The 68353-nt window shown below is 43.5% G+C and overlaps 2 protein-coding genes across 3 annotated transcripts in view; both read right to left on the bottom strand.

Annotated features, from left to right (window-relative positions):
* The window catches only part of LOC143820356 (prostatic acid phosphatase-like), a 26563-nt gene extending 2152 nt beyond the window's left edge, over positions 1-24411 (bottom strand). The window contains exons 1-10 of the mRNA XM_077303040.1: positions 24242-24411; positions 21981-22076; positions 20449-20535; positions 18688-18840; positions 14326-14424; positions 10038-10142; positions 8894-9026; positions 5412-5494; positions 2836-2942; positions 834-1003 (exon numbers count right to left, since the gene is read on the bottom strand). Coding sequence (XP_077159155.1) covers positions 847-1003; positions 2836-2942; positions 5412-5494; positions 8894-9026; positions 10038-10142; positions 14326-14424; positions 18688-18840; positions 20449-20535; positions 21981-22076; positions 24242-24355 — 1134 coding nt within the window. The 5' untranslated portion in view covers positions 24356-24411 and the 3' untranslated portion in view covers positions 834-846. The remainder of the gene's footprint in view (positions 1-833; positions 1004-2835; positions 2943-5411; positions 5495-8893; positions 9027-10037; positions 10143-14325; positions 14425-18687; positions 18841-20448; positions 20536-21980; positions 22077-24241) is intronic.
* Positions 24412-38339: 13928 nt separating this feature from the next.
* LOC143820279 (prostatic acid phosphatase-like) lies at positions 38340-55751 on the bottom strand. 2 transcript variants are annotated; one of them, XM_077302876.1, is made up of 12 exons: positions 55607-55751; positions 54459-54554; positions 52972-53058; positions 51585-51737; positions 48474-48569; positions 47501-47605; positions 45531-45663; positions 45296-45378; positions 44257-44363; positions 42406-42578; positions 41574-41601; positions 38340-38545 (listed from the first exon to the last, which is right to left on the bottom strand). In XM_077302876.1, exons 1-10 carry the CDS (start codon positions 55715-55717, stop codon positions 42422-42424), a joined length of 1128 nt encoding a protein of 375 aa, XP_077158991.1. In that variant the 5' UTR covers positions 55718-55751; the 3' UTR covers positions 38340-38545; positions 41574-41601; positions 42406-42421. The 2 variants fall into 2 exon arrangements, with proteins under 2 accessions (XP_077158991.1, XP_077158992.1); XM_077302877.1 differs by lacking the exon at positions 41574-41601.
* Positions 55752-68353: the final 12602 nt, after the last annotated feature.

The raw sequence follows: 68353 nt of genomic DNA, 5'->3' as shown, positions 1-68353 counted from the left end.
ACACTACACGTATAGTTTATCCCGTTGTCCAGTGACTGCCTCTACATAGCCCTATTGAGAAGAATAACCAGTTGTTTGGGAAGAGAAACGGGAGATAGCACTTAGTCCTTCCCTGAGTATTTTAGCTCCAGCTTAGTGAAGACAGTTAATCAGATGACTGAATGGTGCTCCATTTCCCATCGTATTTTGCTCCACAGTTATGCCGGCGATAGTGAAGAAAATTAGCCTTAACAGTCTCCTTTCCAGCTCAGCTCTACTTAAGTGGCAGCTTTGATTAGAAGGCAGAATGTCTAGGTTGTGGTCTGGTTATACAGCTTATGTTCTACAAATCAACAATTATTTAACAGCAACAACACCCTGAGCTGTGTGTGACATTTTGTTAACCACTGGCAGAGCATGTGTTTTCATACAGGAGGGAAAGAATTATCTTTCTTAATGCCCAGTGAGTAGCTGTGTTAGCCTGAAGCTCTGAAACAGGAGTCCAGAGGCACTGTCAAGACTCACAAGACTTAATCGGAATAATCTCATAGTGCCATGGGATTCCCGTTTTACTTTTCCTGCCTGAGACCCTGAAGAGCTAGTGCTAACAGAGTAAGCAACCCTGAACAGGATGGATCAATGGCTAATTTTGTAGATTCTATGAGCTGGTCAAAACTCTTGATTCTTTGAGATATGGTGCTGCCTCTCTTAGGTCTTCAGCTTTATGGCAATAGGGTGAAAGTCTGTTTTCTCACATAGCTTTTTTTTTTTTTAAACTGCTTATATTAATATCTTCTGTATTTTGCAATGGCTCCCGCATTTATCGCACCGCCTGGCAAAAGATATTCTATTACCTTTCCTCGTGTCTTAGCGCCTGCATTCACTTTCCCAGTTGTTTACCAAGATCGGAGAAACCAGCTCAGCAAACCTCTGTAACGGACAAGCAAACGAGCAGCCTGGCAGGGTGATGGGGTACGGGTCTCTCGAAGTGTCATTCCGAAAATACATCTCAATGGTATTCTCTCTGATTTGCAGAAACCAGAAAAGAAAAGAAGGTGTAGGGAGAAAACAATTAGAACAGTGGTCCCAAGATGGTGCCTGAGAGGGCCATAGTGTCTGCAAGTGTGGTTCCTGGTACTCGATGCCTTCTTCCTCAAAGCACCGTTTTGTGAAGTCAGTAGTGAATCCTGGCTTTTCTTCACCTCAGGAGAGAGCAGGCAGTGCTACAGAAGAGCCCAGGAGGCCTAACATTTTGGTCTGTAGGGAGCACCCATTCAGAAACAGTTGGCTCCACTGTTGAAGGACGCTTGGCTTGGAATCTCCCAATGTTTGTGGGTCCTCCCACCAGCGTGTTATTGGCCCCATCATCCTGTAGCAGCCATTTTGTGATGTCACTCCCTGTTCTCAGAATTCTAAAAGTGCTCAGTAAGATTGGAGGCTGCTTAGCTAGATGATCATATCAGAGTATTCTTTTTCAGAAAGCAGTATTAAAATCTTAAGGCATTGACACAATGGTGCTTTGAGAACAACTGATATTAGAGGATAAGTTACAGAGCTGTTCATGGGCATGAAAATATCCCTGTCCCTGATTATGACGGAAGCTTCAGAAGGGCCGATTCACACAATGATCATAGGTTGTTTCTGGGTCCCCCCATCTTGTTTTTCAGTCAAATGTGACTTTTATGTTTGCGCCAATCTCACCATGCATCATGGTCAGTTTGGACTTGGGACTGCAGCAAACAGGGAGAAGAAACTTCAGATTTCCGTCTTTGGCTGCTTTGCTTACCTGAAATAGCTTCAGAGGGTACTACTTGCTATATTAGGGAATCTTGCATGGCTTTCCCTGACAGGACAAAAATCAGCCTTTGGGAACATTTCAGGTTGTGTGTATGGAGGGGATCAATCCCTTTCTCCATTTAATACCTCTTCCAAACTGGGAGCTAAGGTGACCATGCAAATGAAGTTTGACAGAATGCTGCATCTATTACATATCTCCTTTCCCTGCAGTTTGTGGTGTGGTTAGGGTTTCCAGCGAGTGGCTGGCAGTTGGTGGGACAGTCGGGCACTGTCAGCACAATGGTGTTAAATTGCTTCTGGGGCAAACTCCGAGCTGATAGCACTCTGCTCTAAGAATCACCAGAAACTCTATGGTAATATCATAGAGTTTCAGACAGTTTCTAGAGTGATGTGACATCACTTCTGGGTTTCCCTTGGAAATTATATAATGCTGCCACTCTGGTGCTGATATTTAATTTTTCTCCCATTGGCTAATGGAGTGGTGGGAGACATTAGGGATTACCTGAAGGAAGCCATAGAAGAAGACCTGCTAACTCTAGATGTAGTGTTAGATTGTCATACTAGGATGTGGGAGATCAAGGTTTGGGTCCCCACTCTGCCAGGCAAGGTTGCCTTGGGCCAATCATGCTCTCTCAACCTAACCCACCTCACAGGATTATTTTGAGGATAAGATGGAAAACAGAGTCCTGTGAGCTGCTTTGGGTTACAATTGGGAAGACAGGCAAGGTATAAATGAATATTAAATACTACAGTTTTCTTAAGCCTGCTGATGAACCCTTGAACCACATCCTCTTGCGCAAAGCACCAGTTATTTCACTCACAAGCAACTTAAATCTATCTTGTGTATAATGGTTTAATTCCTGAGACTAACAGATGGTGTTAGTATAATAAAATGCCCTGCAGCTGGAAATTCCAGAACCATGACTCCCTGGCTTTCCCATATTGCTGTGTTAGGCATGCATATTTAATTAAAACACTTCTATGTTGCCCAGAGAAACTTTTCTGCCTAATTTCCTGCAAGCATAAATGTGCTGTTGATTGTCACAATAAAATACTTACCCTGTGTCTTCTTGATACAGTTCAAAAATCTGGCAAGCAGCGTATGGTGGCAGTCTCTCATTGTAAGTATTGAGCGCCATCTGGAGAGCACCGAGGGTAGTGTCATGCTGTAAAATTCCCCCCCCCCCAAAAAAAACAATTTTGAGGAGGAAAAAAGCCATGTTACAGTTGATGTTCCTATCTTAATTTTTAAATTAATTATAAGATGCTGAACATTATTAAGCAAACCTGAATTTATAGATTTCTCCCTTCTTGCCTCTTTAGGAAATGACAAAGATTTTTAATTCCCATCTAGGGTTGCTTGCTGGGAGGTGGGAAATTCCTGGAGATTGGGGAATGAAGCCTGGGAAGGAAGGTTTTTGAAAGGGGAGGGATCTCAGCCATGCATCCTACATAGAGTCCCTGCTTCACAGTAGACATTTTCCAAGGAAAACTGATCTCTGTGGTCTGGAGATGAGCTGTCACCCTGGGAGAGTTCCAGTCCCCTCCTGGAAGTTGGTAACACAATTGCCTGCAAATCAATTGCCAACTAGGAGGGACATGTCTTTCTTCTGGCCGGACTGTGGTGTCTTCCACAGCTACGTAATGGGCAGAATTTCAGTAGCTTTATCTATTACAGTGTCTCTGTACTTGTTCAAACCTCCCTTCCTGAATTTCTTCCCATTGTACAGGTCTTAAAGACAAGAATCCTGTTGAAATATGTAAAATTGGCAGTATGCGTGGCTCAAAAACATAGGAAGAATATTCCACATGGGGCATTGTAGAAGATATGTATTTAGCTTCATTAGAATAGGAACTGCCTGGTGTTTTTGAGAAATCTTCTTGTGTCTTGATTGGCTCATTTGGAGACTTCCTGCTCCTTTGAGAACACTTCCTCCCTGCTTGCCTCCACAACTGACTGAATGGATTAAGAGTAACACCTAGATAGTTAGGACTATCTCACTCCTTTCTTTCGATACAAAGTTTGCTTCTCTTCTTAATAAAACTATTCTATTATTTTAAGCAGCTTGGTGCCTTACCCCTCTATTGCATATCTAAATGTTGCCAAGGAGAAAAAAAGAGGATAACTCTAACAGGGCTCTGCTCTGGTTCGGCCTCACTTGGAGTCATGTGTTCAGTTTTGGGCACCAAGTTGAAGAGGAGCGTGACCAGAAGAGGGCAACAAAGATGGAGAGGTGTTTGGAGACCAAGACGTATGAGGAAAGGTTGGGGGAGCTTGGTCTATTTAGCCTGGAGAGGAGACAACTGAGAGGGGATCTGATAACCATCTTCAAGTATTTAAAAGGCTGCCATGTAGAGGATGGAGCAGAGTTGTTCTCTCTTGCTCCGGAGGGATGGACCAGATCCAATGGATGAAATTAATTCAAAAGAAATTCCGTCTAAACATCCAGAAGAAGTTCCTGACAGTTAGAGTGATTTCTCAGTGGAACAGGCTTCCTCGGGAGGTGGTGGGTTCTCTATCTTTGGAGATTTTTAAACAGAGGCTGGATAGCCAACTGACAGAGAAGCTGATTCTGTGAAGATTCAAGGGGGTGGCATGTTACAGTGGATGAGCGATAGGGTTGTGAGTGTCCTGCATAATGCAGGGGGTTGGACTAGATGACCCAGGAGATCCCTTCCAACTCTATGCTTCTATGATTCTAGGGGGTCTAATTCAATATCAGTTTCTTTTTCTCTCTCTCTCTGCCCTCCCAGGCACCAGGGGGGAGAGGCTGGTCAGAGTATTAGATCCTAAACATAAAGTAGATGGTTTGAAAGCTCACCACAAAGGGCATTCTAGGACAAAAGATGGGCTGTGTTTGGACATTTCCAAGTGTTGCTTCTCCTTAGTAAAAAGACTTGAAGGGACTGTGCAGGCTGGAGCCCTGACAAAGTACTCAGAGCTACCTGCAGTTAGAAGGGGGGGGGGGCTGCTACATTTAACTAAATCTGTTTGGAACTAACCAAAAAGAATTAAAATTGAGGCTCAATCAAAAAGATCCCAGCAACAATTGACACCTGGACTGTGTTAGAACAGTATATTTAAATTATGGTAATTATATGCACATTTGCACCATTCAAATGTAAATTAGCATATGCAATTTTTGTTCCTCCTTCCCTTTTTTCTCTCATAGATGATTGCTATGATTTTTAGAGAGTTTCTGGGTTCTACTACAGTCTGCTATATACATCTCCTTCCTGTTTTGGAAAAGAACTTTGTGAGGGGGGGGAATACAGAAATGACAGAGCAAAAAGTGCTCTGGCTGTATTGTGGTAATCCCAAGTGCTGTGATAGGGATTTAAAGTGGACAAATTTACCCTGTTATGTAAAAGAAGTATTAAGTATTTCCAATGTATGTGTTTTGTATGTGATTTACCTCAGAGAGCTGTCACAAAGATGCTCCTTCCTGCGTCAATACATTAATTTCATTTTAGACATTCTTATGGGGCATTTTACCATCTTAGTGGGATGTCAGCGTTGCAAGTTTCCAAAGTGCATTAATAAAAACCTTTAGTCTTGTGCCAGTTTGAAGTGGTTAAACCCCACTGAGTTGTCCAGATATTAACAGAACTTTGGCCAAAGGCCTTATACTCACGGCAGAATAGATGAGCATTTTTCTTTTGTCAGGAGATTTAGTAGCATTTGTGAGACTTTCTAGAATATTTTTCACAAGGAGACCTTAAAGGAGGCAGAGAAGAGTGTTAATACTGGTGAAAAAAAGGCTATAGGACAGTGGTTCTCAATCTGGAGGTCGTGACCACTTTTAGGGGTCGATCAGCACTTTTCCCAGGGGTCGCCGAGGCTGCCGCTGTGCCGTCACGGCCTAATGCCTCGACCCCCTTTAGGTCGCTGAGGCTGCCACCACAGCCGCTGCCACGACTGCCTAATGCCGTGACCCCCTTTGGGTCGCTGAGGCAACACTGCCACTGCATTGGCGGTGGGAGCAGTGGCCTCGGCAACCCAAAGGGGGTCGTGGCATTAGGAAGGTTGAGAACCACTGCTACAGAAGGATGTTCCTAAACATTCAAAACTATTCCAAAAGGGGCTCATAGGAATTGTAGTCCTTGAACATCTGGAGGACCACAGGTTGACTACCCCTGAGCTAGACCTTTTAACTGGGGATGCCAGGGATGTACCTGGGACTTTCTGCATACCAAGCAGATGCTCTACCATTAAGCCAGGACCTGAAGTTTAATTCTGTTAATGGAATTCTAATGCTGCAATCCTACGTGCATACACATGAAATACCTGATGAACACATGAAAGACCAACAGCCTTGGGCTTTCAAGATCAGTATTGTCTACTCTGACTGGTAGCAATTCTCCAGTGTCTCAGGTACAGGTATTTCACATCACCTATTATCTGATTCCTTTCCCCCTCTAAACTCCAGGTGCTGTGAATTGAACCTGGGTCCTTCTGTATGCAACTACTTTATCAGTGAGCACAAGCACACCCTTAGGAATAATCTGAAATGTGTGGGACTTACTTTTGAGTTCAGTTGCATGGGCTTTGACTGGTAAGTGTTTAACATTGACTAGATTATGCCTGTCAGGCTTTCTAGTACTGAATTTGATTAGATAATATCAACAGTTGCAATTTGGCTTATCTGTCTTCTGTGTATTTCCTTCTACATCCAAAATATGCAAGAGTGGAATCTGTATCCTTTCTCACATATTAAAAGAGCAGAGGGATTAATCAGAGTACATATGATGTCCTTGTTCTACTTGTCTTTTTGGTATCCTTCCATCTGGCCAGCTTCCCAATTATTGTTTATATTTGACTGTTCCTCAGCATAGGTGTGCCTTTATGTTGGTGCACCTTAATGCCTTACCATCTAGAATTGGCAAGCAAGGTATCTTAAGTTATTATATGACTGCCATGCAGGTAGGGTAGACATTCTGACCTCTACCGCATGGAAGGCGTTATGTCACATTGCTGCCTGATTTTGGGGCCAGGGCTAGCTGCCCTGAGTTTTCCCACTACCACATGGGAACCTTTGGCCTGTCCACCTCAAATTTTTGCTCACGCATGTGGAGGCTGGTGGACAGGAAGTGGTATCTTCCTGGCTGGTATTTCTCTCTCTTTTTGGCTTGTCAGTCATTGTCACATGGTGCAAACTTCCCTTCCCAAGCCCCGCACTCCTCAGACTCTAACCCAAAAATCCCCAAGTATTTTCCAATCTGGAGCTGGCAATTCTAGGGTTATCTTCCTTTCCGCTCCATTGCAGTCTCCTGACCTGCATGGCCATTACACAACAACACACTCTTAAAAATACCAAAAATGCCTCATGCCAACCCACCGTGCTGCTCTGGGTCAGGGAGATTCTGCCATGCTGCAAGGTGGCCTGGAGCAGTAAAAATGCAACAAACTGCCCCAAAGTGTGGAAGAGCCTCCCCAGCAACTACAGAGGGATACCAACAAAGGGTCTGAATTGTGCCAGGCCTGGGACCGCTCCTGAACAGGCCCGATTTCATCTGGAAGTGCAACCAGACAAGCGCTGATTCAAGCCAAATTTCTTATGCAGAAGCCGTCTCTGTATCATGTGTCCTTCGAATGTAATTATTTTTCTGAGCCTAGAAATCTTTTAATTCTACCTTTGCTCCAAAATATAGATTATATGGAGACATTTCCTGGTTTATTAGAAGGTAATAGTAGATCCATTACTCTTTCAGTTGGTATATCTTATTTTGAGGGAGATTTTCACAGCTGTTCAAATGTAATTGAGTTCTTTATATTTTATCAGTCTGCTTAAAACTAATAACTTAAGAGACAATAGGAGGCAGGGAGAATAAAGATAATATAATGCCACGTCCAATCAGCAATCAGCGACCGCCTTCAGTGTGCCTAAACTCTGATAAAAGCTTTGTGGTAAGTGCCCCACTTGTAAATCCAGAAGTGGTTCTGATTACACTCCTCTTCTCGACCAGAAGCAATCAATCTGTACTCCCTGCCTATAACTGATAATATAGTCACCAGGGTTAAAAATGTCATACTGTCGCTTTATTGCATTTCCCTTATTTGAGGAAATCACAGACCGAGTGTAAGCAACCACAGGTGTCTGGCTTTTATTGCTGCAAACTGTATCTATATCTTGAGCCAATGACACATTTAGATGGAGCCGAGTTTTACATTTCTGTCTTAATTTCCAGGCATGTGTGCGAGGACAGGGTTCAAAGCCCTCCTTCCCATGCCATTTTTCCTGACCTGACAGGGCCTTGGGGGGCTGCAATTTGCCCCACCAGGGAAACGAATGTGAAATCCTTATTACATGCCGGTTTCCTCAGTGGAGCCAGTCACTGGTCCTTGGGGCTATTTCAGGTTGTGAAAACAGCATGGATTTGCGGAAACCGTAAGCTCCATCTCCCTGTACGCTGCAGTTCTTCTATGAAGTGGTTCCCTCCGCAACTGGGAACTAAGTTCCAAGAATGGAATTTCCAGTGTATATCTAGTTGACAGTCCCTGTGTCAACTATATCTAATATATGAATTGATCCTTTGAATGTCCTAGAAACAGTATCTTTTAACTGTGAGAACTTTTCCGCATTGGGTTTTTATGTCAGCTCAGCTTAACTGTCTTGCTTTTCCTCCTCCCTGACTCACAGTATCATGGCTCTTCCCCCTTCCCCTCCCTTCACCCAGAAAAAAACACAAGAAAAACGAGAAGGAAAAAAACCCCCACAGCTTCCAGATGATACTGTGTGTAAAGGAGGGGAAAAGCGGATGCAGTTAAGAAGCTGAGTTGCTGCCAAAAAAACCAAAAACAGAACTGGTGCTGAAAAGTCCCGAGTGATGAAAACGAGGCACAACTTTGATACCCAATACAATAACAAGAGCACAACCAAAATAGCCTCCCAAAGAAAACACACCCTTTCTTCACTCATAGCTCCATCAATGCAAGATCTTTCACTGATTGAAATTGGCCTCCTGTGATTAATCAGCTAAGGCTTTTGTTGATTGATGTGCCAATTAAACCAATTAGTTTGCAGGCCTCATGATTAGCAAGCTTCTTTGAGCCAATGTATTCTGCACCGATAGACGCATAATGTGTCATAGTGCTACAGTGAAATCTTCTTGCTACCTCCTTGCAGCCGCGCCTTCTCTTCTCTTTTGTAAACGCCAAAGAGGGAGGACAGGGACAAGACAGTCAGCTCTCCAAGTTTGGCTCTTAGGTCCTCAGTAGCCCAGGTCGGTAGCGTAAAATTGTGTATGGACTGCAACAAGAATAGAACACATTTCTGTGGTTGAAACCTTTTCTCTTCTGCTTTTCACTTCCCTTTTTTACTTCCCTTTAAATTCTCTTTTATCTTTTGCAAGACTTGAAAAACAAAAGTTTGCAAAACAAGAATGGAGGCATGCATGAAAGAAGAAAACGTGAGCATGAGACACGGAAAGAAAGAATAAGCGCAAATGAACCAAACCAATGTTAACAAGTTAAAAAGCAATTTACTTCTGTTAGTTATAAATTGAACAGAGAAACTAATTCTTGCCCCAGACTTACAGTTTATTTATGATCAGGGATGACTCTATGAGGTGCCAGTGGCAAGGAGCCATGGACACCTGCTGAACATGACTACATCAGGTTTTTGCTAAAGTGTGAATGTGAAAAGATGCTGGTGATTCAAACTGATTGTCAGTCATTAGTATTGCCAGGTTCTGTTAGTTACACACCAAAGGATAGGATTTTATTAAAACTCAGTGGCTCATGGGAATTGTAGTCCATGAACATCTGGAAGACCACAGGTTGACTACCCCTGCTGCGGGGCTCTGATTTCATTTGGTCGAGCATTCCACCAGGCCAGGGCCAGGGTTGAGAAAGCCTGGCCCTGGTTGAGGCTAATTTGATCTCCCTGGGACTGGGGATCCTGAGCAGATTTTGATCTGTAGATCTTAAAGCGCTTTGGGGGACATGTGGCTTGTTGTTCATTTCAGGCTGAGCTGTTGGTGATTGCCTCTTAGTTGTCAGCTTTGATGGGGACCATTATTTGCATTTCAAATAAAAAAATCAACATCCCATCTGTTCTCTTAGCCTAATACTATTCATTATCCCACAATATTTTGATATTAATATTTTCATGAACTATTCATGCTTAAATTGAAGGGGAACATCATTTTCTGTTTGCAAATTTTTGCAGTTAACATTTTAGCTGACAATTGCTCAGAGCCAATTCTTTTGAGACAACTCAGGTACAATATTACAGGATGAAAGAACTAAAATCAAATACCTCGCAATATAAAGTATCTTGCACATGCCAGAGTTTGAAAGTGTCCAGATTTCTGAGACTCTTCATATCGTATCCTGAATAGGCAGCTATGGTTCTTAACATTCTCTGAAAGGAAATAAGGAAGAAAAGAATCTTGACATGCAAATCTGTATATGAAGAAACATATTTATATAGGCTATGACCCTCCACACTATTGCATAAGGTAGACAACAGAGGTGAAGTATCTTGCCGCTTGCGGGTTTCCTTCACATAGATACAAAAATAAACTAGAATACCAGGAAAGCCAACCAACAAAACTGAAATTGCTTAATAATGTGTAGGCTTGCAGCAATACTCATTACTCACCAAAATGTTTTAGGTGTGCCAAATAGATATTCTTTTGTGGTTTTTAAGCATTTTTGAGCTCTGATAATAAATTGTTTACATTTTTCAGCATTTGGTTTTATCCCTAACTTTTTCAGGCCTTGCAGAAAAGATTCATAAACTAATCTGTGGAGTATTTCGGCATGCACATAGGTCTACTTTGATGTTTAACATGGCAGCAATGAGTAAATATGCCCTATAGTTTAATCAAATCAGAGTCCAGTAGCACTCTTGCACTTGAAAGCTCACACCTTAAATAAATCCTTGTTGGTCTTAAAGTAAGGTGACCAGATTGTGAGGAAGCTAAAGCGGGGTGGCAGCAGTGACGGTGAGGGGGGCAGTGGGGAGCGGCGGCAGCTGAGCTGCAGATGAGACTAGATTACTGAAATTTAGGGACCATCCAGTACAGTTGAGCTGCATTCTGAGTCACCTCCTGCATTCTCCCCCTCCCCCTCCCCCAGGGTGCAAAACCCAGCTCCTGGATGGTGCTGTCGCCTGGCCTTCCTCAAGCAGCTTGTGAGGCTGCCCGTGGCAGCCAAGCCAGGCGGGACTTCTTTTAAAAGCCCCAGGACGCGGGACATTTCTTCAAAAAGCGAGACACAAGATGTGGGATGAATGGGCACCTTATCTTAAAGGTTCTACTGGACTCTGATTTTATTGTTTATTTCAGACCAACATGGCTACTCATTTGAATCTATCCCTATAGTTTAAAACAGGAGGGTGCAGGCTACACAAAAAGCTGTACTCTAGGTAGCAACAATAAAAAGAACGACACGCTTAAACAAGCACTGACAATTTGTTTGTGATTTGCCAAGCCGAACAAATCTCAACAGCTGGGGTGAAAGTAACTTGCCAAGACCTTTTGCTTTTACATTTCTTGGCAGTAACTTCTGCCAGGCAGAAGACATATGGTTATAATTTGGCCACTTCCTTAGCAATGTTCTGTATTATAATCATAGAGTCATAGAGTTGGAAGGGACTTCCTGGGTCATCTAGTCCAATCCCCTGCACTATGCAGGACACTCACAACCCTATTGCTCATCCATTGTAACCTGCCACCCCCTCGGACCTTCACAGAATCAGACTCCGTCAGATGGCTATTCAGCCTCTGTTTAAAAATATCCAAAGATGGAGAACCCACCACCTCCGGAGGAAGCCTGTTCCTCTGAGAAACCGCTCTAACTGTCAGGAACTTCTTCCAGATGTTTAGATGGATTTTCTTTTGAATTAATTTCATCCCATTGGTTCTGGTCCATCCCTCCGGGGCAAGAAAAAATAACTCTTCTCCACCTCTATATGGCAGCCTTTTAAATACTTGAAGCCCACCTTGTACTCAGATTTGGAGGCTTTGGTTAAAATCACTGGTGGCATTAATCTGATAGCCTTCTCTTCCTTCTGGTTGTCCAAATGTTTGGATGCACTGAGTCATGGGTAGTGGACAGCAGTGCCCTTGTGCAAACATATTTTTATTTTATTTATTTCATTTTTTGATCAGTGTTAAAGTGCAATGTACAAAATTTAAAATTGGAATATACAACCAATGACGGCTGACTCCACCCCCATACTGTGCACCCCCTTCTACTTGTGCTTGCAGGCAGAGATTGGTAGGTTTTTTGAAACCAAACTGAAAACCAGAGGGGATGTGTTCTGATAGTATTTCTCTCCCTGCACTCATAATCTGCAACCAAATCCTGCCTCGACCTTCAATGTTAAATTGGTAGGTGTGGGCACGGGTCTCTCCTCTTAAGAAAGTACCCATCCCATTTTATATGTTTTTGAGCCCACAATGTAGTAGCAAACTTTTTGGAGCACCATGGATTTAAGCAGTCACCCTATATTCATGTCTGGAGGTGGAAAAATGGGACTGCGTTTCAGGCCATTTGGAGGTAACAGAGATCAAGGTCACTGGATGACCTTTTTAAAAAAGGTGTTTAAATTGTCTTTAAAAAGCCAAGTCTACGTTTTCTTACATGCACTTATTTATGTGTGTGCCATCAAATCGCAGATGATTTGGGCTTTTCAAAGCAAGTGATTAAGCAGAGGTGGCTTGTTATTGCCTTTGTCTACATAGTCTTTGTTCTATACTGTACCATTCTACATTCTATATGATGTTATAACACTATATAGCCATGCATTTGGGCATATAAAAGTAGAAGATTTCAACTTATCAATTTTATTTATTTACATTTATTGCCTGCCCCTCTTGAACCAAAAAAGCACCCCATTTCTGCCGTGCCAGTTTGTTGTTCAATGGTGGGGAATCCCTAATTTGGATCCTGCTGCAAATTTACTTTATTATATTTAACACAAAAGTGTCCTGAGTGACCTGAAATTTGTGTGAACCCTTTGTGTGGTTATTGCTTAAACAATAGTGTTTAAACAATTAGTGTTTAAACAATAGTGTTAGTGTTTAAACAATTCTGTGTTGCAATGTTGTGTAAGTGCCTGCAGTATAGAAATTATGTGTCTGTAAGTTATCGTGTTCTCAGGATGTTGCGTTGACACAGCAGTTGCAGTCTTGCTTCTGAAGCAGGCAATAAATGCGACAAATGGAGACCAATCGTGTTGAACAGATTTAGATAGCACCAACAGTGGTACCAGCTTTTGCTGGTAGGGGCTCATGGGAATTGTAGTCCATGAACATCTGGAGGACCACAGGTTGACTACCCCTGCTTTAATGGACTTAGCCACAAGCTAAGGAACTGACTGACTCCACCCAGAGGGCTTGGTCGGTATAAAAATCATAGGGGAGGAGTTGGTTGTGGTGTGATATGGGGGTCTGGATGGGCTTCTTAGCCCTTGCTTTTCTTTCCAGCCAAAATGAGTCAGAGCCATTGTAAAGGGGAGGGGATGGAGAGAAAACAGGGTGCAGGTGGTGATGTCATTTCCAGTGACATGTCATTTCTGAGGGGCATGACAGGGAGGTATGGCCAGCCGACATCACTTCCGGGGGCCCTCAAAATCTGAAAATGTATTGCAGGAGCTCCTCCACAGTCAAAAGGCTGACCTAGAGCATTCCCCATTTCCCACCGAGGTTGGGAAACCTTTAGCAGGAGACCTGGCCACCATACTGTTCCTAAATACCCGACATGAGATGGACTTGGCCTCAGGACAGCTGCCCGATGCACAACTACCAGTAAAATTGAATTCAAATTTGTACCACTTTGTGTTTTTTTTATTTAAAATATTTGTTTGCTGCCTTTCCACCCAACTTGGGGTCCCTAAGACAGCAAACAATCAAAACAATATTAAAACACAGATAAATATATAATTTTTTTAAAATTAATTTAATAATATTAACCCAAAAAGGCAGAGGGACACACTAATGAGAAAGAGGGCCCAAGAGAGGGAAAGAGGGAATGCTAAACAAAACAAAAAAGTCGTCACCCACCGGCAGTCGAGGGAAACATACGAATCTTCCTTAGGAGAGAATTCGGGAGTTCAAGCACAATGACTGAAGCAGTCATTTATGAGGGGACAGAAACAAAACAACAAAACAGAAACAGTGTACTTGATCCTAGGCCTAGTATGCACACAATAGATAATGCACTTTCAATGCACTTTGGAAGTAGATTTTCCTGTTCTGCACAGGAAAATCCAGCTGCCAAAGCACGTTGAAAGTGTATTATCCTATGTGTGCAGTCTACGGCAGGGGTGGGCAAACTGTGGCTCTCTGGGTGTCCATGGACTACAATTCCCATGAGCCCCTGCCATGTGGCCAGGCAGGGGCTTATGGCAATTGTAGTCCATGGATATCTGGCGAGCCACAGTTTAGCCACTCCTGGTCTATGGAATAGCCCAGATTTAACTGGTGAACCAAATAACACAGAATAAGTGATAAGAACTCTTGTACGTTTTGTTTCAATTGAAGCTTTCAACATGATAGGTCTTAAGAAAAAAGGATTTGTTTCAGAAAAAATGTTACCTTGTATGGTTTAAATTTGTCCTGTAATTCCTTTGAGGCCATTGTTTCTCTCAGAAGCTTCCGATAGTGTGGACAGTTAAAAATGGGAAAACGTAATGCCTGGAACAAAATTAGTAACAATTAGGGATGTCAGCCATCAGGTGAGACACAAGGATCCCCTGGAACTACAGCTCTTCTTCAGACTACAGAGATCAGTTCCCCTGGAGGGATGGCTCCTTGGATAGCGGACTCTATAACATTGTACCCCACTAAGGTTCCTGTTCTCCCCATGCTCCATCTCCGAATCTCCAGGTGTTTCTCATCCTGGATGTGGTAATCCTACCCCCCATCCCCCCCCCCCCAGTGGCCCGGAAGGACCTGGCAATCCTGGTCATTGTTGTCTCAATTCATGTTGTTTTAATATGGTTTTATGTAGCACCTAATCGGTTTGTGGCCTTGACATGGTTCACAATGAAGTTTATGTAACGCTATGTAGGGATAAATGCATTGCAGTGGGAAGCGAAGTGTTTCTCAAACTATTTTCTTTTGCGAGAACTTCTGAGTTACTCTGAGAACTGGCTTGACCTCTTTCGGTGCCAAAAGGTTATGTTTACTTCTCCTGCCATCCAACTTTTGACTTAATTAAAGCAAATATTGCATGATGCTATTTCAGAATTGAAAACCGAGAGGTCAGATGAGTAAAGCTCATGCTTCAAATGAAAAGCGCTGAAGGTATTTGATTACATTTTTCTGTGGGACGATTCTAAATGGAAAAAAAGGAGTTATTTTGAGTTGAGAGTGTTGGCTCCAGTGCTGACATTTGTTGTCAGGTGCTGCAACACTAGTGCTCCCCTGTGGCTAGCCACTATGCGCCAAGGGAACACACAAAAACTTCTGTGGCTGGCCTGCACCATTGCTAAGAGCAGGGGTAGTCAAACTGCGGCCCTCCAGATGTCCATGGACCACAATTCCCAGAAGCCCCTGCCAGCATTCGCTGGCAGGGGCTTCTGGGAATTGTGGTCCATGGACATCTGGAGGGCCGCAGTTTGACTACCCCTGGCTAAGAGCTAGAGGTAGATTGGGAAGTTACCTGAATGCCCCCCCCCCCCACAGTGATACCAGGCAGCACGGCAGGGGACACACAGCTCCCCCGGCCAGCTGCATCCATCACAAGTGTCCGCTCCAGCTCCTTTTGCTTCCCTAATAAAATCAGAGTCCAGTAGCAACTTTAAGACCAACAAAGATTTATTCATGGCGTCAGCTTTCAAGTGTTTTCGAGTGCGGGGTTTTTTTAAATCTCAGTATGCATGCTAACCTTTGTTTAACTTGAGTATCCACATTCCTCACAATTTATTTTGGGATTATGTGATTGTTAGTAATATATAATGTCATTTTGAATTCAACTCTCTGGTCCCAGGACAAGATAGCTGGCAGCTCAGCTTCTACTTCTAAATGTTTCACACTAGTATAAGGTGACCAGATTGTCCCACTTTTGAAGGGACATCTGGGGGCACCTGGCAAATTGTACTTACGTTGAAATTTAAAAATATATATTACAATACTATTTTTGCATTCTATGCGTTCTATGAAACTTTTTGTTGCTCCATATAGACCAAATTTTAAATCAAGACCCCCCCCCCCCGGTCAATGGTGTCCCGCTTTACCAGTGTTAAAATCTGGTCACCTTACACTAGTATGAAGACAGATGGGGCAAGCAGTAAGTGGTGGGGTGGAAGCTGTTGATCACTGGCATTGACAGTTTTATTTCTCATATGTATTTGTGAACTACAACTGAATTCAAGGGGTCTGATTGGCTGGTTTAGCAAAGAATTATCATATGGCTGTATTTGGATGCTGTGACACAGTTTACTCATGTAACAGAATTAACTTTTGCTTATATATTCCCACTGTCATGATGGTCAGTTCATAGTCTGAGGAAGAGTGCTTGCACTCAAAAGCTCAGGCCATGATTAAATCTTTGTTGCTCTTAAAGGTGCCACTGGACTCTGATTCTATTGTGCTACTTCAGACCAACACGGATACTCATTTGAATGTTGCCTCCTGAGGTACTGACTCAACTAGTGGCGGGACACAAGTTGGCACCAGGGGAGCAGATAGTGATCATTGTTGTCAGTGAGCAATCCAAGGCAAACTGCTGGCATCTCTGGCTGCAGTGTTCATAGTTGGCAGCGATCTTCCAGGGCAATGGCCTACCAGGATCTTTCCTTGTAACTCAAAGGGTCAGACTACTCCTTGTTAGTGATCCTTAATGAGGGACACGATGGGTTTGGTACAGCCATGTGAGATACAGCTGGCATGAGTTACCTTGGCCACATGAGAGAAGCTCTTTAGGTAACGATTAGTTATTTATTTATCATATATGGTGTGTAGCCAGGAGATCATAGGATTGTTTGGCAGTCGGGCAAGAGATGTTCAGAGGTGGTTTGCCATCGCCTGCCTCTGTCTCATGACCACTGGTGTCCCTTGGAGGGACTCCCGCCCAAATACTAGCCAGGGTTGGCCCTGCTTAGCTTCCAAGAACTTACAGGATCTGGCTAATCTGGGCTATCAAGGTCAGGCCTCTTCTGACAACTGTTCTGCCAAGACAATGGCTGAATTGGGCTTTAGCACGACATATAAAATGGGAATAATAATACCAGCCCTACCTTACACTGTCTTTGTAATTCAAATAAACCGCCCTGTATTATGTAGAGTGCTTTGAAGCAATGCAAAGTGCTTTGAAACAATGCATTGAAGCAATGCTTTGAAGCAATGAAGCACTCCACTAAGAATTTAATGTTTTGCTTGTGCCACATGTAGACTGAAGCCACATGTAGACTCGTCCTCATTAGCAGAATGTCCCATGACATTGGGTTTCCCCAAAGTGTCCCGGTAGAGAACTAAATTAATTTTCTTCCTCCCTGGCTGTCACTCAAATGATCCTCTCTTGTTTTTTCTCCAAGCTCTGCTATGCAAAAGACTTTTCTGAGCAGGAAGCAAAGTGAGGAGAATGGCAGTGCTCCTTGTGTTGCAACCCAAGAGCTGCCAACACTCCCATCCCTCCTACAGGTAGCACAAGATTGCCCTGTGAAATCGTTGTGGTGGCTCATGTTTCTGCCTATCGGGAGCCAGGAGGCAAGCTGGCAATTATCGTTCTCCTGGCATTCCCAAAGTAATCATCATGAGGTCTCACCCTGGGACAGAACCAGTCTGGCAGGAAAGAACTGGTAATGAATCTTAAGAGGATCGCCTCAGTAGATAATTGGAAGCCGGCGATGAAGAAACATTAAGAAAAATCCTTCCAAAAGATACAATTTCTCAAACCTGCTGATTCAGTTCAGAGATCTTCATTTCAATTTCACGTGTGAAAAGTGAATCTGTGGGGCTCTGGCAGCTTCTATGCAGCAAGGACTCTGTGCTGCATCACCTCTGGGAAAGTACATGGCAATTTTCTGCACACTTTCTCTTTTGAATGACCTTTTCCTCCCATACAAGTTTTACAGTAACTCCACATTGGCTTTTTGTGAGGGAGGCATGGTTGTCACAGCCCTGGCAACTAGCCACCTTTTATATTTTGTTCTTCAAGGCATATGCTAGACCGCTATAATGGCAATATTAACATTTGACACAGATTACTGGCCATAGGCTATTATTATGCTATACTTCAGTCTATGGTATTGAAGATAGAGGAAACCTGGAAACAGGATAACTATAGCACGGTGTCATGTAGAGAGGTGCTCTGGTTTGGAAGCCAAGGTAAAGAAGACTACCATGTAGAAGCAACTTGTAGGTTCCCTGCATTTCTCTTCCTTTGCACTAAGTTAAAATGATGCTTTCCTCTCAATCTTATGCTAGAATTGATTGTGGCATGAGAGTGTCATGTACCTATAAACGGCACCTGAATAGCATAAAATAGCGGCTTGCGATAGTTGAACTTATTGGTTCAGTTTTCTGCAGAATGTCCTGCAGTCTCTGAACCTTGATGAAGACAGCTCTTCTCTTTAGAGAAAAAAGTGATTTATGCAACAGTGCACATACGCTGGATAATGCACTTTCAGCATGCTTTTGCAGCTGGACTACTTCTGTTCCAGCCTATGCAAATAACTCTGGGCTGATACAGCTAGCGGTGCCCTTCAGTAGGAATTGCAGCTAAGGGTGAGTGCACATGAAAGCTTATTCATTGACTAAAATTTTGTTGGTCTTAAAGGTGCCACTGGAGTCAGACTTTAAATTTTAGGCCGGTTAATTTTCATAAGTCCATTTTAAGGGAAGATTTTCTTTTCCTTCTTACTTGGAGATATGTACACACTTTCATAGCTAAATGTCAGATCCTAAAGAAGAGCCCTAAAGGGCAGATATCTGATTTATGCTAGCAATACTCACTGGATTGAATAATGTTGGTGCCACGTGGATTGGGATAGGTTGCCAAAGGATTTGTGGATTCCAGGCCTCACTAGCCGAGGGTGGGAATAAACCAGCAAGGTTAACTTGGGCGCTCATAATGGTTCGATCAACGTCCGTACTCTGGATGTAAATCTAAAAGAGAGGGGATCACATCAAGAACAGAAAATACGATGCGTACTCTGAGGACCCTGAGGGTGTAAAGAAATTGTGCCTGCCAGGGAGTACTTTTCTCCTTTCTCCAGAGAGGCGGCTGCAATGGATTCTTTTGCCTAGGTTCCCCATGCATTGGCAGGCAGGAGGTCAACTTGGAGAAAGAAGAGGCAACACAAGTTGTTGGCATTTAAATGGCCATGGCATTTATTAACAACCACACACTGAGGGTTGGTGCAACAAGCGTATGAGCCTAAGCTAGGCAGTCTGCTGACTGCACCCCATCTGCAAACCCAAAGTTATCCATCAATTACTCCACTGGGCAATGGATTTTCTATTTGGGGTTTGCCTAACTATGGGAGATGACCTATGTGGAGGGCCAAAGGGTGCAAAACTCATTGGCTACCTCCAGAGGCATCTGGTCAAGAACGAGCTACCCAAGCCTACCCCACCGGGTCTGCTTGCAGCTTGTTACCACCATCCCCCTTAAGGAGGCCTCATTCCCCCGCAAGGAGCCCAATCGCACACCGGCTCAAAACAAGCTCATACTCCCCTCATACTCAAGCTCCCCTCAAAACAAGCTCATACTCTTGTGCAAACTACACCGTGACAAACTACAAAATGCAACATAAAAATGTGATTAAACAGAGAGGGTGGGTGGAATGCTTGTCCGCATCCCAGCGAAGAGGTGGGAAGGAGCCCGAAGAGTGTCCTATTAAGGATTCTCTAAACCAGTGGTCCCCAACCTTTTTATCACTGGGGGCCGGTCAATGCTTTTACTGAAGCCTGAGGGGGTAGTCTTTTGCCGAGGGACGTCATGGCCAGCACCTGAGTCCCTGCTCCACTTGCTTTCCTGCCAGTGCCCCTGACTTCCTGCCGCCCCTGGGGTGCAATGCCAGCAGCAGCTGCGCTGTGCTATGCCAAGGGGGAGGCCCAGCCATGGCGGCCACTGGAGAGCACCAAAGGTGAGCCATCAGCAGAGTGGCAGGGCAGTCCCCGAGGCAGCCGCCAGGGAGGAGGACAAGGAGGAGCCATGGCCCGGTACTGACTGATCCCCGGACCAGTACCGGTCCCCAGACCGGGGGTTGGGGACCACTGCTCTAAACCCCACTTCCACACGCTGCACACGCTGCCACTGAAGCACGCCCCAGGGAATGCTGCGGCGTGGTCATCCCCCATTGCCGCTCTTCTGTCCCGCCTTCCACCTGCCAAACGGTGGCATGGGTGAGTCTGTGGTGCCCATTGTTGGGCTTTTGTGTAAGTTCAAACATCCTCCCATATGTGGCAGGAGGACATAACTCAGTGGCAGATTGCACAGGTTGTATGCTGATGGTCAAAGATAGAATCTCTTGCATCCCCAGTTAAAGTTAGTTGTGCCAGGAAAGATTGCTACCTGAAACCCTAGAGTCCCACTGTCAGACAGGAGTACAGAATACTGAAGTAATTAGAGATGGCCAATATAAGGCCCCTGCATTTTTAAAATATCTGATTTTTCCTTCTAATGAAGCAATTTGATGTTAGAAACTATTTTTGTCTGCCAAGAATCTCAGAACTGAATGAGGAGAATCTCTGGTTACTCCTAAAACTCACCTCCTCTCGCTTGTAAGTAGGACTCAGGAAGCCTGTGTATCTCTTCTTTATGTATTGTCCCAGCTCATGCTGCTGCTGCATTCCAACCTGTGAGAACAACAATACAAGCATGATTCTAGCTTGAAAGAGGACGCCAGTAATAATATTATGACTACTGGATGGACAATCCTTTGGTAGATACCCTACTAACTATGACTATTTCAAGTGGGTAGCCATGTTGGTCTGAAGGAGCACAACAAAATTTGAGTCCAATGGCACCTTTAAGATCAACAAAGATTTATTCAAGGCATGAGCTTTCTGTGCATGCACACTTCCTCAGACAATGGAACAGGGATCATAGCAATACAGATAAGGAGAAAGTAAATTAATAGCAAATTAGTAAACAGCATCACAACATCCAAAATATGCAGTATGATGATTCCTTGCTAGAAAAGCAAATCAGTCACTTGTGGGGATGCTTCCATGCTTGGGTAGAGACAGATGGGGCTAGCAACAAGTCTCTTTTAATTACTTCTTTTCAGAACTGGGAAAGTGTCTGCCATTAATCACTAACCTTAACATCTTTATTCTCCCAATATTTTTGTGAACCACTATTGAATCCAAAGGACTGATTTGCTTTTCTAGCAAGGAATTATCATACTGAATATTTTGGATATTGTGATGCTGTTTACTAATTTGCTATTAATTTACTTTCTCCTTGTATCTGTACTCTTATGATCCCTGTTCCATTGTCTGAGGAAATGTGCATGCACATGAAAGCTCATGGCTTATGTAACTACAATTATGTCAAGAGTAAATCTTGATAAATTTGATAAATCAAACCTGTATCTGAAACCATAGTTTGTAGTTGGTTTACTAAGTACATTTAGTCTTAAATATTGTTTAGCATGTTGTACAATTACAGTCACATTGGTCTGCATTCCACAATCTATAGATAGAAAGATTGTGGACCTTTCTTGTGTTTCTTATCACCCATTAGACCGTTTATGCACTGGGAACTTCACTGCCCCAGCTCCCATGCAGGAGCACAAATTGGGGGTGGATGAGGTGCACTGGGCCAAAAGTTCCCCTGTGTGGGTTCAGGAAGAGATGGAACAACCTGCCATGACTAAAACTCCAGCCTGCAGCTTGGAATGAAATCTCCAGTGCGTAAATGGTCTTAGACCTGTCTGGGAAAGTTTATTCCCATGGCTACAGGCCCAGCATGGACAGCCACAAAGGTCAGGAGGCTGGGGTGGGAAGGGGAAGTTGGTCAAATCTTCCTTTCATCACTTTTCCCTTAATGGACAGCTGATTAAATTCACCCCTTTCCCTATGGCAACCTCCCATCTTGTATAAATATTAGTCCAAATGGTTCCTGCAGTCCCAGGAATAACCTTTCCTGAGGTTGGAAAGAACTGCTGTAACAGATCCAGGACCATCAGCACCTTCCACAGAAGGACTGTGGGATCCAACCTCTTGTCTTCAACCACACCTGTAAATTGTCCTATTCTCTGTTTACATAGCCACAATAGTCTCAGTAAGTAACAAACCACAGTCAGTTGTCCAAAACCTTGTGGCCATTCGCTTTCATTGTGTAGACCATTGGGGTAAGACTCAATGGGGCTTCTGTCACCATGTCGATAAATCTAGAAAAAAATATGGAAAAATTATATCATTCTAGTCCACTTATTTTCTGCTTACTACCATTCAAAATAGCTTCTCCTTAATTTTTGTTTTTGTTTTTTGCAGAAGTATGGAAAAATCTCTCTCTGTATATCTATGTATGTCTATGGGTATATATATACATGTCATTTTCGCTTTTTGACAAAATATCTGTATTTGGTTACATTGTTGTAAAGTTAGGTAAAGAATAATAAGGATGTGCTGCAAATAATTGCTTACTGCTCTCCCCTGGGCTTCTTGAACATCATTGACCTCCTTCTCCTCCACCCCCCCTCTTTTTTAGGAATGGGGGTAGGAAGGGGATCTTATTATTGTGCCGCCATGTTGTGACATTTTAAAGTCTTTTAATGGGAGTTTTAATGGGGTTTTTAAGACACTGTAACCCGCCACGAGCCATTTGGGAGTGGCAGGAAATAAATCGAAATAATAATAATAATAATAATAATAATAATAATAATAATAATAATAGAGAATTGTTTATTGAGCAATATACCTTCAGTGTCTCCAAATATTATTATCTTTTATTAAATTTCTAGATCGACCATCTGAAATGGGCTCAGGGTCAACTACCCATATCTACTTTCTTGATAGTAGATTGTGTAGCAAGGGCAACTTCCAAATGATTTGTAGTGTACTCTGATGACTGATTTAAATGGGTGCAAAATGGTACAAATTTTTTCAGGACTGACATTTTTAAAGAGTCTTTTAATGCTGACAGAGAGTACAACATGACATGTACACGTGGAGCACTGGTAAACACCCAAAGGTCAATATGAAGTATGAGATACATCAAAAAATACCACAGGGCTGGTTTAAATAGCCTTGGTAATCACCAGCTCTTGATGGAAGTATCAAGTAGTTATTGGCATGCAGGAATAAGATTTATAGATAAGAATTTGGGAATCCCAAAATGGTATTTTTAAAGATGCCCCTGATACAGTAGAGTTAAACCCTTGACTTCTTTAGACAGTTGTAGCCCTGCTTTGGATGGTACCGTTAAGGACTGCTGAAAATAAATTCATGTTAAAGTTTTTAAAAAGCCATTCCCCATTCTGGCAGTTAGTAGACCCAAAGATAATGGGTGGGGGGTTGTACTCTAGCATGATTATTAATAATAGTAAAAGCTCTATCATTCTGTTTCCCTAGTCTTAATGAGTATGCCTAGTGATGGGGGGTTATATTTCTCATGTGACTTAACAAACCCTAGTTGAAACTAAAGTGACTCCCAAATAGAGCTGGGGATATGACATGGGATCTGTTGTTTAAAAAATGTCAGATATTCCACTGAGATCTTTTGGGCCTAATTACAGTAGCATTTTGGACCCTGGATGTACACATGAATGCATGCACAGGGAATGCAACACTAGTCTTACAGGATAGACTCAAATGGGTAGCCGTGTTGGTCTGAAGTAGCACAATAAAAGCAGAGTCCAATAGCTGAATAAATCTTTGTTGGTCTTAAAGGTGCTACTGGACTCTGATTTTGTTGTACTAATCTTACAGAATCCAAGAACAGAACATTCAAAGGAGGTAACAGATAATCAAAGAGATAACCACCGTACCTAAACCAATTGATTGCCATCGACGAGCACAATGCTCTTGAATTGCATTGATTGGCTCCCATATTTATTTCTCTGCTATAAGGATGCTGTACTTTTATCTCCTGGGAAAACTGGTCTTTCCTTCATCTTATATACACACGGACAGACACCCACCCTGTTATGCATTTGATGAAACTGCTGCTTTTTAAGCGACACCCCACTAACATGGCAAAACCTTGTTTTGTTAAGCACTTTTGCATATGAGCTGATGGCACATTTCATATAAAATTCCATATACGGGTGGAAAGCAAACTGTATGTTCTTCTTTAAGACAGAGAGACTGCCTATTCAACACCATTATAACTCCAAAGAACCTTTAAAAAGGACGTGAGTTCAAAATGCACAGCACAACCTAGAATATCTGAGATTTCACCAAGATTATTATTTTTACCGGTAGAAGAACCCTATGAGGAAGTCCTAGTTTGCACAGCAAAATGATACCCCCCTAGTGCAGGAAAGCCATGCAAAGAAGCCACTATCCCAAAAGACCTTAGCAGCAGTTAAACCATTTGTTTCCATTTACTTACTAAAATTGCAAATTTCAGGTTCCGTCCAGAGACAGAGGCGAGGAGCAGAAAGATGAGGAGAAGCAGGGAGAAGCATGTAATTTTGGAGCTGCTGGTTTGATATGTTTCTCTCATCCTGGCCACAGCTATGCAAAAGTGCGTGTGATTACAGTTGGAGTGGTTTTTAAAGAACAGAAAGGGGCGGATGCTTGGTGGGAGGTATTTCAGCAGGAAGTGGCAATTAGGCAATGACAGATCTGTCCCTTAGTCATTTGATATACAGAGCTCTTCTAGTACTGAGACCTGAAAATAAAGAGAAACGTGATGGGTGCAGGGTTGATTTTTGCCAGAACAATTTGTTCTAAGAGTAAGGTGATCAGATTTTAAGATTGGTAAAGTGGAACACCATTGACCGGGGGGGGGGGGGGGGTCGTGATTAAAAAATTGGTCTATATGGAACAACAAAAAGTTTCATAGAATGCAAAAATAGTATTGCAATATATATATTTTAATTTCAACATAAGTACAATTTGCCAGGTACCCTCAGATGTCCCTCCAAAAGTGGGACAATCTGGTTACCTTATCTAAGAATATAACTCTGTATGATATTCTGATATCCAGAGGTCAGAGTCAAAGGCTCAGCTTGCACATAGGGACAGGTGGCGGTGAGGGGTGGGGAGAGGGAAACAGGCAAGTGCTCACCCTTGGCAGACCACCCTTTCCTGGGTACTGGAAACCCCAGGTGGGGGAGAGCAGGATTTGGCCACCCTTACACATGCACTCCATTTATAAAAAACACAATCACTGCACTTGAGGAACTTGGAAAAGGAGAAGAAAACTTTCTAATCCAGCAGTCCATGCCTCTCTGTGTTCACTCGGCACATGAGAGCTTTCCTGTACTATCCTAAACCAAGTTGCATCCTTCTAACTTAGTGGGTTCATAAGCATAAGGGTGTAACTCAGCCTTGATATTGCACCATTAATTACTTTTAGGATGCTTTGCTTGAAATTCAGGAAAGAGATTTATTTATTTTTATTTTATTTAGATTTATCCCTGCCACTCCCAAAACCAGTCTAGCTCATGGTGGTTTACAGTAAAAGAATAAAAGAGTATAGTACAATATGATTAAAAAGAAAATACAGTATACAACCCTCTAAAAGAAAACAATAAAGAACGATGGCAGGAAGACCATTTGAAAACTTCTCCCCTCCCCCCTCTCCTTGATCAATCCCCAGTAGCCACCATCATTCTCGGGGGAGAATTTATGCCCAGTTGTCAAAGGCAGTGCCTCTACAAACCTCCACAGGGCCTATGTAGGCAGATGTAACTCCTGAGAATTTCATCCCTGTTAAATGGGGGGGGGGGGGGGAATTACTAAGGATGGGCATGAAGCAGCTCACAAACAAAAATTTGGGCTGAACTTGGTGCCGTTTGGGACTCAGGAAGCAATGTTCAGGAAAGATGTGCTCCCCAACATTTATCAAACTTCAGCCTGCTCAGATGAGCTTTTGGGGCTTTTTGGTCTCTCCCTGCTGGCTCAGCTGGCCCAGGCTCTGTCACACCATCCTTTTAAGCAGATGGCACCAGGAAGCCTGAGACAGGTGGATCAGCAGATAGACAATGTCCCGTATTCTGTCCAGTCCTGAACTTGCTGGACCGGTTTGGTCCTGTGAAGCTGATTCAGGATTCAGTCAGTGGATCACACCATGCTGCCTTTTGGGTCTACGTTGATTTCTAAAGATTACACCAGGAATTCAGTGAAAACCAGCTCCAGTTCTTTCTTTTTTTTTCATTTAGGAACAACCTGTCTTTCTTCTTTGGATGTTTAGAATGATCTGCGAGGCAGTATTAACTTACTGCACAGAAGCTTTATTGATGCCTTAAGCTCTGCGGTGACATTTGTCCAATTCAATTAGGCAGTAGGCAGCCTGAAGTATTTTTCTTCGAGGGCTGTCCAGGCTACCTTCCTGACTTTGTCTTACATTGTGCAATATTAGAAGATTCATTAGGAGATACCAGACTCATTATGTTATTTACTTGGCAATAAGGAAGCAGAGCAAAGGCATTTTCTTTCTTTCACAAGGTGATGCCTGCTCCCCCCCCCCCCCCCCCCCGATGACTCAGAAGATACCGAGGCATTAAACGGATCTATTTCTCAACACTAACAAAGTTTTCACTCTTGGGATGTTTCTTCATTACCCCATTGTTTAAAATGGGGCCTGCTTAAAAGAATGCAGCTTGAATTATTGCCAGAGTTTGCCATTATTGCCATTATTGACAGAGAAAAACTTTGAGCTAAGGATGGGAAAACCAACAGAATATAGAGAGAGCTGGTAGAACTTTGGGTTAAAACTAGGGCAAAAAGCCCCCAGTCAAAGTGTCCCTCACAAATAATAACTGGGGTTGCTGACTGCAGGTTAGGAAATTCCTGGATATTTGAGGGTGCAGCTGCAGGAAGGTAAATTTGGGGGTGGCAGGAGCTGAACGGGGATGTGGTTTCATAGACCCTGCCTTCTGAAGCTGCCATTTCTTCTGGAGGAACTGATCTCTTAGGGGAACAGTCTAGATCCTCTCCTGCCCCTTCTGTCTCAGTTGGATCTTGTGTGGGCAATTCCAAATCTGTCACATTCTTTATGGATAAGTTCCAGATTCCAGGATGCAGTAAAACATAAGATGAATTTTATAACTTAGAAATCAGTATTAGAAGGAACAGAACTGACTCATGACTTGAGCCACAACTCTGGCACCTATCTTCTAGGATGTATATCAAATTAAGCACCATCCACTTCAAAATAATAGTATCCTCACAAAGTCCTCCTCTGCCCAATATGTTTCAGTTGGGCCTATCAAAGACAACTCCAGGACATTCCCTGCCCCCTCTTTCTTGATTTGATCTCGGAAGGGCCTCCCCCCTTCCCTGCACCTTGTTTCTTCATTGGGTCTTGTTTGGGCAATTCCCATTCTTCCCCTGAATCCTCTCTCCTGATATGGTCTTGCAAAGGCATAGCCAATTCCTCCTCTGTAACTTGTGGCTTGATTGGGTCCTGCATGCCTCACAGAATAGCAATTGCCTGCTACCAGTCTCCTAAAGACAGTAAGTGGGACCTGAGCAGAGACAGAAGACAAGCTGATGTTTTCATCCACATTGTCCACAGTGAGAATTGCAGGGCTCTGATACAGGTGCTCATGGTAAGGATCTCAACTCATGCTATGGGTTAGCCTCTGGTGCATTCCCTTGGAATGGGCATATCATTGAGGGACAGATTCCCTCAGACTCAGAATGAGAAGTGAAGTCTTGTATGGCCTGGTAGACTTTTCAAGAAAGAAGTCATACTCTCCCCCTCTTTCTCATAAACTTTGGAGTCAAGAAGACCCAGAAGACAAAGGGGCTTGGCTTTGGTATGGCTAAGAATCCAAGCAGACTCCTTCCCACCTGTTCTCCCTCCAGTGCATGGGTGCAAAGCATCTGGCTACTCACTGTTTCTCCTGTCCCAGGTGTCTTCCCAGTTTTTGCTGAACCGGTAAGTCTACCACATAAAAGAAAATAAGATAGGCATTCAACATGGGAGGGAAGATGATCTCAAACACCGTAATCAAGGCTAGGCAGCTGGACAGTGCTGGTTTATCCATGTAGCACATGCTATAGCCCCCTACTTCCAGGAACCCCACATGGTTCCTTTCCCCCATGGATCAAGGCTGTGGCCTCTCTCCCCCCCCCCTTTTCTTTATGGACACTTGGAGAATTCCCTTTCACCCCTCTGCCCCCAGTCTGGCTGCTCCCACAGCAATTGTACTCTGATAGGTCCCATGAATCCTTAAACTGATTTGGTACTATGGGCCTCACACTCCTGCATCTGGGAGAAAGCCAACCACCAGTGAACTGTGGCTGAGAAAGGGCAGCTCTAGTAGACTTTAAGGCCTGAGTGTAGAGCATCTTCTTGATATGGCTTGAATGTATTACATGCCAACGGCTGGCCTAACACAGGAAAAAAAGCCACTTAGGAGGCCTCGGAGTTTGCAGTCTCTGAAATGAGACCTTTCTAGCTTACATGTGTACTGACTCGCTGGTTTACATCTCTAGTAATTCCAAGCCCTTATTTTCTTCATGGTTTGGCCTATGGGATGACATTGGGGATAGCTTTCCAAAATGACCATGTCTTGCATACAGTTGAGAAAATGCTCTTTGAAGAAGAATCTCTGTGATACATAAATGCGTTTTAGGTTGATGCGTCGATTGAAGTCTGTGTGTTACAAAATGGGATGTGAAGTGGTTTTCAAAACCTTATTTTAGAAGAAAATATTTTGTCACTTGGACCATCAGCCTGCCCAACATGCCTTTGACGTTCACGTGACAAACTCACTGAAAAAGAGCGATGGAGATGAAAAATGGCCTAACTGATCCTGGGATGTGCTTATTGGTGGACTGTTCTCAGAATGAAATATGGTGCTCGCCATGCATAAAAGCTTCCCATGCTGTGAATACTAATAAGAGTCATTGGAAAATATTGTTTTGTCTCATTACCTACCTGGTAGACTGTTTTTCCCAGGTATTGTAGAAACAAGGTTACATGTAACATAATTCTAATCTAATGTACATACCCCCTAAATAAGAACATAATATATCAAAAGGTAAAAAAAATCCTAACTATATAATTCTGAGCTAATTTATCTAAGCACAAATTAGATATATCAAGTAAAGTTACAGAAAAGTGTCTTCGTAAATATTACTGTAATCTATCCGCACAATAAACCTGAACAAGTAGTGAAAACATTAATCAAGCCAACAAATATGTTTTTCAACACCATCAATCTGGAACAAACCCCAACCTCTCCTGCTACCTCACCGAATTCAGTTAAAACTGTAAGTGGTCAAATGGGCACTCTGATGATATCATCTTATTGAAAGCATTGTTCAGTAATCAGCATTAGGACCTCATAGGAAGGAAAGAAACAGGTGGAGTGTGATTGGCTGAGGGGATACTGGCTAAGATAGGTAGAGTACCAGGTAGCATCCCATCATAAGTGGTGTACCCCAGCTCATTGGGATGTTTGTTCAGAAGACAACCTGAGTTCTCTGCAGGAATGATTGGTCTACAAAATATGTGAGGACCATGAGGTTCTAGAAGAATCCATCACTATTAACGTGACTAGTTCTTTGATCTGGCTGCCAAAGTGATATATATAGTTCTGGTGATCTAGTTTTTAATTGGCTAGAAGATTAATGTTTATTATAAAAATGCAATGTGGCTTTCATTTCTGAAAAAAAATACTTCTGAACACCATAAGGACTGGTAACATGATCAGTCATGGTCAATGGTTTCATCTTACTCCATGGCTTTCACTGTTTTGTATTATTCTGAGGAAGAATCTTATAATACTGGAAAAAGCTTCCATTTCACCTCTGGTCACCTTGAGAAAAGGAAAGTATTCTGGCAAGGATATGTTGAAAGAAAAGCTTAATCACTTGTAATCAATGATCAAACTTCTGGGAAGATTCTGAAATGGGGACAGGGGTTACCTAGATGAGAAGAAATTTGTCATTGGATTCTTATATATACCTGAATAATATCTGGAGACTTCGGAATATGGTCGAGTCACTTTCAATATATGAGGATTTACAAGTCACGCAGCACATCTCTCATATTCTAGCTTGCTTTGCTCAACTCAAAGGGGTTCTCCTTACCCAGCATTTAATATGCAAGTGGTTCCCCCCTCCTCCCAGCAATTTATCCTTTCCCCCTTTTATCACTCACCCTTTGATATGCTCTTCCATTTGCATTATAATATTGTGTTAAGTACTTCTATGGCTTTAAAAATTATTCATGAACTTCTTTGGATCCAATGTTGACACAGATTTTTTTTTCCCAAACAGATGAAAAGTATGGTATGTGAAATGGCATTTTTCAGAGACATTACAGTCAGATTCATTCATACATTCCTGGGTATGGTTATTTTATTGGGAGGATTTTCAGTTCCCCATAAGTGCACATGGCACCTTAAAGAAAACAACATTTACATGCACAAATTATAATGTCATTTACACGTGGGGACAGAATGGAATCTTGTGGTAACTATTTCCTGTGCACCAGAGGTTGAATCTAGAGCAGTGCTGCCTAGCCTTTTTAGGCTGGTTACTCATACACCCAAGTTTACTTTATACAGTGGCCCATCCAAAGCTGTCCCAAGGATTTTTGGTGCCCTAGGCCAGCCTTTTCAATCTTTTGACCATGAAGTAAACCCTGAAATATTTTCCATGTTTTGAGGAACCCCAGATGTGGTGACCTGACCCTTCTGAGAAGTGGGCATAGAAGATACGGGAACTAGCCACAATCAATTATTTTCCATTTCCATTGTGAAGAGACTAGCCTGCAGAACCTGAAGTGGGCTCCAGGGATGTCTAGTGATGTCAGTGGCTGTCCAAACTTTGGAGAAAGGCTACGTAACCCCTGGGAAGCTCTTGTGTAACCCTCAGGTTCCCTAGAAGTCTGGTTGAGAATCCCTGCCCTAGGCTCAAATGCATTTAATACAGCACTGTAGCCAGATAAAACAGATACTGCCCTAGGCTAACTATGGCCTTGGCCCCCATCTATTCCAGCTTTCAGTTGTCTACATTGCCCAACCGTATGCTAGGCACTGGATTGAGGAGATACACAAGGTCGCAGTGAAGAGGCTGAGGTCAGGGGACTCAGCACAAAACACCTTCCACAGCAGGCAAAGGGCAGTGAAGAAATGCAGGGCAAAAGGTGGGGGTGCTGAAGGAAAAGCAACAAGACAGCGCCCATGCCTCTTTCTGTCGTCCTCTGTTTTTTCCAAGGCATGCTGAACAGCTCCCACCTACTCTCCACCCCTCCCTTTTCAGCTACTGCCATGAAGTTACTCGTCACTAGATGGCTTTTTTTCCTCCTTATTACCATCATCGATCAGAGGGATGTGAGAATATGAGACACTGGCAAGGAGGAAAGAAAGAGAAGGATAGAAAGGGCAGGAGCAGCTATGAGTGGGGTCATCTGCCCCATGTGCCACTGTCAGAGGCTTTGTGAACCATTTTGGAAAACACTGATCTAAAGGTTATTTTGAATAAAGGGATGCTTTGTTCAGCATAGGAAGACTCTCATTTAATGGAGGAAGGGTTGGATCTAGCCAGCTTTTTTATCCTGTCTCATACGATTTCTCACTCTAGGAAAGCCTCATCTCTTGTGGTTTGGGCAGGTAGGTTCCAGAAAGGGTGCTTTCAAGAGGGAGCCTCCTTCCTTCTTTGTCACTGGAAAACCTAATTGGATCCAAGCCAGCATCTTTACCTCTAGCCCTATTAGTCTGCCTTGACAGGGCAGGCTAAGCTGCTTATCTCAAGGTCTGTGGTGTTTCCTCTGAGCTGTGCATGTGATCAACCTTTCATTAACACAGGAAGCCTGGTTCAGCAGCAATCTGGAGCCACGCAGGGTCGGGCACTGCCCATTATCTATTTTAAGATTATAGCAGTTATGTTCCACTCAGGATGTAAACTGCTCTGCTCAGTGTGTGTGTGGGGGGGAGGGGGGAGAGGAACACTGTAACTATCACCATCTTGTCATAATTCTAGTCTGAATTTGTGCCCCTCTATAGTGCAATTTTGATGCACAACAGAATGATATACAACCTATCCTGGCATATTTTGACCTGTTTATGTATTTACTTATGGTATTTAAAGTCCGCCTTTCTCACAAGGATTCAATGTAGAGCAGTGGTCCCCAAACCCCGGTCCGGGGACCGGGACCGGTGTGTGGATCAGTCAGTTCCGGGCTGCGGCTCCTCCTCGTCCTCCTCCCCGGCTGCTACCTTGGGGGCTGCCCTGCCACTCTGCTGCCGGCTCACCTTTGGTGTTCTCCAGCGGCCACCAAGGCTGGGGCTCCCCCTCGGCGTGACACTGCGCAGCTTCTGTTGGCAGCGCCCCCCCAGCGGGCGGCAGGAAGTCAGGGCGCCAGCGGGAAAGCAAGTGGAGCAGGGGCAAAAGACTACCTCTCCTCCCAGGCCTCAGTAAAATTGTCAAGCGTTGACCGGTCCCCGGTGATAAAAAGGTTGGGGACCACTGATGTAGAGGATGCTGAGTTACATTTTTTTTTTTTAAACCTGGTATGTTCCATAAACAATGAAATAGGACTGCAGAAATCTGGAACAAACAAAAAATGTAAAAGATAGAAACTGAAGCACACTGTAAGTCAGCCTTTCTCAACTTTTTTACAATGGAGAAATCCCTGAAATATTCTTCAGGCTTTGAGAAAACCCAGAAGTGGCACGATCATGCAGGTTATGGTTGGGCAGATAGCTGTGTACCTGGGGCCCTTCCCTTTCCCACCCCTCTAGGCCTACCATAGGCCATTTTGGGAGGGGGAAATAGGTTGACATGACCATAAATGGTCATATAACCCGATAAATGTTTAACAAATTTTAAAAAGTACATTAATAAATAATTAACTCTCACCCATTCAGGAAACTCTTCCAGGGTTGTAAAGAAACCCCAAAACCTGCCTGAGAAAGCTTGCTATAAGTATTAACATGACATATTAGGTGCTGTAAAATTATATAGTAAGATCCTAAACTGTCCACAGTAGTATAGATTATAGTCACTAATAATTAATCCTAGTAACATTGTGAACCATTTTGTGCAGTGCGACTCTATGGCCTATAAAGAAAAGCACTCTTGAATACTTCAGTGTAGCATCATTTGCAGAAAGCCAATAGGATGGGAGCCTTCCTACCCCCCCACCCCTCCCACGGCAGGCCATTCCCTAGAGTGGGGCCACAAGAGAAAAGGTCTGGGTATGAACAGTTGTTGCTTTTGCCCATTTTCAGGATGACACCTGCAAAAGGTCCTGCTAAGGATCCATTATGCATGGGCCAGAACACCCACGCATGCAGCAGCAGGGAACCAGGGGAAATCCCTGATTGTACAAGCCCCCGCTGCCAGCGCGAGCATGGCCCGGCCCAGGGCCATGGAAGGCCCGGGTTATCGGAATGCAGGAACTTCTGCAGTCTCTGGGATACTGCGGGTGCTAGCTGGGGTGGGCCGCCGCTGAACATAATTGCCAGTGCCGGGCCTTTTGGCCCGCCCAGCCCACACCCCTGCGTGAGCCGTGGCACCAGCAGGGATGTCCCCCTGCCTCCGCCGTAGCATGTGGTAGGGGCTGGCCCCTCCCCACTCCCCCCGGCCACTGCCACTTACACTGCCCGGCAGCATCTTGGGCTTCCTGGCCCCGGCACACTGTGCGTGTGCGCGTCCTATGCTGGAGCATTATTATTATTATTATTATTATTATTATTATTATTATTATTATTATTATTATTATTATTCCATTTATTTCCCGCCACTCCCGACAGGTTCATGGCGGGTAACAATAGTCTTAAAATCCCCCATTAAACCCCCCGTTAAAAGACTATAAAAATACCCAACACGGCGGAAAATACCACTATCCCCTACCCGAACAAGGGCATTGGGGGATGGAGGGTGATGATGACTATTTCAACCCTCCCAGGGGGGGCAATGTTCTTCCTTGCCAATCCCAGCCTCAACCATAGACCTGGCAGAAGAGCTCTGTTTTACATCCCTGTATGCTGAGGGAGCCCTGCCCCGGTGCGAACACGGGGAACGGTGGAGCATCCTGCTGCACGGCAACAGCACGGAGTAGCCGCTGCTGTGCATAATGGGTCGTTGAGCAAAGCTGTCATAGGTGGAACATAGGGGGAAGAAGTGGTTGTGGTGATAAGAAGGATCAAAGTCACGAAGGACTTTTTAGCTGGTAGGCAATATCTTAAATTGATCCTGGTAACAGATGGGCAGCTAATCAAGTGTCTGCAGAACTGGAGTAATATTATGCATGCTCCATTTAGCTCCCAATAATAGCTGAGTTGCAACATTCCACATTAACTGGCATTTCCGAATTGATCTATTATTCCTGTTCATAATGAAAACAAAATGTAGAGCCCCCTGGAGTCATAGAGCTTGGTTTTAAGGAAAAGTATATTTTACTATTCTGTGTGATAAAGAAGTGGAGAGGGAAAGAGAAGGACAGAAGGAAAAGGAATTTCATTTCTTTTTATATTTAAAGAGTAATATTTCCCCCCCAGAGCCTCTTGTGGCGCAGAGTGGTAAGGCAGCCGTCTGAAAGCTCTGCCCATGAGGCTGGGAGTTTGATCCCAGCAGCCGGCTCAAGGTTGACTCAGCCTTCCATCCTTCCGAGGTCGGTAAAATGAGTACCCAGCTTGCTGGGGGGTAAATGGTAATGACTGGGGAAGGCACTGGCAAACCTTCCCGTATTGAGTCTGCCATGAAAATGCTAAAGGGTGTCACCCCAAGGTCAGACTTGATTCGGTGCTTGCACAGGGGATACCTTTACCTTTATTTTCCCCCAGTATTGCTTATCCTACGTTGCCTTATTAAAAGTTTTTTTCAGCCCTGATAAATCTTGATGATTTTCTAACAAGGCACTTCCCGAAACCCCATTGTACAGCTAAGATCAATTGCCCATGTTTTTGATAAAAGTGTTGATTCTTCAAAGATGGCTTTGAAGAGACCAGCTGTGGAGTTCCTAATGTGCCACCAGAGAATTCAGAAGATGAACAAGTTGCTTGGAATTGTCTTTAATATGCTGGCAAGTGGATGCTTTCCACTTTACCCGGCACTGATATTTCTTGGCACCTTTTCCTTTCAACAAAAATTTCCAAAGGACTTTCATGTCAAAAATAGACAGATTTCCCTTTTGAGGTGTCAACTATATTTCAGATCAAGCAAATCAAGAATTTCAGCAGCCCAGGATTAGAATCTGTGTTTGCTCTTTAACTTCAGATGGCCAAAGTTGGTAAAACCCAGCTGCAAAAGCACATTGAAACTGCATTATCCAGCACATGCAGAAGGTTAATATTTTGGATAAATGAGGTTTTTTTTGTTAGGGTAGCATTATCAGGAAGGAAACTATCCCCGCCCCTGTGTTGGAAAGGAACGGTGCAATGTGTATTGATTAGACTTTCCATCCCTTAGTAGATACGTGTTAAGAGTTCTCTTTTATTTTTTCTCTGGTTGTGATAGCAACAAGATAACATCCCGTTCTTGAAATCTTTCCCCTTTGATCTGCTTGTTTGCCTTCAGATTCCAGAAAGAGATGTGCTGGAGCTCAGTTAAGTTCCTCTTATCAGTAGACAAATGTGCATGGGCTGACAATGAGCTGGCTCCAACATTCATGCTTGTCATTTCATAGGGGAATGAGCCATCACACACAGCAGACACAGTACCTGCTGCTGTCATGGGATTTAGATCCCAACCAGAGGTTACTGCGCAACAGAATTTCAAAAGGGCATTTAGTGTTGCCATTGGAGGGAGAAGGAAGGGAAATAGCAATTCATAAGCAGAAGTCCTTATGCTCCTGGAAGTGTCTAGTCAGTATAAAGTCTGTGGGTTCATCAAGACACAGATGCAGCTTCTTCAGAAATAGCAGCTTTTTATTGATTCCAGCTGGAAACAGAAATGCCGAATGGCAAACAACAACTCCTCAAACTTATATACAATTCAGGCAGCCCATCAATTCACCTGATTGGCCCTTAATGGAAGCCAACAATTGGTCCATTTCCAGAGTTTCTAAACTGCTGATGGTTGGCTGTTGTGCAATCCTTTTTTGCAAGCAAAAGAAATGATTTTCAAGCTGGTGATGTCAAATAAGTTTATTCCACTGTAAAACAATTTCTCAAACTTTCCAAATCATCAAAACGAACTCAGTATTGTGGCATCAGGAGGCGCACCCCTCTTGGCCCTGCCCCCTTTGGCTGTCGTGCCAACCTTCTCTTCACTCCCCTTGGAAGGACAGGTTTTTATTCTTCCAAATCAAACACATACAGTCAACACTCTGCTTCTAATCTCCTACTACCCACCACCCCAGTGTTCCTCCTCTTCCCTTTTATCCTCCTGTGTCTCCACCCCTCTGTATTTAATCCATTGTGCTCACTTCCTGGTCCCACCCCTTCCCACTCTGGGGGTCATCTGTTTCTGTCTTCTGGTAAGTATGTCTCTTTCTTCCACAGGTTCTGTCTGCCATGCTCTCTGCTTGGCCCTTCCTTGGGGAGCATCAGGTGGGGTGTCCAGCTCTTGCTTTCCCCTCCCTCCTCCTCTATTCCAGGCTGGTAGAGATGTCTTCTTGGCCAACTGCCAGTTTTAATAAAAAAGCTTACATAGAAGTAACTTATTATAAAACAAAAACCTGTTTTCAAGTTATAGGAAATGGAGGTTTCTCAATTTACCTGTGTATTTCTGTTTGATTGCATGGTATGGTTGGAAGGAATAATGCAACCGTTTTATTCAAGAGCAGTGTCCCGGAGAGAAACTTCCTGGAAATCCTATGTAAGCTTCCGCAGAGAAAAGTGGGACAAAAACAACTCAAGGAAATGGGCAGCTCTAAAGATAATGTTGCGTGGACAGTGAAATCCATACCCAGCACAGGAAAAGCTGTGTAGTGCAGTGGTTAGGTCAGGCTTTTTAAACCAGGGTTTCGAGAAACCCATTTGAGAAACCCTTCATGGTGGGAATTAATGTTTTATGTATTAAAAAAAACTGTTTAACATTTATCAGATGATATAACCATATATTGTCATGTTGACCCATTTCCCCCCAAATGGCCAATGATGGGCCTAGAGGAAAGAAAGGGGACCCCCCTACAAGGGTGTGTCCACAGCTATGCTTCCCAACCATATTCTGCTGATGATGCCACTTTTGGGGTTTCTCTAATCCTGAAGAATTCTTCAGGGATTTCTCAACAGTAAAGCAGTTCAAAAAGGCTGGGTTAGATACTTGGACTTAGACTGGAGAGATCAAGATTGAAATACCTCTTCCACCCTGAAACTTGCTGAGTATCCTTGAGACATGGTTGAAGTAATGTTCCAAGGGAGGGAAAAGCTAATATACTTCACATAGCTTCTTGGGCTCAAAAGTGAAGTAAATAAATAATACGGACACTAGTTGGTGCCAGCTTTATTATGAGGGCAGAGAAATATTCTGGCTTCTGAACAACTTTTTGGAGAACAGAGTAGAATGATCTTAAACAGACAGTGAACTGGTGTCTTTTCTATAAGGATTTCAATGTCACAATGAATGTAGTGCAACCTCTTGTAAAGTTATTTTAATCTAAGCCCTTTGAAATCAATGGGGTTAAACTGGAATACCTCTGCATAAGATGGCACTATTGGACTAAAGTATTCAGGCAAAAATTGGATGTAGCACACAAAGGATACAATCCAGCCAACATTAAGCATCTTCTGTCCAGATGAATTCTGTGGGAAGCAGCTAAGCATATCCCTTACTCATGGACTTAATTCCAAGGAAGTTGGCAATCTGTCTCAATGGTTTATGCCATTTGGGTTTTTTAAAGATAATTTTTAAATTTACCAATGATTCAGAAACTTATAGAAATGTTGCAGAAATAAGGAATTTTACAAGTATTTTAGATATTCACCCCAGTGTTTTTGGAAATCTTCCCACAGTCTGTGGTTGACCAGGACCATTTCCGCACTGGAGGTTTCATGCCTGGCTGCAGTCTGCAGTTTGAGTCAGGGCAGCTTGCCCCGCCTCTTCCTGCTCCCGCATGGGGGAGCATTTGGCCCGGTGCACCTCATCCTCCTGGATTTGTGCTCCCATACAGCAGCTGGGGCAGTGAAGTTCCCAGTGCAGAAATGGTCCCTGTCTGTTAGCTTAGCCATTACTGCCACTTCTGAGTTTTGTGCTCCTTGAATCCATGTGGGGAACCTGCTGTTGCTTCCAGCCAGTAATGATTAGTCTTGCTGCTGCTGCATGAAAAAAAAAGAATTCTGCCTGCTGTTTGGGTACACCTATGGGTAAGATGTTTAACAACATATTTTTTGGATCCAATGCAAATTTACCTTTAAACACTGTCTACTATTTATCTGAATTTGAAAAGATAATGCAAAACAAACTGGAACTCTTGGGTATAATTTAGAAACTTTTGCTTAAATAGGTTTATGCTATTTGTAGTCCAAAAATCTGCATCTTAATTCTCTTCACAGATATGAAGAAAGTTACCTAACTAATGGCAAAATGTGGCACATAAGATTGTGAAGAAAGCACGACACTCATTTTCAGCCCTCTCTATTTAATCACAGATTTTTTAATATTATATTTGGCTTAAGATAATCACATAATTTAATTGAAAAATCTTTAAAGACTTTTTAAAATGCAGTTACAGGAGGAATCTGTGATGGCTGCTTCACTTTACAATTCCACATCCTTTTGTTCCTTAGAAATCATTGCACTCTTTTCTGTGTCATCTGCTTTGGTCATGGCATAGGAGAGCCTGTCAGGAAAATGAAGAATCCATCAGCCCAAGTAAAGTACCTAGAACTGAAGCTGGTGAAGTGGGAATGAGGCCCCTTTTTCCTGGCCTTTGAAGGCATTCACAAACTATCTTTGAAAGCCTCATGAGAATCCTTGTGGAGAGGACTCTGCTATCGATGTTATGAGGCAATCTAGAGTGCCCAGGAGAAATAGTCATGGGAAAAGAAATGTGTGCATGTGCTTTGATAGGGTGGCACTTCAGCTGCCTAAGGCATGCCAGAATAAGTGCTACAATATCATGGATATTGGTGCATGTCTTAGAATTTGGTTAGTGTTCAAAGGGCAGGGCAGGGCATGCTTCAAGCCCACAGAGTTGTACAGGTAGACATGTCAGCATTCATGGCGGTCCATAGGGTTGAGGTAGCTGAGGTGAAGCCAGAAGCAGCAGACTGAGGCCAGATAAGGAATGGGTAGAGGAAAACATAAAAGTAGGTGACATCCCAAACGAAGGACAATTAGAGCAGGGTAAAGCAAATGTGTGGCTGGGAGAAGAATGGCAGCAATTATGTTTTTTGTGGGCGTTGAAGAAAAGTCTCTGATATAATGACTAGATAAAGTTTCCATGGAAGTGTGGTGAAAACCTGCCTACAGATTTCAATATAAACAGTTCTGAATTGCAAGATAAAGGAAGAACGCTCAATTTGATGCTATATCTTACATGTGGTATATAATACCTTTGCATACCAGTGTGAAGGCCTCAGTGTAGGATGCTGCATTGTTTAAAAATGGAGCTTGACCACCATTGGAGGAGTCAAATGGCTAAATCCACTTGAGTTCCTTCAAGGTTAGCCTTCAAAATACAGGGTTGGGCTATCCCCTCTGTGTTTTGGGGTAGCCAGATTTCCCCTGGCTTCTGGCAGGGAATGCAGAGGTAGGTTTGTCAGATCTGAGTTGGGAAATGCATGGAGATTTGGGAATGGAGCCTGGGGAGGACAGGGACCACAGTGGGGTACAATGTCATGGAGTCCACCCTCCAAAGCATCCATTTTCCATAGGGGAACTAATTTCTGTCATCCGGAGATAAGCTATAATTCTGGGGGATCCTCAGGTCCTATCTGGAGGCTGGCTACATATATCTATCACAACTCAGCATAGCTTCCTGTAGCTGTTGTTTGGTAATCCTACAGAAACAAATTTAAAGGTGGAATCTGTTTCACTTACACACATATTTAGCATTCGTATGTGTATTTACTCAGAAGCCAGTTCTACTTTGCTCTTTAGGTAATAGGCTTTTTACAGCATGGTTGAAATGCAGATGTGCAGCAATTTTCAGGAGGTCACTGCCCCATTGCAGAATGCTGCTTATCATCTTCCCATCAGGCTATATCTATTTCCCAAGTGTGGTCTGATCTGTGCATATCTAAAGCTGTTGTTCCTATGTTGGGGAGAAAGAAGGGGGGAGACAAGTGGTGGGGCAGAAAGAGAGAGAGAGACTGAGAAAGGGTGGGAGGAAGGAGAGGAAGACATTGTTAGAGAATGACTGGCATACCAGGGGTATGGGGAAAAGGGGGGGAGTAAGGGGAAATTTGCAGATAAGGGGGGAGGGCTGAAAAAGAGAGGGGGAACATTGACAGAAGGGGGGAGAGGAAAGGAAGCAAAGATGGGGGATTGCCCCTACCCCATCATTTTCTTGTATACTATATACTAATAGCAAAAGTGGGCAAATCTGAAGATATCTAAATCTGGTGACTGGAGCTGTGTCTTCCTACAAATCTGAAAAGGACTCAAAATTTACAGAAAAATGTGAAAAAATGTGGAAAAAAATGTGAAAAAACATGAAAAAAAAACAAAACAAACATTGACAAAAGGAGCCCCTGTAGCTTTAAGCAGTGGATTCATTCCGTGACTGTTGCTAGGCAACTACAGTATTCTTGGCTGGGTTTCAGTGTTTGAAAAGGCAGAGAGGACAGGGCCATTTCCAGGCCTATTTTCCCCTGGGAGAGAGGACTCACTGGGGTCAGGCTGACTGCCAGCTCTAACTGGGGAGATTCCTGAATATTTTGTGGTTGAGGAACTGGGGAGGGGAGAGGCCTAAGCCAAAAGGTAGGCAAACCTAAGTCTGAAAGCAATCTCTGGGTGACTTGATACCACTCAACTAGGCTGGGCTGCTTGCTACTGTTCAACAGCAGCCACCCTATGAAAACAAGTAAGATGTAGCAGTTAGAACTTCAGAATAGGGTCTGGGTGACCCAGCTTCAAATCACCAGTCTGCTGTGGAAGCTCACTACTCTGCAGGATTGTTGTGACCAAAAGGAGGACAGAAGAATGATATAAGGTGCTCGGGTCCCTTCTGTGGAGAAAGGAGGGGTATAAATGAAGCAAGTAAGTCATAAATATAGCTGAAGATGAGACAGATAAAAGGTAGCTGGTGAATGGCTGAGAAGGAGACAATGAAGCAGGAGAAAAGAAGAGGTTATGTTGATTTCCTGGAGGACGGAAAATGAAAATATGGTGGGGAGGTTGATACACAGGAAAATGAGGTGCCCCTCCCATAAGTCCTTGTGAATTTCCATGCATACAAGTGGGCATGGCCGAATAATGGTTTTTCTTGGTAGAGGCTGCTGGAGGTGGAGAGTTGAAGACAGAGGGGCAGATAAAGGTAGGTAGGTTGTTGAGCATCCAAAGAGAGAAAAAAGCAGGAAAAGGTGAGAAATTATGGAGGCTATCAAGAAAGGGAAAGAGGAAATTGTAGGGGAGGGGGGAATGAGATGCCTATTCTTGCGTGTTCTTGCTGATCCCTGTATAATCCTTAAAGAAGTCAGCTCTGCTGGCAGTGAGAGACACTTTTATGGGAAAGTTCAAAAGGATATGTGACAAATCACAATTTAAAAGCTCATAAATGCTGTGTGAACATGTAATGGACCATGAAGGGTTAATGCCTCACAGAGCCAGAGAGTCTTGAGTGACAGGCTGCTCAAAGAGACTTAATTGGTTAGTATCAGTTGAACAGAGAGACTGATTGCTGAAGAGAAATAAAAAAAGTTTACCTCTGACTGAGAACTGCGATAATTTGCCCTGAAAAAGGAGAGTTTAGCACTGATTGAGAACAATTTAACACTGACAGAGAACTGGGAAGGTTGGCAAGGAGGAGTAGGAGGATCACTGAAGACTCCCATTCAGACTAGGGTTGTGCACTTACCTAAAAATCTGGACCGCCTCCGCTTCTGAGGAAGCTGCCTCAGGCCACCTCAGCTTCAGAGGAAACCACCTTGGCCATCTCAGAGAACTCCAAAGCCTTGCAGATCTCTGAGACAGCGCTATGGAGCCCATTATAGGGCCGAGGAGAATGGGGGCGGCGTCAGCAGCAGCTCTTGCTTGGCCATCGGGGGTGGAGGTGGACAGGGCTTGTGTGTTTCTGCAGGCACATCACTAGGCCCAGGTAAGGCAGATCATTGAGGTGCCCACAGGCTTTAGTGGAGCTGGCCGCTGGGGGAGCCATGTGGAGGGTGAGGGAGCAGAGGGACATCACATCAGTGTCCTCCTCCTCATCCCAGGAGAGGGAGGGGCACCCTTGCCTTTCCTTTAAAAAGTAAATGGCAGCGTCCAAAGTGGCTCAGAGCACCCTAAAGTACTCCAAGGTGGCCAGAGGCATCCTGAAGCGTGCCTTGAAATGCCTGCTTCACATCTGTTTGGCAATGGGATTTGGTTCTTCAGACCACCTTGGTGTGATCTGTCTCTGAAACAACTGTGCTTTGGAGGTTTTTTGGCTGAGGCAGCCCAAAGTGCACATTCCTAATTCAGACCAGAAAAAGGGATAAAATGATGATTTTGTAGGTGCATACCTCTATAGTTATTATATCACAATAGGATAATAGTTACCTTTGTGACTTTTATCTCACTTCTGACACTCTTTTGCCCAGTCTACCGTGATGACAGGAGAAACCAATTGTATAAAGTTTGCTATCGGACAAGAGAAGGAGCACCCAGGAAGAGTGAGCGGATGAAGATTCCCAGAAGTATCATTTCGATAATACATCTCAATAACATATTGCCTGATTTAGGATTTCAGGAGAAAAAAGAAGACAAATATTTAGGTCATACTTCTTCCTTCTTTGTCCAGAGAGTGTCCTAGAAGCTTCATTAATGTTAAGGCTAAGTCGCCAATGGGATTTTACAGAACTGACATGGCAGGGGATCCCAGAGGGATAAATCTAATGCAGTAGCCTGCAGGGAAGCTGTCAAGACATTGCGAAGGACTCAGGTTAGTCCAGCCTAAGGCCAAAGGCATTAATCATAGGGAATTTCTTCAATGTAGCCAAAGCTGTGAGTGTGGTCCACGAAAAGGTGATGATAAATATAGCCAGACATACCAAGGCCAGAAAAAAGAAATTGGGTCTAGTTAGGGAATAGCTAGTAGGGAAAAACAAATAGCAGTGATATTTACATGTGTAAAATACATTCTGGCAAGAAACCAATTATTTTTCAAGAGAAGACCGGTTCCGTGGCCTAGAATATAATCCATAATTAAGAATTTTAAAAAATTCTTATGGGTAATTGATCTTCTTTTCAGCTAGCTGTAGAGGGGAAGCAAAAAATTGTGTTGCTTTGCATATAGGAAATATTTATTCTCCAGCAGCCCCAATAAGGAAGCATTTCCAGATATGAATTCACATTCTTGGCTCCCAAACATTTTTGAAACTTATTTGAATCGTCATCTGGTGAGATGCTATTGAGATGTCTACATCTTGTGTCTTCATGATGAACTTTCAGTTTGCAGTTTTCAATCTAACCCCCCCCCCCCCCCCCAATTTCAGTGTTTTAGCAGCCTCGCTCCCTACCTGCCGGCCAATCCAAGACTTTGTTATAATATTGAGGCAGCAGTTTGCCGATTGTCTTTCTCACACTCCATTGACTTCAGTTTGATCTCTTAGGGACATTGCTGCTGCATAGTGATTTCACTAATGTGCTAATTTGAGGGTTTTAACAATTTTGAAACATGTCTACTGCATTCACAATGTTCACTTTTCAGTATTATTACTTGATTCAATTTTCTCACTGTGTAAAGCTAAACAGAGCTACGCACGCAGTTCTAAATTCCCTGAAGTATCCCTAGAACAAAGATGTCTGTTTCCCACTTTGCAAACCAAAGGGTTAGATCCAGTGGATCTATTTTGCTAGCAGAGACATTTTTCTGCAATGGAGGGAGTTGTCTTGCATGAGGGGAAGGTTCCCTCTGCTGGAGGAAAAGATCATTGCTAGTGGAACAGTATCCAACCTAATGTCATCCCTTATTAAAACCTATTAGTTATACAAATGCTTGATCTGTGAACCAGTTCTGTGCATCAGCTACTGTTCTACTGACTTTTCTACCAAAAACATGCACATTGTATATATGGGCAGTTTTGTAAAAGAATCCTCAAAATAAAATTTTAGAGAGGATGGCACACAATGTATTGGTAGATTCAAGTGGGTACCCGGGTTGGTCTGAAGCAGCACAACAAAACAAAATCAGAGTCCAGTGGCCCCTTTAAGACTGACAAAGATTTATTCAAGGCATGAGCTTTCGAGTGCAAGCACTCTTCCTCTTACTTGAAAGCTCACACCTTGAATAAATCTTTGTTGGTCTTAAAGGGGCCACTGGACTCTGATTTTGTTTTGTTGTAATGTATTGGTAGTTGGACTGCTAAAGTAACTTTTCCTTGATAGATTGGAGTTATGCCCCATGCTTACCTGTTAATGTCTTCATACAATTCTATAAACTGGCAAGAAGACAAGGGTGGTATTTTCCCATTATAAACGCCGATTGCCATCTGAAAGGCTGCGATTGTAGTTGCATGCTACACAAAATAAAAAAATATATACAATTTTCTAAATATATAACAATGGTTAATATGAAATGTATTTATTCTCTTGTTTGATAAATCCATATCCTCTGAGATACAGTCAGTGGACGATGTCCTCTCCAGCACTCTTTCTTTGGGGCTTCTTAACAGGCCTCAGTCCAAATTGGGGAGGACTTGAGTGCACACTGGTACGGATGAGCATGAAACACATATTTTTGGTTTGTTTCATGGCTATGGCTGAACCAGTAACTGAACCACAGACCTATATGAACCAGGAGGTTGGTTCCAGACCCAAAACAGTTCGCATGAATTTGTGACCATACCTCCGAGTCTGCTCAGGAATCATTGGTGGTAGACTCGTAGGCTAGGTCTGTTCTATTTTCAGAAGAAGAAGAGCAGCTGTTTTTTAATAGCCTGCTTTTCACTACTCAAAGGAGTCCAAAAACATTCGGCTCCCCACTACTGCAGACGTCCTGTGACATAGGTGGGGCTGAGAGAGCCCTCACAAAACTGCTCTGTGAGAACAGCCCTAAGAAAATCGTGACTTGACCAAGGTCACCCAGCTGGATGCATGTGGAGGAGTGGGGGATCAAATCTGCCACTCTTTCATCATTAAACCACACAGGGTCTCAATGGGCAGAAGCCCTAGAATTGACAAGAGTGGGAATTGAAAGAGAATTCTGAGCAGTAGGTCCTGATAGTGGAGTTATATATCCCGTCTTGCCTCATGAGCAAGGCATTACAATGGTAGCTGAAAAACATTTCCAGTTAAAACAAAACAGCAATCACCAAACCCCAGGAAAGGTTCCTGTCACTTGGACATTCCTCACTTCTATGGTGTGGCCATACCTAACATGTTACTAGCAGGGCATAGTGCAGCATTCTGACCACAGCAGAAAATTATTTTAGAAAAACAGAATACCCACTGCAGAATACACCGTTAGCTTCCTCTTGTTTCCAGGTTTTTTAGCTTCTATGATGTCTTTCAGAATAGCTTTCACAATGAGACCTGCGTGTAAATTAGGAAACGAAATGTCATGTAATATCTATAGCTTTCCTTTTCCTGGAGGGCAGCAACTGGGGGGCTTTAATAATGTGGTGTGATGTCAGTAGAGATCTAGCATACCAAGAGGATCCAGGCATTTTCAGCTCATTGCTTACCTCCTTGTAACAGTGCTTTCTCTCTTTTCTTATAAATCCCAAACAGTGACAATAGAGTTAACTCTGACAGGTCTTCTAGCTTGGCCAGTACACTGGGTGTGGCCCAGCTTGGTATGGGGTAACAATTAGCAATCTGTGGTAAAAATGGGAGAAAAAAATTAGATTCATTTTTGGTCATGTGGGGTTCTCTCTCCCCTTCCCTCTCTTCTAGTTAGGGATTTTTCTCTCTGGACCTTAGGTTAACTGTTTACTTCAGTGGTCCCCAACCCCCCGTCCGGCGACCGGGACCGGTCCGTAGGTCAGTTGGTACCGGACCGCGGCTTCTCCTCCATGGCTGCTGCCTCGGGGGCTGCCCTACACTTTGCCGCTGGCTCACCTTTGATACTCTCCAGTGGTCACCATGGCTAGGGCTCCCCCTCAGTGTGGCACTGTGCAGCTGCTGCTGGCAGTGACCCCCAAGCGGGCGGTGGGAAATCAGGGGTGCCAGTGGGAAATCAAGCGGAGCAGGGGCTCAGGAGGTGGTAACATCTCTCGGCAAAAGACTACCCCCCCCCCGCTGGGCCTCAGTAAAATTGGCAAGCGTTGACCGGTCCCCGGTGATAAAAAGGTTGGGGACCACTGGTTTACTTGACATAAAGTAAAGGTAAAGGTATCCCCTGTGCAAGCACCGAGTCATGTCTGACCCTTGGGGTGACGCCCTCCAGTGTTTTCATGACAGACTCAATACGGGGTGGTTTGCCAGTGCCTTCCCCAGTCATTACCGTTTACCCCCCAGCAAGCTGGGTACTCATTTTACTGACCTCGGAAGGATGGAAGGCTGAGTCAACCTTTAATTGACATAGTTCCTTGCTATTTAAAAAGTGAAATAAAATAATGAAAAAACCATAAACCGCCATATTGTTAAATATTCGCTACCTGTGCTTGAGGAAGAGCAGGCTGGCTTATGTCAACCAACAGATACTTTATAAATATTTGCTTGAGAAGAAAGATTTTAACAGGAAGGAATATGTCACATTATAAAAAGCAGCATTTAAAAAAAAAATCTATGTTAGCACCTCAGGCTTCTTTTATGCTAATATCACGACCCTGTAGTTTGGTGGTTAGAGTTCTTGGGAGGATAAAATGGCAGAGTGAAGAATGATGTTCTTTGCAGTGGGGTGGGAAGAAAAGCAGGGTATTTATTTATTTATATTTATATACCGCCCTCCCCTGAAGGCTCAGAGAACAGGAAACAGATAACATGTCTAAATAAAGAACTGTGATAGAAGGTCCCTGCACAATGTATTTATGAGTCAAAATACCACAGTTGTGGGAAGGGGCAGAGCATGCCCTAGGGCAGTGGTTCCCAACCCCTGGCCGTGAAGGCCTCAGCGCGGCTCCCTCTCCCCGCCTCCCCCCCCGCAGTGAGAAGCTCTCCAGGCCATGAGCAAATCGGCCGCCGAAGGGTATCTGTTGTGAGGAAAAGGAAGGGAAGGCAATTGTAAGCTGCTTTGAGACTCCTTCAGGCAGTGAAAAGTGGGGTATAAAAGCCAACTCTTCATCTTCTCCTTACTGGGCATTTCTTCCAAACTGATATGAAGTTATTTCTTTAATGTTCGAGTCTCTTTTGGTCATCTTGAATTGTGCAGGATTGGACTTGTGTTGATGGAATGAATATAAATTGTGCTGTATGATGAAACCAAGTACTCCAAAGAAAGTGAATTAGGAACATGAAAGTAAGGAATTTAGGACATAAACAACTTAGGTCTATAACAGTAAGTGCCCATTCAAGTACTGTTGGCAGATGAGCACTCAGGGTGACACGCCCCAGATATTTCTGCAAGTGTTGTTGGCACTATGGGCATAAGGTGTTGTGGTTGTGGGGATGATAAGGATCAGGACTAATAGGACAGATACAGCAGTACAATTTTTCGAGATGGTAACTTTTGCCTGTGACCAGATATTCGGAAGCAATGTAGTATTTATAGTACCTCAATCTTTAAATTATCATATGTGGTCCATGCATTGAAGTTGGTTAGGTTTTTGAGATCACGTACAGTATAACCAGTGTTCCTCGCCAGGGTGTTTATAAAATCCTGAAAATCAAGGGCAAAAGAAAAAAAATTACATTATCACCTGATGTCACATTACGTACTCAAATATAGCTTTGATTGCATGTCTAAAATCAATGTTTACCACACAATAATAATGTACTTTACACAGAACTCAGTGAGACTCACAGGAAAATCCTAAAATGTGTTACACTCTTCATTGAAGCCACTGCATATAGAAGGGTGTATCTCTGTTTAGCATTACCCTGGCAGTATTTTAATCAAACATTAAATGCTTTGTAATACAAAGCAGAACTATTTTCTACATAAGAGATGTTCCGCTTTTGTCCTCTCCTCTACCTGCCCTCCAAGTCTGATGGGGATTGGATTTATGGGATCGGGGCTCAGCCCCTTTTTTGGTGGAAAAATATTGGCTTCTGTTGGCAAACTCGTTGCCCTTTAAGCGTCAAAGCCCTGTGAGTCTGGATCTGTGCAAAAGATAGCCTACAAAAAGATAACCTACACAAGGTAACCTATAACTGCAAACACTGTTACTCTGCAGCTGTATTTTTCTGGAGGGTCCTAAGACCAAGACTAGTCCAAAAGAGCCAATGGATGGAGCAAAGGCCTCCAATTAGTGGAGCAAAGGTCTTAGTGGCCCAGATATACTTCCTGGACCTTACGTTGCTTGCCTGGAGGTGTCAGTATCCTTCCTTGACATTAATGGGAAGTGAGCGCAGAGGGCTAAATTCTTACTGAACGAGGGCAAAAAGTCTACATTAGGAAGAATACCAGACTTGTCCAAATGATGAAAGAAACAAAACATTGAAATAAATTAGTAATGCAAATAGCATGTTTTGGTAATAGTGTCCTAAGTACTTTTAACCAAGTACTTATAACGTTATTCTTTTACCATGTAAGGCTGCATCACTTCCTGAAATACGTGTGAGTTTATGGTTTCATTCTGAATTCTGTCATATCGTGGACAGCCAGGAATTGGGGTGTGTAGCTGTAGGGGGAAAGAAAATGATAATCAATGCCAACCTGATAAGGAGGTCCATGAGGGTTTCATCTGCCTCTCTGACAATATATACTCATGAAATAAACCACTTCAGGAACTGATCCAAAACTGAGATTTCCAGCTTCTTTTTTCTATGCCTCATCACGGGGCACATGCTTCCTTTGGACTATGCAAGTCTATGCATGTAATCATATCTATGTAAATATGTACTATTTTCAAAGTGAACCATTATCTGCAGATATCTAAAATTAAAAATCTGCAGATGGGGACACACTTACCCCAAACAGTTTTTTTTCCTGCTCACCTGGTTGACCCCCTATGTTTTCAGGGGAAATCTAAAATGTAAATAAAAACCCAAATATTGTGGAGGTTATCATGCCTCTTCCACTGGGGAAGAGTTATCACACCCTTTCAACTCCCATATAGAGTTCCACAGGGGGTGGTTCTCTCCCCCACACTTTTCAACATCTTTATGCACCTTCTGGCCCAGCTGGTCCAGTTTTGGGCTGGGCTGCCATCAGTGTGCGGATGACATCCAACTGTATCTTCTGATGGATGGCTGCCCAGAACATTAGCCAGATGTTTGGAAACCACAGCTGGATGGATTGAGCAGAGTTGCCTGAAACTGAATCCTTTCAAGATGGAGGTCCTGTGGCTGGGAAGGAAAGGGGGTGTGTTTGCCCAGCCTGGCCAGGGTGCAGCTTGCCAGGAACCTGGGCGTGATCCTTGATGTCTCCCTTTCAATGGAGGCACAGGTCATGAAAGTGGCCTGCCTGGGATTTTTCCACCTTCACCAGGCAAGGCTACTAGTGCCCTACCAGTCCCCAGAGAACCTAGCCACAGTGATCCATGCGTTGGTCACCTCCAGAACTGATTTCTGTAACTTGCTCAGTGAGAGCCTGCTCTTGCCGTTGACCCAGAAACTGCAGCTGGTATAAAATGCAGCTGCTAGGGTCCTCACTGGAACACCTTGGAGGGCCCATAGCCAGCTGAATTGGTTGCCAGTTGTGGCCTGGATCAAGTCGTAACCTTTAAGGCCCTTTGTGGTCTGGAACCCACGTATCTGAGGGACTGCCCATTACCTTATGTGCCCCTCAGTGCCTTGTACTCTGTAGGTACTAATTTACAGGTGATTCCCAGCCCACGGGAGTTATGCCTGGCCTCAACCATGGCCAGGCATAACTTCCTTGGCCTTTTTGATGCTGGCCCTGCCATGGTGGAATGTGCTCTTGGAAGAGCTGAGGATGTTACGACTTGCTGACGTCACCTGGAAGTGTCATACGCATGATGCTCTGGTTTTTGGGCAAAACTAAGGGCCTTTTTGCACGGGGATCTTTGTTGCAAATTGTTTGCGGAATGAAAAATCGCCATTTAAAATAGTGGAATTCGTCGTTATGCATACCTGCCTTTGTAGTGGAATCAGTTGCGTTTTTTAGCGTTTCCCACAGGCTTCCGGTCTCGGCAGAAATCGCTAGAAAGGAAGCGCTATTGCCAAGCTCGTCCCGCCCCTGGCCGTCAAGCAGCCAATGGGCAGCCGTTAGCATGCTCCCAAGCAGCCCCTTTCCCTTTAAGGAAGGTTTTTTTAAAAAAAAAAAAAAACAGACCCATTGTAACGAATCTAGGTAGATTCGTTGCAACGGAGAGACCCATCCAGCTGCCTGGGGTGTTTGAGCTGTCGTTTGATCGGTTGATCGTTAACACGCTGCCTCAGAGTGAAAAAAAAAAATCCCCCCCCCTCTCACGGGCCCGATTTTCGGCTGAATGGAATGTGTGAAATGTGTGTGCTTAGTGACTGAAGGGGAGGGACTGAAGCCGGGAAGCCTCTGTTTGAGCTGTCATTTGATCGTGGCCACGCTGCCTCGGAGTGGAAAAAAAAATCCCCCCTCCCCCCCCCCTCACGGGCGCGATTTTCAGCCGAAACAGTGTGAAAAATAAAGGGAAAATACATCAGCAAACGGGCTTCTGCGGGCTTCTTGTGACTGTAAACAGCTCTGAGGAGGGACTGCAGCCTGGGAAGCCTCACTGGCTAAACGGAGGCTCGCCGGTGCGTTGATCTCCACTCGCTCGGGGAAAAAAAAATGGCGATCGCTTTGCCGGAAGTTTGGAGGACAGGCTCAGGAGGAGGGACTTTGAAAAACCGCAACAATGGGAACGCACAAGTCTTTTTCGCTACTGTTGCAGATTGGTTGCAGGAGTGTATCGCTTTCCGGAGGGTGAATCCACTTTTTGGGATTCCCCTAAAAGCGCTACAACGAAGCGCTTTTTGCTGATTGGTTTCAGGAGTGTTGCAGATTGTCTACGACGTCGTGCGTTAAGGCAAATTAGTAGCGTTTTCAATTAGCAACCATTGTGCTATTTTGAAGCCGTGCAAAAAGCCCCTAAGGTTTGAAGCAAATTCTACCATAGAGCTTTGCCACCCCCCCCCCCGATGTCTCTGACATGCCAATATAATTTCTGGGTGATGTCAGCACTTTGGGGGTCTCTTCCCCACTCCTGGAACAGTTCCACCCATCCCTCTCCAGCCGCATTGAATGCCAAGGCAACCCTATATCCAGGAGGTTCCAGTCCAGGTTATAAATCCATCACCATGGTATAGGTCTCCTGAACTAATATATCAGATTTATGTGTTTTCAGATATAATACCTACATTTTCTTTCATATCTTATGAGATTTTTAATAGGATAGTCTTGTGAGTATGTATATGGAGAGGAATCCTGTGTTACAAGGTTGTACAGGGTCCAGAAAATTACATTTGCTAATGAGCGTTCCCGTATTCCATGACCTTTTCCTTCATCAAGCCTCAGATGACATGATGAGTTCATAGGGGTTTCAATGCAAGAGACCTTCAGAGTTGGTAAGCCATTGCCTGGTTCTGTGGTCACAACCCTGGTGTTTCTTGGAGGTCTCCCATCAAAATACTAGCCGGGATCTACTCTGCTTAGCTTCACGAGATGTGATTAGATCTAGTCAGCATATTACATTTCAGGCTTCCAGGGTACTTACAAAATCTAGAGAGTTTGTCGGAGTGTGCACCGGGATGGGCTGCCAAGGGATCCTGCGATTCCAGATCTGGCTACCAGTGGGGGGATAGAGACCTGCAAGGGTGGCTTGGGCACTCATGATGGTTCGGTCATAGTCGGTGCTTAGGACAAAAATCTTAAAAGTAATGCGGTGTTGGAAAGGTTTGGTGGTTAATATTCAGCCAGAGAAGAATGCTGTTAACTTTAATCAGACACATTTTTATCCCATCCTTCCCCTAAAAGCATCAAAAGGGTTTCTTGTGTTCTTCCTCACAATAATGATGTGGGGTAAAAGTTTGGCTTCAGTAGAGTGACTGGTTCATAGTCTCACAGCAAGCTTCATGGCTGAGGGAGATTTTAACCAAGTCTCTCTAGGCCTAATCAGACATTCTGTTACACCAGACAGGCAGTCTTTACAAGCTCCTGCATCTTCAGTGAAACAAATTAAATTATAGGCCAGGTACCCCCCCAATCTTGTTGAGCCAGTGGTCACCTCTGGTGACCTCTGGAATTTTAAGAACAATTGGCTGCCACCACCACCAAATGTATACCACGTGTGTGGAGGGGGATGTACATCCAACTACAAAATGTCTGCCAAGGAATAATGTATTTTCAGTTTCCATGCCCAATTTCATCTAAAGGAACTGAAATCATGCATTAAATGTATTAGCTAGTGAGCAATTTCAGAGAACAGCAGAGGAGCATCCAAATTTTGAGCTAGATAACAGATAAGAAATCATCAAAGCTAATTGTGTAGAACAGAGTTTCACGAAACCCTGGTGTTTCCTGATGGCCCTAGCAGGGTTTCCCAAATAGGTGGGAGTTAAATAATGTTTTAATGGATTTTTAAAAGTTGTTCAACATTTATTGGGTGTTACAACCATAACTGGTCATGTCAACCCCCAGTGACCAATCATGGGCCTGGAGGGGGTGGGGAAAGGTCCCAGGTGGACATATACATATCTATGCTTCCCAACCATATTCTGCATGATCATGCTATTTCTGGGGCTTCTCAACAATAAAAAAGCTGAGAAAGGTTGGTTTAGAGCAGGGGTAGTCAAACTGCGGCCCTCCAGATGTCAATGGACTACAATTCCCATGAGCCCCTGCCATGGACATCTGGAGGGCCGCAGTTTGACTACCCCTGGTTTAGAGTAACACAATTATACAGTCCCTCTCATATAATGCAAACAGCTAAAAAACTTATATATGAGATATTTGCAATATTTTTTTCTGAGAATCTGATTTTTGTCTGGGATTTAACTGCTTTTATTTAAATGATGTATTAGGTTTTGGGTTTAAGGGTGGAATAAAATATTAAGCACATTAAAATAATAACATGCACGACAAAATCTGTATGTAATACTTGCCTCTTCTCGCTTGTATTGGATGCTCAGGAAGTTTGCATATCTTGCCCGTAGGTATTGTCCCAACTTATACTGCTGCTGTATTCCAAGCTATTTGGGTAACAACACTGATATGAATTAAGTGGAAGTGAGTTTTGGAGTCCAAATAGCATTCCTTTTCAAGGGACTTTAAAGAACCATTTGCCTCTTTCTGTCAACTAGGGGCATGGGGGCTCTTCCATCCGTGCTGGGCCTATCTTGCTAAACATCTCACCAGCTGTACCATCTCCCTCTGTATTGCAGTCTTACCTTCAGCCTTTCAACGTAGTCCTCCCTCCAGAGCCCTGCTACCACACATACAATGGCATTTCCACATGGGTGGGTTATTAAAGGGCATCTCTGGGGCAGGGAAATCTCAGAAGGGACTATCAGGAGTGACTTCAGGCCTAGAGCCCAGGGTAGGGGGTACCTGGCTGCTTGTGCCAGCCCCAGAAAAGTTATCATGTGTGCAGTGTTGTCTCTCTAGGCCTCATTCAGAGGGCCATCAGATATGCAGAAGGAAAACCTAGCTAGAACCATAATAAAGTTGTCTTGGTCAAGAGAGTTACTTTCAAAATCTTAAGTGTAAATAAAACCAATAGACATTGTCCCTTATCCTACTTTGGAAAGAAATCAACTGAAGGAGACAAAAAAAAAACAAAGAAATAACAAGAGCACAAGATTTTACAACATGGACTCTTTAGCAAGGTCTTCAGACTTGTTTGGCTGTCTTCAGTACAGTAAGATCGCTTTCATATATAAAAAAGCTATTCTTAGCAAATATAGTCTGACCAAGGAAAGAGACTGTAGCTTAATGACAGGATATGTCTTGCACAAAGTCCCAGGTTCAAACGGAAGCATCTCCAGTTGGAAGGCCTTAAATAGCAGATATTGGGAGATCTATCTCTGCTTGAGACACTGGAGAGCTATAAGTTGGCTTGATCAACCTGTATAATCTATCTTCATATTTCAGGTTCTTATTGTCACCCAGGACTCACTAAGTATAAAGGTAAAGATATCCCCTGTGCAAGCACCGAGTCATGTCTGACCCTTGGGGTGACGCCCTCTAGTGTTTTCTTGGCAGACTCAATACAGGGTGGTTTTGCCATTTCATTCCCCAGTCATTACCGTTTTACCCCCCAGCAAGCTGGGTACTCATTTTACCGACCTCGGAAGGATGGAAGGCTGAGTCAACCTTGAGCCAGCTGATGAGATTGAACTCCCAGCCTCATGGTCAGAGCTTCAGAAAGCATGCCGGCTGCTTTACCACCCTGTGCCACAAGAGGCTCATAAATATACATGGCTACAAAGGCTTGATTAATAAGAAAGATTCACTGCTGATCTCAACAAGTCCAAGACCATTTCCTAATCATTTGGTTTATATATTACCTCTGTTACATTAACTCCAGAGAGAGTAATTCATCAGATAGCTCCATACATTTTATATGCCCAATGTTTGTGCTGTCACAAACCTTAGTGAGTTGTCCATATCCCTGTGGCCAGTCACTTTCTTGGTATACCTCTGTTGGATAACTTTTAAACGGGGTTCGGTCTCCATGTCGGAAAATCTGTAAAATGGCGTGCAGATTTTAATATGCTGGAAAATTTGTAACGTGCTATCCACTTCAGGCATTTTCATTATTTCCCTCTGCATTTTGAGATCATCCTCATAGTGGGTGATACTACCCTATGCACACTTTTAAGTAACACCTAAGGCTTGTTACTGCTACTATACAGTTCAACACTGTTCCCAATTAGCCTTTTTCTGTCCTACGTACTGAATTTATATCCAGTGGTAATTGTATCCTCATGGAGGAATGAAAAAAAAGACATGCAAGGTACGAACCACTGTTTGATTTCTGCTCCTTGGAAACTTGCTTAGAGGCAATATACAAGTGTGTGTGTGTGTGTGTGTGTGTGTGTGTGTGTGTGTGTGAAGTGCCATAGGGTTTTCAAAGCAAGAGACATTCAGAGGTGGTTTGCCTTTGCCTGCCTCTGTGGAGCAACCCTGGATTTCCATGGTGGTCTCCTATCCAACTACGAACCAGAGTTGACCCTGCTTAGCTTCTGAGATCTGATGAGATCAGGTCAGAACACTGAACAAGTATTCAAAATACATATGCTATGATGAGAGGTACTGTGGATCGATTCTTTGATAATAGCAGTTTCCCCTAAACACATATGGAATAACATCAGAGAAAGCATTGCAAGACCATTCTCTCTCCTTTTTCCTTGTGAAACCATTCAGTGTTCTTACAGAGTTTATCTACAACTTCCATTAGATACTACAAGACGGATGGTCTCCCCTACCCTTATCTGTGGCCTTCCAAGTCTAAATCAGAGACACAGTAAAGAACATTACCCAGTAATCCATCAACATTAAGTAATAATCCCAGCCAACGCAAGGCATAAACTACCAAGGAGAATGTAGCTCAGTTATTCTCTTTTGCTGTCTGCCTAAGGATGCAAAGTAAAGAGTAAGGTTGAACAGCCTCTGGCAGGCCACCGTATATGCTTGGTGGCCTGTATATTGATTACTGGGTCAGTAGCCCTGTAGACCTGCAACCCCCCCCCCCCCACACACACACACAGTTATTATATTAAGCATCTTTGTACTTACTATAACTGCAGCCTTCAGGTTTTTTACTGCAACACTTTGGGGAAAGATAGCACAGAGGAGGCTGAGAATGGAGAAGCCAAGGCTCTTTGGGTGGCATATTAGATGCATCATTCATAAAATACCCCCAAAAGAACCCTCTGTCCTTTAGCAGTCTCTGAAGTTTAATAGGTTTCAGATGCAGCTTGCTTTAAAAGGGAAAACAGTAGGCGGATCCTCTGGACATTCCAAGCATGTGAGGAATGTGACTACCATATTGTCTTATATTCTTAATTATCTCCAAAGAATTTGGAAATTCCTTTTAGTAAATTGTATTGCTGTAGCATGAATGATGAGTAAATAATTAGAACTGCAAGGCACACAAACTACGCATACAAGGAGATTTAATGGCACTTTGGCTGGATTTGATTTGTTCCAGCATTGAATGTTGCAATTACTGTTTCCAATGCACTTGATATTGAATACTATACATTATTTCAGTTAGATGGATCACATTAATTGTAACCTGGGTTGGGTCGTGGCTTGTTATGACCAAAATGCACTTCCCTGTTTCACTACCATGCCAACTAAAGGTAAAGGTAAAGGTATTCCCTGTGCAAGCACCGAGTCATGTCTGACCCTTGGGGTGATGCCCTCTAGCGTTTTCATGGCAGTATGGGGTGGTTTGCCAGTGCCTTCCCCAGTCATTACCGTTTACCCCCCAGCAAGCTGGGTACTCATTTTACCGACCTCGGAAGGATGGAAGGCTGAGTTGACCTCGAGCCGACTGCTGGGATTGAACTCCCAGCCTCATGGGCAGAGTTTTCAAACTGCATATCTGCTGCCTTACCACTCTGCGCCACAAGAGGTTCTTACCATGCCAACTACTTTGTTTATTTTAAACATTTGTTTATTCTATATAATATCAACCAATCTATTCAAAGTCAAATACTGGAATCATAGAAGCATAGAGTTGGGAGGGACCATAGAAGCCATCGAGTCCAACCCCCTGCTCAATGCAGGATCAGCCTGAAGCATCCAGTATATCTGTCCAGCCACAGACCACCAGTGACAGGGAGCTCACCACCTCATTAGGCACTGCTGAACTACTCTGACTGTGAATTCCCCCCTCCCCCATCTCCTGGTATCTAACCTATGTCACTGTACACGTAGTTTAAAGCCATTACTGCAGGTCCTTGCTGCCAACAGAATCACAAAGAAGGAATGAGATTGAGAAATGTTTAATTAAAAGGCCTGCATTTCACTGATGTCTATCAGTGGAATTGACAGAGTATGTTTTTTATCCACATCTACAAAAGAAAAGAGAACACCCCTGGACTGTTAAAGCATTAGCTGCATGACATCCATCCTCTAAAGAGTATTCAAGATGTCCAGAAAGGTACATTAGAGATCTGTCAAACCATGCCTTTCTATCACGGGACATACAAGGTGGCTTACATCAGCAAATAGCAAAACTATCATGCCTAAAACCATTCAAGTGAAATAGTTTAAAGATAAACCCATGTCTAATCAGTAAAACCTGAAAAGCGTTCAAATGTAGCCAAGAGCAAAATAGCAAATAGAATGATATTTTGAAATAACGAGTAAGTAATATGAGGATTACAATTTGCAATCTGAGAAGGAAAGATCACTTTGAGGGTAACCATTGCAAGCAGTTGTAGCAGGAAAAATAATGCTGATGTGGGTGGGACTGGGAACATGTAGCCTTTCCCTTTTCATATGAATACCACCTTGGTCTTACTGCAATCTTTCCAAGTCCATCACAACAAAGCAGATTTGAGACCAATGGCAAAGAATGTGGGGAAACTATATGTTAAAATTGGCCTTGACTATAACCAGCAACAATCTGTTCCAAAGATGAGGTGCCACTACCCAAAAACCCTTGTTCCTCAAAGATGCCAACTTCTCTGAAGGAAACTGCAACAATACTGAAATCACTATCACTTATTTGTTATTGGAAATTCATACAGGAGGTGACACTGTCTGGACCCAAAGTGTTTAGGGCTTCAGGGGTTAAAATCAGCATCCTCATATTACTTACTCATGAGTAAACATTTCCATGGCAGAGGCTTTTGCTGGCTGTCCTGGGTCCCAGATGGCCATTTCTGGGCCTCCCACAGCCCCCCTCTTCATATGGCATGCAGAGGCTGTACTGGGAGGCAGATTTCTCCTCCCTATGTCATCTGAGTTGAAAGAAACCAGGCTGGCTCTTCTTCCATTCAACACATTTCTGAAACCAGGAGGAAATTGGAGGTGGAGATCTATTCCCTTATTAGAGTTTCCTGGCTGAGGACTCCCTCCTGATTGGGGCTAAACTACCAAGGCGGGCCATACTTGGTTGTGGGGGCCAATCAGGTAGGGAGTTAGTCATCTGCATGTAATTTGGCTGATTGCCCCTCATTAACAGAGTCCAATTTGAACTGATTGGCCCTCATTGGCAGACTGCACTCTCTTGCTATTGGTGGCCCTAGAAAGCAGCAATTAGGCAAGAGTGAGCTGTCTACTTAAGCTTTGTTATGTTGAGTGATAGTGATTATATTTAAGGGCCAAACAAGGACAGCTGTGACAAAGGAAAACGTGGTTTACCTGCTGCTTCTCTACTACAGGGTTTTTCTGTGCAGGTAGTAGTGTTGCACTGTACACAATAGTTTGACAGACTGACTTGGATAAATGATGAGGGTCTATTGTCTATACTGCTGTGTATATTTTATTGTTACTAGGATGCTATTCATGTGATTCCTGTGCTGTGTTTCTAGACTCCTAAAGTCTGTATGCAGTGTCCAGTTTGTATAATCCACCTTGAGTCCCTCTGAGAAAGGCAGATTATAAAAAATATAAACATTTGCTTTATTTAATTAATTTTTAAATTTATATGTTGGTTTATATAACTGCCCCTCCTTTAATGCAGGCTTGGAGCAGTTTACAACATAGTAAATACATTAAAACATACTTAATACATAATAAAGTAATAAAACAATACCATTAAAACTACAAGATAACTAGAATTCCAATTCAGCACAGCCTACTTGCAGTTATTAGATTCCTCAGACCTTATTTGTTCCAGGGGAGCTCTTCTGGGGTTTTTTTGGAAGGACACCAATAAGATGTTATTTCTCTGTCCAGCTGTTTAGGAATGGTTTAGCAGTGCCTCAGATTCACAGATCCAGCTCTGCCAAGTGCGTCACTTGCCTTGCGCCCCAAAAGAGGGGATGTTGAAGGTTGAAGAGGAAAACAAAAGTCACTACTGATGCAAAGGGATGATGTTGTTGGTAATAATGCAGGTGGAAGAGGGGCAAACACATAAATGGGATGTAAGTTCTTGCATCACTTCTTTAAAAAATACAACCTTTCCAAGTGAGCCACATTCGCTGATAACCCTGAGGACAGCCAAATTCTTTCCCCTTCCCACTATGAGGAAAGGATGAGGGACTTGGAAATGTTCATCCTGGAGTAGAGGAGTTTGAGAGGGTACAAGATTAAGGTGACCAGATTGTCCCACTTTTGGAGGGACATCTGGAGGCACCTGGCAAATTGTACTTATGTTGAAATTAAATATATATATATTACAATACTATGTTTGCGTTCTATGAAACTTTTTGTTGCTCCATATAGACCAAATTTTTAATCAAGAACACCCCCCCCCCCACGGGTCAATGGTGTCCCGCTTTACCAATGTTAAAATCTGGTCACCTTATACAAGATTGTTGTCTCTAAGTATTTGAAAGAGGAGAGCAGGGAGCAGTTCCTGTTGGCAGTAGAGGCTAGGACCCACAGTAATGGGTTCAAATGATGTGTACAACGGTACTGGCTAGAAATCAGGGAAAAAGATTTTCACAGTCAGAGTAGTTCAGCAGCGGAATCAACAGCCTAAGGAGGTAATGAGCTTCCCCTTACTGGCAGTCTTTAAGCAGTGACTGTGCAGATACTTATCCTGGATGCTTTAGGCTGATCCTGCATTGAGCAGAGGGTTGGATTAGATGGCCTGTATGGCAGCTTCCAACTCTATGATTCCATGATCCGGTTGGCGCTGAGCTTTGAGTGTGAGCAAGACCTGCCTAATTAATTGCCTTTAATTTATACTGCTGGGTCACTCAGGCTGTTTCTCTCTTGAGTCCTCACAAAGTTTGCAATCAGGAGCCTTTCAGGTTTCCTTTAAAATGACAAGCGAAGATGATAAAGTTTCCAAGAATCGTGGTTAGGTGCAAAGCAAAGAATTTTGACCTTATAGATCACAATTTACAACAAAACTGAAATTCCTGCAAAGGAAGTGGCAAGATGGGTTTAAAATGTCTCCTGCTCAGTTGAAAGGACTAATGGTCTCAAAATTGCAAGACAGCACAAAAGGTGGCTATTATCTGGTGAAAGCCTAGCACATTCCCAGAATGGTTTGCAGTCCTGAGAGGAAAAAGAGGAAGATTTATCTGTATTTCTCTCCTGGGGCTTCATGGTGCATATTGTTTACTAGTACAGTACATTTAAATGGCTGTCACTCAATGTATCCTTTTCAGAGCATTCTTTCAGGGGGAAGCAATGGCAATGCATTCATATACTTCCAAAGCACCTTCTGTCATCACAGCCATGTTGTAGGCTGTAGTTGCGCCTATCATTTCTCTATTGTGTTCCCAGATGCCACTTGCCAAATTTGATGGTAAAGGCAGCTCCTCTGCCTTTAACAGCAGCTGCGCCAGCAACAATTGGCAGGTGATTTTATCTCCATGTGACCCAAAGGTTATCTCATGGGCAGCCTGGGAATTCTAAATGGCCAAGAAACAAACCTGAGATGCCGTAGGGCACTCAAGTTGGACCTTCCCCCTCTCATCGAGTGTCCTTACAAGGAGCATCACAGGTCCCCTCTAGAAGTTATCTGGAGGATGCAAGGATTGAGCTGAGACCAGTCGTTTTAGCTGCTGAACAGCCGGAGCCAAGTGACTCCTGGTGGAGCTCAACGATGTGCATTTCTCCCCCGTCTTTCCATACAATTCAACATTTCACAAAGGAAAATACTCTTGTTTATATATAGTGCCTTTTGTCCTCACACTAAAGAGCACTGCCTGAGTATATCCCCATCCATGTTATCTGTAGCTGAAGGCTCTTTCCGGCTTTCTATGTACAATATTCATGTACTTTTCTGCAGCCTGTTCTTTGACAGCTTCTGGAAAAGGGCGTGTTAGTAAACTAGTAGTAATAATTTATTAAGAGAACGCTTAGCGGTGTTTGACTTTGTACTTATCATAGAAAAGCTGAAGCTCAAACAAAGTGAAGGAAAGAGAGACGAGGTGTTTTTTTTTTATGGCCCACTTTTCACTGCTTGAAGGAGTCCCAAAGCAGCTCGCAACATCTTTCCCTTCTTCTCTCCACAACAGAGCCCCTGTGTACTAGTTGGGGCTGAGAGAGCTCTAAATTTTAGAGTCTAAAAGGAATGCTCTGTGAGAACAGCCCCAAGACCACTGTGACTAGACCAAGGTCGCCCAGCTGGCTGCATGTGGAGGAATGGGGAATCCAAACCGGTTCACCACAGTCCGCTACTCTCAACCACCACACCTGAGCAATATCTAACATATGGATAAGGAGCCAGCGTGTCCTACTGTACATATTTAGAAATTGTCAGATAGTCTTCCCCATGATCTCTCCCCAAAGTAGAATTAGGAAAAATCGGAAGCAATGATTTAGCAGGAAAAGGTAATTCACTGTCTCAGGAAGGGGTGGCGTATAGAGAACTTCACAAGGGGACTGGATAAATTTATGTAACAGAGGTCCATAAGTAACTGTTAGCCACAAGGTACAGATGGATCACCATGTCTGGGGAGGGATGCCTGTTATTCTTGGTGCTGGGGAGGGCAACAGTGGGAGGGCTTCTGGAGTTCTGGCCCCACTGGTGGGCCTCCTGATGGCGAATGAGTTGGATTGGATGGGCCAATGGCCTGATCCAACATGACTTTTCTTATGTCCAAGATTTTTATTGCATTTTTCAGTGGACTTTGAAGGGTATAACTGCTAAGAATTGCACTGCAATTATGTTATCACTTTACTGTTAGCTACTTCTCAGGAGGCAGCTTGCCAATACCTGATATAAATATATTTGCTTGCAAAATTGCCTTGACTTGTAGGAGGGCACCTTGGGCTCAAGGAAGATGCGCGCACATTTCCATTGGCTTAAACAAGGCCACAACTTTATTATTAACTTGGCAGGAGTGTTGGCACAGCATGGGAGAGGGAGCCTGACTTGGAGTCAGCTCCAAGGCCCACCCTGGGCTACCAGACACTGCAAGCCCCATGCCTCCCCTGCCAGGTTGGCCCTGCTCACAGACCTGCTGTCTCTTAAGGAGGCCCTTAACCTGGGGAGTCTGATGCACAGGCCGGACTCCCCCAAACAGGCTCCGTCCCATGCCAAACCACCAGCTGCGAAGAAATGCAATTCAAAGACATGAAGAGGGTGGGTTAGGGGAGGGACTTCAATGTAGCATCATGCCCTGCAGTCTACCTTCCCAAATGGCCATTTGCTCCAGGTGAGCTGATCCCTGTTGGATGGAAATCAGTTGTAATCCTAGGAGTTCTCCAGCCACCACCTGGAGGTTGTCATGAATGCTAAGCGGCAGAGCTCTTGTCTTCAAAAGTATCCACCTCAGACCCAACACTATCGGAGGCTCTGCCGATCTGATTAATTTATGGCATTTTCTCTTTGATATATCACCTTAGCTATGCTTGAGCTCAGTAGGTCTTATCATTTTAATACATTTGGTAGCTCACTTAAGCCAGTTTCATTTCATCTTTTGGAGCTTGGATTGTTTCCATTATTAAGTAGACATTAAATATAGATATTATGCAACCACTAGGAACATTTACATATATTTAAAGGTAAAGGTATCCCCTGTGCAAGCACCGAGTCATGTCTGACCCTTGGGGTGACGCCCTCTAGCGTTTTCTTGGCAGACTCAATACGGGGTGGTTTGCCAGTGCCTTCCCCAGTCATGACCGTTTACCCCCCCCCCCCCAGCAAGCTGGGTACTCATTTTACTGAACTTGGAAGGATGGAGGGCTGAGTCAACCTTGAGCCGGCTGCTGGGATCGACCTCCCAGCCTCATGGGCAGACAGCTTCAGACAGCATTTCTGCTGCCTTACCACTCTGCGCCACAAGAGTCTCATCATATATTTAAAACAAATGCCAAAATTTGCCAGTAGGACTTATAGTAAAAGTGCCTTCTTACAACCCCACAAAGTTGTATATATGGCAGCCTATATGGCAATGGCAGCCTCTAAAGAGTTCATAAAATGCCAGCCTAATTCAAAGCAAGCATCAAGTGTGAAGTTTTGTTAGTTTGAGATTTATATTGATTTATATTCCATTATATTCCAAATCAGCACAGCACAAAATCCATAAAAACAATGACCAAGCAGCCCATAATGAGCAGGGTCTCCAAGAGAACCATCAAGTAAAATTTCAACTTTCTTCAAAAACCAATTTGAGTGATATTTATTTATACAGTTATATCTAGGATTCCCAGTCTCCAAGTGGTGGCTGGGAACCTCCTGCTGTTACAACAGACACTCAGTTCCCCTGGAGAAAATGGCCACCTATAACATTATGTCCCATTGAAGTTGCTCTTCCCCAAACCCCACCCTTTTAAGGCTCCACCCACCCAAATCTCCACATATTTCCCAACCCCAAGATGGCAGCCTTATTTATATCTCGTCTTTCCATGGGGCCCAAGACTGCTTGGCAATGTTTCTTGAAGCTTTCTGAGGATTCTACTTTTCTGTAGGAACAGAGAAATAGTGGCAGATTTTTGTGATTGGGCTTATCTAGTGATCTTAGATAGGGTAGAAACTAGGGGAACTTGCCTGGAGAATCAAAACTGGAGCCCTTCTTTATATTTGGAGGGAGATAGCCCTTTAAATAGAGCCTCTTGTGGCACAGGGTGGTAAGGCAGCTGACATGCTGTCTGAAGCTCTGACCATGAGGCTGGGAGTTCGATCCCAGCAAGCGGCTCAAGGTTGACTCAACCCTCCATCCTTCCGAGGATGGTAAAATTGAGTACCCAGCTTGCTGGTGGATAAAACGGTAATGACTAGGGAACGGAATGGCAAACCACCCTGTATTGAGTCTGCCAAGAAAACAATGGAGGGTGTCACCCCAAGGGTCAGACATGACTCGGTGCTTGCACAGGGGATACCTTTACCTTTAGCCCTTTAAATATAATATTATAACGCAAGTCACATTTGAACTGGAGTGATTGTTCAACTTACATATTGTCTGTGTGAAACAATGACATCGAGGGCTATGTTGTATGATCTGTTAGTGGAAGTTGATGGCTGTCACTGATCTTCTTGGATTCCTCTCTCCCCAAAAAGCCATCTCCAATTATGGGAATGTGTATTCCCTATGCTGAGGGACTACTTAGTGGGGCAGAAAGTTGGTGTGAGGAACATACAAACAGATGTGGCTCTGATGCAGTGACATCACTTGTGGTACAAGTCCCAAAGTGATGCCGCTTGAGAGCCAGTATGGTGTAGTGGTTAGGAGTGCGGACTTCTAATCTGGCATGCCGGGTTCGATTCTGTGCTCCCCCACATGCAACCAGCTGGGTGACCTTGGGCTTGCCATGGCACTGATAAAACTGTTCTGACCAGGCAGTGATATCAGGGCTAACTCAGCCTCACCTACCCCACAGGGTGTCTGTTGTGGGGAGAGGAATGGGAAGGCGACTGTAAGCCGCTTTGAGCCTTCTTCGGGTAGGGAAAAGCGGCATATAAGAACCAACTCTTCTTCTTCTTAGTGTTTAGGCATAATGTTCTACAATTTCCTCAACAATTCTATCCTAGAGCATCATGCTGACTTCCATGTTCACGCCAGAAGTGATACTGCAGTGTTGGAGTGGTACTTATTTTTCACACTGTTCTATGAAGTGGGCAACTGGAGATGGCAGATCAGAGATCTTCCACTGTAGCGGGAGTCCTGGCATCTCCACTGTATGGAGTAATAGTCTTGTGGGTCAGAAGGCTGCAGTGATGATGGTGAAGGGGGTGAAATTGCTCCCTCTTGCTTCTTCTTTAAGGGAACTCTACTGGCCTCACATGGCTTGGCTGGATCCAGCCCATTGTTCTGATAAATGAATACTCTAGAACAGGGGCAGTCAACCTGTGGTCCTCCAGATGTTCATGGACTACAATTCCCATAAGCCCTTGCCAGCAAACTCTGGCAGGGGCTCATGGGAATTGTAATCAATGGACATCTGAAGGGCCACAGGTTGACTATCCCTGCTCTAGAAAACGTCTAAGTACATGTGGATGTGACCATGAGTCATACATGTACTTTTGATACATACATTAATGTTTGTCTGAGTATGCCTTTACAGAGCTATGAATGACTTGTGTACCTCCAGATATGTAAAAAATAGGACACATGACCCGGTCTCTAAACTGAATGGATAGAGAAGGGAGAAGATTTTCACTTCTCTTTGCTTCCATGGAAGAATTTTTGAGCATATTGCAACTAGTGAAAACTGTGGCAGGGGAAACTTATACAGAAATAACAAGGAATGTTTTTTCTGACAGCTTCTTTTCCAATTGTCTTCCGACAATGGGATCTGTAACCTGTCACTTTGAGTCATCTTCGTAAAGCAAACAATGTTTCTCTATCTCCTGAATAGCTCCTTCAGACAAGGTCCGTCATACTGTTTTCATCATTCCACCGAGAACAGCCTTAAAGTAATTAGTTTCAGTGCCTTTTCTTTATCCTCTGAAGAAGAATACAGTATCTGGACACACGGAGGCAGAGATGATATTATAGAACTTTTAATTTCCTGCTAGCAATATTTAATGATGTGTTTGCTGGCTTAGCTTTGTTTGATCTGCCTCAGAACTTTTATTAAGTCACAGTTGAAAGTATGACTCTAACAGGTATTGTAGTAGAGTGTATATCAGAGCATGGCATTTATAACCTAGAAAGTTTTGAGGGAGTTATGAATTATAATTCTATAGGTGAGGAAAATAGAGCTAGGGTTTATTTTGGGATATGCAAGCACATGGCTTGCATTCCAGATATATGAAGGAACAGTATACAATTATAGGGGGAAAGTTAGGGGGTCCATAATGTAAACTACAAATCCCATCTCCTCACTGCCCTCAACATTAATCCCTCTCTCTGGTTCTATCTTTGTTCCTGCAGAGTGCTCTACAGAGTTTTGAAATACAATACAATACAATACAAAATATAGGGGGACATATTATCTTACAAAGAGATATAGGTTGTATGTGTGGAATTACAATTCATAAATTGCTTCATGATGTAAATGTTACATTCCAATGGATTACAAATTTCTTTAATATGTCAACCTGTGGCAACACGGGCAGTGTGCACATGTATAGTGGCTTCAAAGTTGTATCAGAAAAAGAATTACCGTATATACTCGCATATAAACCGACCCACATATAAGCCGAGGCACCTAATTTTACCACAAAATCTAGGTAAATTTATCGACTCGCATATAAGCAGAGGGTGGGAAATGCTCCATCATCGCAGGCATTCCCTTCCAGCATTGCCAAAAAAAAAAAATCAGAGTCCCTCAGTCAAACTGTTGATGTCCTACAAGCTGCCAGAGCAAGCTCAGCTTGCAGTACACATTTGCAAAAGGCAATGCAACAATTGGCTGGCTGGAGCAGGCTTTTATTTCAATTACCGTATATACCCGCGTATAAGCCAAGGAGGGCTTTGTCAGTGCAAAAAATGGTGCTGAAAAACTAGGCTTATATGTGAGTATATGGGGTAATTCAGAATGAATTAATCCTTTTTGTCTTTGACTATACATGGAGTGGACCACTAAAGCTTTTACCAACAGTTGCTATATTTTGAAATGTCTTGACATTGATTCTTGCATACTGGGAAGCATTTTGATATTTTCTATACATCTCCCTAGGAGCCTTAATTATAAAATGGATTTTTCACTGCAACTTGGTGCTTCGTGTGTCAGTGTTATTTTTTGTTTGGTAATATTAGATACATTATATGATCAGTATTTGTGTGTTTGTTCATGAGCTTAGGATACTTAGCAATCTTCTTTACATAGGATGGTAGACTGGCCATGGGGTACACTGTTTACTCATGCAAAAATTCATGGGTTTGGTGCAGTAGGAATGCCAGGCCTCAGGTGGGACCTGGAGATCCCTCAGTTTTACAGCTCATTTCCAGGTGACAGAGATCAGTTGAAAATGGCTGCTCTGAAGGGTGAACTCCATAGCATCACACTCCATTGAGGTCCCTCCTTGCTCTAAATCCTGCTCCCAGCTCCACCCCAAAGTTTCCAGGTATTTCCCAACCCAGAAATGTCAACCCTATGACAATTATTTTAAGTATTTTCAGCATGTTATTCTTGTTACATTCTGATGTGTTGCTGTAGCTTTGTAGTATCCTACATGCAGATGTACAGCACTATGAATGTATATTATGAGGTTACTTGTCCATAAATATATGAGTTTTTGGTGAAATTGCAATCAGGTGAAGTCAGCCTCGAAGGGCTGTTGATGAGCTGTACCTGTGTGCTCACAAGTGCTCATACTTAATGGATACTCTGAGATTGCAGGGAATTCTGAGCCGTGTACTCTGGGGATTTCTTTCTTTAAACTGGACTCCTGTCCATGTCCTACTTCTTCAGAAACAGCAGCTCAGTGTGTGCTTTTGCTGAAGCAAGCAAGCAACCTTCTTTTAGGTTCTCTGCTTTCTCCATCTGCTGGTGTGTGGGAATTCAATCTGCTTGCCGCCTAGGCATGGAGGCTTGCAATGTGCTGTTTTGTAACTTCTCTTTAATCTATTGTACTCTGCTTCACTGGGGAAGGCACTGGCAAACCACCCCGTATTGAGTCTGCCATGAAAACGCCAGAGGGTGTCACCCCAAGGGTCAGACATGACCTGGTGCTTGCACAGGGGATACCTTTACTCTGCTTCAGTAAGGAGACTGAAGCAGAAGAATTTGATATATTTTTGTAAATCATCTTTCCTAGTAAAGATTACTCTCCTTTAAACCTCAAAGTATTATGAGACTGGATCTGTGCCTCATCCACAAAGGTCACTAATAACTGCACACTTTCAAATGCTATGTTACTCTGTAGCTCTGTTTTTTTGGAGGGACTCAGGACCAAGGCAAGTCTAAAAGTCCCAACAGTTTTTAAGTAGCTTGCCAGTGTAAATTTTATAGGGTATGGGGAGGCAGCTGAGTGGCATCTTTATATATATGGTCTACTTAGGATTGTAGTTGGTTTTGGCCTAGCTAAGATTGGAGCTATAGGTATTGCAGCTGGGAGGTCATTCCATTCGGCCACTTCACATCTAAAAGCAGGTGTAAACTATTGGTCCTCTTACACTGTTGAGAATTTGACTGAAAGAAACAAGTGCTGAGGTAACAATATCTCTATTTTCTTTTGGGTGACAGATTTTTTTTAAATAATAACTGTTCAGCTGCCTCCAACAGCAATTTATGCACCAATTGTTTGGAATTGATTTGTGATGAGATTCCCATGAATGGTTTTGAAAGCTTTGAAATATGTTCACAAACTGGAGTCTCATCAGTAGAGGTTAACTGGTGAGTGATAATTAACAGCTGTGTCTTTGTTTCCTGTCCTGTGAGGGATTGGAGGTACAGATGTTGTGGTAATTCTGTCTCTCAATGCACATGCTGATAGGTTTCCTGTTTGGTCCCCAGAGGTTTTTATGATTGTTGTGAGAAAATAGCCCTCACTAATATGTGAGATTTGAGCTT

This window comes from Paroedura picta, chromosome 11 (assembly GCF_049243985.1).
Source record: "Paroedura picta isolate Pp20150507F chromosome 11, Ppicta_v3.0, whole genome shotgun sequence".
NCBI classification, from domain to species: domain Eukaryota; kingdom Metazoa; phylum Chordata; class Lepidosauria; order Squamata; family Gekkonidae; genus Paroedura; species Paroedura picta.
This window is presented reverse-complemented; position numbering and strand designations above follow the sequence as displayed.

Bases quoted from the DNA above. Each gene is read 5' to 3' on its own strand.
- LOC143820279 (XM_077302876.1), bottom strand. From the start codon at position 55,717: ATGATGCATCTAATATGCCACCCAAAGAGCCTTGGCTTCTCCATTCTC. The intron at 44,364-45,295 runs GTGGGTATTCTG...TATTTTGTGTAG, and splicing joins AGCTAACGGTGTATTCTGCA to CATGCAACTACAATCGCAGC. The intron at 42,579-44,256 runs GTAAGCATGGGG...ATCCTAAATCAG, and splicing joins TTGTATGAAGACATTAACAG to GCAATATGTTATTGAGATGT.